Source organism: Nerophis lumbriciformis, linkage group LG13 (genome assembly GCF_033978685.3).
Source record: "Nerophis lumbriciformis linkage group LG13, RoL_Nlum_v2.1, whole genome shotgun sequence".
Taxonomy (NCBI): domain Eukaryota; kingdom Metazoa; phylum Chordata; class Actinopteri; order Syngnathiformes; family Syngnathidae; genus Nerophis; species Nerophis lumbriciformis.
In genome coordinates this window covers 39,635,281-39,705,420 of record NC_084560.2, presented here as the reverse complement: position 1 = coordinate 39,705,420, position 70,140 = coordinate 39,635,281, and the positions used below count along the sequence as shown (strand labels likewise).

The window sequence follows — 70,140 nt, the reverse complement described above, 5'->3', positions numbered from 1 at the left end:
ACTTTATTTGCTTAATTGTGTTTCTATCCAAGGACCGGCAAAGATTTCAGCCACAACTGCCAGGAAAATTGTTTGAGATGCAAAGAAAAATCCACAAATAACTTCAGCTGAGATACAGGACTCTCTGAAAAATTGTGGTGTGGCTGTTTCAAGATGCACTTGAAGAAAAATGGGCTGCATGGTCGAGTCGCCAGAAGAAAGCCATTTCTGCGCAAATGTCACAAAGTATCCCGCTTACATTACGCCAAACAGCACAGAGACAATTGTCAAAACTCCTGGAACAAAGTGATTTGGAGTGATGGCTTTCTTCTGGCAACTCAACCATGCAGCCCATTTTTCTTGAAGTGCCTCTTTATTGTGCATCTTGAAACAGCCACACCACAATTTTTCAGAGAGTCCTGTATTTCAGCTGAAGTTATTTGTGGATTTTTCTTTGCATCTCGAACAATCTTCCTGGCAGTTGTGGCTGAAATATTTGCTGGTCGACCTAAATCCCTCATTTTCCACTTCTTAATCAGTGTTTGAACACTGCTGATTGGCATTCTCAATTCCTTGGATATCTTTTTATACCCCTTTCCTGTTTTATGCAGTTCAATTTCCTTTTCTCGCAGATCCTTTGACAATTATTTTGCCTTCCCCATCACTCAGAATCCAGAAACATGTGTGCAGCACTGGATGAAAGATGCAATGGTCTGTCAGAAGCCCAGAAACTCACTGACCTTTTATACACACACATTAATTACAAACAAACATGTCACAGGTGAGGATTGGAACCTTAATTAGCCATTCAAACCTGTTTGTGTCAACTTGTGTGCATGTTATCAGATCAAAGTCACTGGGGTATGTAAACTTTTGATCAGGGTCATTTGGGTACTTTCTTTTGTCATTTTGATTTAAAAAGAGTAAACACAGTTGTTTGCCAATAAATAGCTTCAAACAACCATTAAGCATTAGTGGAAGAAAGGTTTTTGTGTTATCATTCATATTCTCTGAAGAATGGCCATGAAATCAGATTCTCCCAGGGTATGTAAACTTATGAGCACGACTGTACATGTTGCATTTAATAGTATTCTATGTTTGTCGTTATTTATATTTTCTGAATAAATGATGTGATAATGTTCATCAGTCAACTCATTGGTGTTAATTTTTATCAAGATAAAAAAAAGTATATCAAAATCAAATTACAGTAAGTTATATATGTAGTTTGATCATTTTCCTCGACTGACATGTAGCATCATCTACAAAGATACAAAGAATTGCTATTGCGACATCCAGTGGACACATTTAGAACAGCTGTTTCTTTCATTCAAAATTTTCAGGTACATTTTTATACTTACCAAACTCATCCCGCGGGCCAGATAAAACCTTTTCGTGGGCTTGATCCAGCCCTCGGGCCGTAAGTTTGACACCCCTGCATTAAACCATATCTAATTGTATTTACGATCCGCAAAGTATGTGACAATGCCATCTAAACGTCACAAAATGCCACACATTCAGCCATTTTGAACGAACCGCCCCAAATATCTTGGCTATTTCCGTAGATTCTACGTCAGTGTAGTAACGCTTCTGCACTCTGACCATATTATCAGATCAGTCATACTGGAAGCAGATGTGCTGTTTATCATTCACAATCCTTATATAAGACAAGAACACATATGCTTGGCTTTTGTTATACATTCAAAATAAATCGTAAATAAATAGCTAATAATTAAGTCAACAGATCAAGGGTCCTGTGTTGTCCCATTATACTCGCTCTAAAAACATACGGAAATCGCCAACAATACTCCATTTACATGTCGTGACCTGAAAATGTACCAAATATGAGTGATATTGTTATTATAAGCGCCAACACAGACGGACTATTTTAGCGGCACATCGATAGCAGCGAGCTAATGCTGGCTTACGCTGCTATTGTTAACACACTAAACTGGTGGTTGCTTCTGCTTCGTCTCAAACTTGCTAAAAGTAAATTCTAGATTATAATTCATGCATTTCTCACCTGCTAGTAGACAAATGTGGCCATGGACGGAGAGGCTGGTCCACTTTCACATCCCACGAGATGGCAAAATTGACACAAAAAGACGCTAATTGCAGGGCGCCTTGCCCTGGAGATGTAGCTCTCTGTTGGTAAAGGTAATGATCCTTCCGCAGGTTCATATACAGAAACTTTTTTAAGACTTCCTCTATTTAGTCAAGTTTGATGTCTTGTTGGCGCAGCGCCAGATCAGAGGACCTCACTAAACAATCCAATTTCTAGAACGTTTATTTATCAGAGTTTTGAGGTGGAAAGTGTCGCAAATGAGGTCTCTTGTTTTGCTCACTTTAATGGCGATGACAGGAGGGACGCGTGTGACCTCGAGAAACATGCTTCATCAGTATCATGCAGTATCATGCTTCAAACCCCGCTTCCAAAAGCCGTTCGAAACAAAATGCGCTCATTGTAGCAGTGACGTGCGGTGAGGTTGATGGCTGGTGAAGCACTGACTTCATCACAGTCAGATTTACAAGCATATGAACCCTAAAGAGTATCTTGTTCACCATTTGATTGGCAGCAGTTAACGGGTTATGTTTAAAAGCTCATACCAGCATTCTTCCCTGCTTGGCACTCAGCATCAAGGCTTGGAATTGGGGGTTAAATCACCAAAAATTATTTCCGGGCGCGGCGCCGCTGCTGCCCACTGCTCCCCTCACCTCCCAGGGGGTGAACAAGGGGATGGGTCAAATGCAGAGGACAAATTTAATTACACCTAGTGTGTGTGTGACAATCATTGGTACTTTAACTTAACTTTAAACATACAAACTGTAGCACACAAAAAAAGCACATTTAATAAAAAAAACGTTATTATGGTCTTACCTTTACTTATAAATGAAGTCCATGCGCCGCTGTTGTGCTGGATTAATGCACCCCCGCCGTAGAATGCACCCCCTGACGGGAGTGTTATATCAATTAAAGCCCTCACTTAAACTTTCCACGTGCAAGATTGAATCTATTTAAAAAAGTGTAACCGAGGGTTTATAAATGTCGCCTATATTGTATAAAACTACAAAATAACAAACACGGAGGCTCCAGTTTACACGAGGACCACTTTATTTACCTTCTTTCAAAAACCTCCGCTCCACTCCAACGTGTCATCACTTCCGCTCTTAGCGCCTTCAAAATAAGAGCTCAAGGCATATACTGTATCACAGCGCATAACAGGAACTTAACATCACAAAGAGGAAAGCCCATAAAAATAGGTTACAAAAGTTATTTAATAAGAAGCCAAAAAGTGCAAAAACAATAATGTTCGTGTTGGAGGAGTTGTGAATTAGGTACACCTGCAGTCTGCAGGTGTACCTAATGTTGTGGCCCTGAGGTCATTCACAATTCCTCCAACACGAACATTATTGTTTTTGCACTTTTTGGCTTCTTATGAAATAACTTTTTTAAATAGATTCAATCTTGCACGTGGAAAGTTTAAGTGTGGGCTTTAGTTGATATAACACTCCCGTCAGGGGGTGCATTCTATGGCGGGGGTGCAGGAGGCGGGATTACTGCGAGCCTCAGCCAGTGCGTTTTTTGCAGCCGTTTTATGATCGCTCAGCACAAGAAATACGTTACACACATACAGTTGTTGACAAAATACACTGTACATTATATACCTCAGCTAACTAAACTATGGAGATGTATAATATAGTTCATATAGCAATACGGTCTCACTGCTCAGCAGGCCAGCAGTTAGCCGAGTCCGCAATCCATGGTGAGGCACAACTGAGTGACGTGCCTCAACTGGCTGCTGTTCTTCTCAGTATTTGAACGGCAAATGTGAAAATTCAGCGATTTTGAATAAAAGTAATCAAAAACTGGTGAAGTTAAATGGAAAATAACTTTATAGTATAATCACTGAATGCATATAACAATTTAATTAATTTGTTTTCTTTTTACATTTTTTGTCTTTCCATGATGGCAGGTGAGGCCCCGCCTCACCTGCCTCTAGTGACCGCATGTCACTGCATTGTAGCAATTAATTCTGTTAATCCCTCATTTTGATGGGAAAAAAAATGCACAAATTGTTTTTTTGTTTTTTTTTGTAGGTTAAATTGTTTTATATATTATGCTCCTGAAATCCAATTTGAATTTATTATTATTGTTTATTTGAATTAATTTTTATTGTATATTGTGTGGATTTAATTTTATTTTTCCGTATCAAATGGTATAAGTTGGTCAAAAAATGTTTGGTAAGTAAGTAACATGTGTTTGTGTAACATTTACTTGTATTGTAAGTAACATGTGTTTGTATTGCACTTTTTACAGACAAAAGCCACAGAGTGCTTCACAACACTGTTAGAATATCAGAAATGACATCTAATATAAAAGCCCAATATAAAAACAGAATGAATAAACAATATAAAATAATATAAAATACAGCATAAAGATCATAACAGCCCATAAAAGCCTGAACAAATACATGAGTCTCAAGATTGCTTTTGAAGGATTCAACAGAGACAACTGAGCGCAATGAGGGTAGAAGATCGTTCCAAAGCGTGGGAGCAAAAGCCTAGAAAGATCGGTCCGTGGAACCTTCAGCAGATTCTGATCTAAGGACATGGGGTTCTAAGGCTGGATCAGATCACTGAGGTAGGAAGGAGCCTGACCATGCAAAGCTCTGAAGGCTAGAACCAGAATTTTGAACCTGATCCGATAGGACCCTGGCAGCCAATTAAGTTCTTTCAAAATAGAGGACATGTGGGTCCTCCCATTAGTGCGGGTCGGAATTCTCGCTGTAGAGTTTTGGACTAGTTGCAGTCAAGAGAGCTCCTTCTTGTTCGTACATGACAACCGACTGTTACAATAGTCTAAACCGCGAAGATACGAAATAAGATCCAAGTCATTCTGTGACACCATCTCTCAAAGTTTAGAGATGTTCCTTAGATGAAGGAAGCAGTTCCTCGTCAGCTGCTTACAATGCTGCACTAATGACATGTCTTTAGGTAACTCCCAAGTTTCTGAGGCTTGGCTTAGTAGACTGGCCGAAATCACCCAAGTACTGTTTCATACCTGGAATTAAGTTATCAGGGATTGGTTTCTGTTTTGCAGAGTTGTCACTTAGCCATTGTTTTATGCCCACCAAACACTGAACCAAGGAGTTAAGCTTCTGGATGTCAGACGGCTTAAAAGAGCAGTAGAGCTGGACGTCGTCAGCAAAAATGTGAAAAGAAACATTGCTAAACCTTTGAAGGCTCTTTCCCAAAGGGTTAAAAAAACAGCAAAAAACAATACAGGAACCACAACAGAACCTTGAGGCACTCCACTCCACACAACAAATCTGCTGACTCAGACCTAACAAATATGAAGAGAACCACTGCAGAACTGACCCTGACAGTTTAATCCTTATTCATAATTCAAATTAGGACTTTTTTCCCCAGGCAAATTGATGCACTTTTAATATTTTCTGGTACAGACCAAAACAATGTTAATAAAGTGATTCTTTGTTGTAAGCAGAGATGGGTAGAGTAGCCAGTAAGTAAGAGTAAGAGTACTGTTACTTTAGAGATTTATTACTCAAGTAAAAGTAAGGAGTAGTCACCCAAATATTTACTTGAGTAAAAGTAAAAAGTATGTTGTGAAAAAACTACTCAAGTACTGAGTAACTGATGAGTAACCTGTTCGCTTAATGATGACGGCAACAAATAATGCGCAAAAACATAAAAATAGCAATGAGCAAATTCAGAGCCAGGAATACCTCTTAAGCAACTAAAACAATAATATATATTAAATAATAATACATTAACATAAAAAAAATTAAGGCAAATTGAGCCACAATAATTTAACAGCACCATAGGCTCAGTAAGCAGAGATTACAAAGGTAAATAACAAGTTAGCCTTTACGCAAACCATAAACTGATAGGTGTGGGCTGCGCCTGGGAACACACTGTGCACTTCTGATTGGTGTTTCTATGCATGCGTGAGTGTGTGTGCGACTGTGCGTGTGTGTGTCTATGAGGCTGCAGTATGTTAATAAATGTCCCCGCACGATGTACATTTGACAGTGATTCATAGCAGGGAAGCTAACATCAGCCTACGGTGACAGCCAAAATATCTACTAACGTTACTTACCGCCATGTACTTCCTCAAATTTGACGTTGAGTTCATGTAAGCTTAAGCTTGTTAATCATGTGACCGCCTGGCTCTGTTTGATTGGTGAAACGGAGTCAAACGTCACCAGTGACTGTATTTGATTGGTGAAAGGCAGGCATGCAATAGATCCTACTTTGAAGGTATGTCTGACAAACCAAAACAAACAAAGCGTGCATTAACAGATGGATAAAAATCAGTAGCGAGTAGCGAGCTGAATGTAGATAAATGGAGCGGAGTAAAAGTAACGTTTCTTCTCTATAAATATACTCAAGTAAAAGTATGTTGCATTAAAACTACTCTTAGAAGTACAATTTATCCCAAAAGTTACTCAAGTAGATGTAACGGAGTAAATGTAGCGCGTTACTACCCACCTCTGGTTGTAAGTCGATCTATATTTATTTTTTGTTTTCTTAAACATACCATATTATGCTTGGATGTGTACTTATAACAATGTTGTTTACTTCTTTCTACGTGGGGGCATTAACAGAAATTAAATGAGAAGCACCGCTTTAATGAAAGCCATCAGAAAGAACCACCTCGATGTACATCATGTGACATTATACTGACACCTAGTGACCAGTCAGTATCCACTACTATCCTCACAATCTATTTCCCTTTAACAAAAACAACAACAACAAAAACACCGTACATGTAGATCCAAATGATTGTCGACTGTGAGAAACAGTTTGGACTATGAAAATCCTTAGCTGAAGACAGTCCTTATTGTCAGCGACCCGATACGATATCCGCACTAGTCGTTCATACTTTAATTATCTCCTAGTTAATGCTGGAAAAGGCTTGATCAAGCAAAAGTTAGTCAAACAGAAAACAATGGTAGGTTTAAAAAACACTAACCTATTTATTATTATCCGTCTGGAATGGACTTATGCTGTCTTTAAGCTAAAGTGGAGTGGTAATTGTTTTTAGACGCCACCTAATAGCTCATTAAGTTATGCTCAAGACAAAGAAAATAGAATTATGCAGACTCGCTTGTTACTTAATATTTTCCAAACGCTCAATTAAGGGCACTTATTACCTATGTTTAGCTTGTGTTCAATCATTGAGTTGTTGTTCATTATTCCCTCGTAGTAGTAGTAGAAGTGTGTGTGTGTGTTTGTGTACTTAGCTTGCATGCTATGTTGCTTACTATTGGGTGCTTAGTTGTTGTGTAGCTGCCGAGCATGTTTACCTTTTGTGAATGACTAAAATAGAACAAAAGAGCAACCTTGTGTGCTTATTGGAGGACATTTAGATGTTAACAAGCTGTCTGGCTTTGCACAAGTGAACACGCTGCAGGTCTGCCTGTATCAAACATTTTAGATGCAAGCCGATATCATCGGATACTTTTTTTTTTGCCGATTTCTGATATCAATATAGGCTCGGGACACTCTTAACATGAAGTGAGTGAAACCAAACCCCATTAGATTAACGCAAATGACAATGACAGGGCAAAATTCTATGTGGAGGGGTCGTGGCCTGCGGACTTGCAGCAAAGCGGGGTGTGCCAGGACCGGCTTCGAGATCAGCGACAGGTGCGTAGATGGCCCACCTGGGCTGGTTTATCTAATCACCTGTCGCTGATCTCGAAGCCGGTTCTGGCACACCCCGCTTCGCTGCAGGTCCGCAGGCCACTCCCCCCTCCATATACACGCAACTTGTTTGTGACGGAGATGCAAGGTTGCGCAGAAAGGGGGTCTCTCACAGGGTGCCCTTAAAGCTCGAACCACACAAGAGAAGTCAGTTATTTATTGCATCCAATGTTTTTTTGTTTGATTCAAAATGTTTTAAAAAAAAAGTTCTTGCATGGTTTTAGCCATTTATAAGATGCTGAAAACAACACAAGGTTCACTGTAGTGGACATGAGGGGACCGACTACTTTTATTTTTTGCATTTACGTGATATACTTTACAGAACTGCATGTGTGGAATTAAAAAGAAAAAATGCTTTGTGAAATTCACAAAATACAAAGAAATCAAGACAATGTTAAGGAATGTGTAATGCTAATATCACCGTTAAGATAGAATATAAAAATATAGGCAAGAAAAGCTAAAACTACTTAACATTGTAGATCCATCCATCCATCCATTTTCTACCGCTTGTCCCATTCGGGGAGTCGCAGGGTGCTGGAGCCTATCTCAGCTGCATTCGGGCGGAAGGCGGCGTACACCCTGGACAAGTCGCCACCTCATCGCAGGGCCAACGCAGATAGACAGACAACATTCACACACTAGGACCAATTTAGTGTTGCCAATCAACCTATCCCCAGGTGCAAGTCTTTGGAGGTGGGAGGAAGCCAGAGTACCTGGAGGGAACCCACGCAGTCACGGGGAGAACATGCAAACTCCACACAGAAAGATCCTGGGCGCAGGATCGAACCCAGGACCTTCTTATTGTGAGGCAGACGCACTAAACCCTGTACCACTGTGCTGCCACATTGTAAATCATCTCTGTTTTATGTAAAAAAAAAAATGTCATGTTCCTTTCATCAAAACAATAAAACGTGTAATGGGTGAAATAATTATTCCTTTGTCCACAAGTCCACTGCAAAAGACAACTTTTATTTCTCTGTCTCAGGAGGTTAAATATATAATATTATTGACTATACATTTCTCAACAAGAGGGACTTGATCTATCATTACAAATAATTATTATTAGGGATACAACGAAAAGTAAAAAAAAAAACAGAAAACAACTATCAAATGGAAAAAAAATAGGGATGTCCGATAATGGCTTTTTGCCGATATCTGATATTCCGATATTGTCCAACTCTTAATTACCGATACCGATAAATACAGTCGTGGAATGAACACATTATTATGCCTAATTTGGACAACCGGGTATGGTGAAGATAAGGTCATTTAAAAAAAAATTAATAAGATAAATAAATTAAAAACATTTTCTTGAATAAAAAAGAAAGTAAAATAATTTAAAAACAGTTACATAGAAACTAGTAATTAATGAAAATGAGTCAAATTAACTGTTAAAGGTTAGTACTATTAGTGGACCAGCAGCACGCACAATCATGTGTGCTTACGGACTGTATCCCTTGCAGACTGTATTGATATATATTGATATATCATGTAGGAACCAGAATATTGATAACAGAAAGAAACAACCCTTTTGTGTGAATGACTGTAAATGAGGGAGGGAGGTTTTTTGGGTTGGTGCACTAATTGTAAGTGTATCTTGTGTTTTTATGTTGATTTAATTTAAAAAAATAAATAAAAAATTATCGGACATCTCTAAAAAAAAGTTATATTATTGGAAATAAAAAGGTCATATTAGGGGGAAAATGTTTATTATGACAAAAAAGTTGTAATAATACAAAACAAATGAGAAATAGTTAACATAATGAGACCAATTGTCATAAAAAGAAAAATTTGTAGAAAGTTACAAAAGTATTGGGAATATGTTGTAGTGTTGCAAAACCACTTCTATGCTATGATATTAAAAAAAATAATTATAATATTATGAAAACATGTGACGCAATGATAAATACAACTGTAAGTTAGAACTTTGATTCCCTCAGGAAATATGCAGTTTATAAGTGTCCAGTAATGTAATAAACTTCAATCAAAAGCAGCTTTTTCTAACTTATGAGCAATCTTGCCACCACAAAAATGTACCATTTTGCATTTGTGTCGTCAACTGCTCTGGTTTCGTCTTATCGATCATCGATTGGTGATGCCTCGGACGCTCTTATTTTCACACTGTACTGCACAGTGGGATGGGGAGTTATGATGCATTTATGGGAATCGGTAAACCTCAGCTTCCCCGTGAATTCCAGCGTCTAGTCCGACGACTTGACGTCGATGTTGCGTGTCGAATGCGTATTAATGTTTTGCTACGTGCCTCCTTGTCATGACGGGAATAACTTAAAGTGGTGTCGAAAGGGGCGAACGATGTGAGAGAATCAACCCACTGCTTCGTTCGTGCTGGAAAGAGTGGGGGAAATTCCTACTCTTTTTTTTTGTTTCACGGACGGAGCGCAGCGGCTAGCGTCAGGCGCTGCTGGAGTCCAACAACAACAACAACAACAACAATAACATCACGGAGCAGAGTAAAGGTAAATGCATTTTAAACCGGACGTATAAAGCGGTCCTTAAATAACCCCACTGGTTTATTGTGACGTTAGCCTGCTAGCTGTGGCGTTGAGGTGCGGCCTGGTCACACTGCTAGCTTACTTGATTGACAGCCTGTCAACGAGCACTGTGGCCCTTTTCCTCTGCACTCTTATTCCAAACATCTATTTTGATCACTTGTTATTTGTAACATGAATGTCTGACTAATGGCAACTATTTACCAACGCTATGCTAGTGTTAACCATCAGCATCAGCATCCACAGTGAGGTTCCCTGCCAGGCCACACAGGCTGCAACATTATCATTTCTTCCTTTACATGTTCAAGAATGTGTCTCCATGCAAGACAAATATTTTGAAATAAAGTCATATTTCAGTTAGGTAAAGGCAGTGCAATGTCAACAAATAGCCAAATGATGGCTGTGATGCATCACATCTATTATAGCATTAAAAAAATATATTTTCTGTACATGGTAAATATTTTTGTAAAGCATACACACCCTTGTCCCTCCCCATCTTCCATCTTACTTGGCGCCACCAAGAACAACAAAGCAGGCTAATAATAACAAGTCCATACCAGCAGGACGTGCCCAGGCCCTCTTTTTAAAGTTTGCTGTTGTTATGTTTTCTCGCCTCCCAAAATTATGACTCTCTGTTTGCAGGTGAGCGATCGCTCTGCAAGGTCGTCATGGACGCTTGTGCACGGATCAGAGGAGCCCCGAGAAGGTCCAGGGCCTGCGTCCGAAAAGAGGTTAGTGTGCATAGGTTATAGACCAGGGGTGTCAAACTCAAATAGAGAGTGGGCCAAAATTTAAAACTGAACAAAGCCGCGGGCCAAGGTTGACCAAATGAACCTTTTAATAGGGACCCAAACAAGTTTTGCATTAAATATTGTACAAGCAAGACTTGTATAACTTTATAGTGACATGCACAAAAAAAAAAATAATAATAATTAAGAAATATCAATGGCATATCAAATACAATTTCAATAAAAATGTAATGCCTCTTTTCTATTAGCAGCCTTCTTAGGTAAACATCCAAATAAACCTTTTCCGCAGGCTGATAATACATTGGAAAATAAAATAACAATAATGAATGAATCAAACATTCAAGCCTTGAAGTAGCAAGAGAAAGTGCATGAATAAAACGTTAATTATTGCTCAGTTTGCTACACTGATTTGCTTTAACACTGAATATGGAACAACTTATATAACTTAATAGTGCAAAATCAACTTTCAAAAAACAAACGAAATACATCAATGGTATATTAAATAAAATTTAAATAAATAATTGAATGCCTCTTTTCTATTTGCAGCCTTCTGAGGTAAATATCAACATTAACTCGGTTGGCGGGGGCGGGGTTTGGTGGCAGCAGGGGTGTATATTGTAGCGCCCCGGAAGAGTTAGTGCTGCAAGGGGTTCTGGGTATTTGTTTTGTTGTGTTTATGTTGCGTTACGTTGCAGATGTTCTCCCGAAATGTGTGTGTCATTCTTGTTTGGTGTGGGTTAACAGTGTAGCGCATATTTGTTACAGTGTTAAAGTTGTTTATACGGCCACCCTCAGTGTGACCTGTATGGCTGTTGACCAAGTATGCGTTGCATTCACTTGTGTGTGTGTGTGTGTAAAAGCCACATATATTATGTGACGGGGCCGGTACACTGTTTGTATGGAGGGAAAGCGGACGTGACGACAGGTTGTAGAGGACGCTGAAGGTAGTGTCTTTAAGGCACGCCCCCAATAATGTTGTCCGGGTGGAAATTCAGGAGAAATTCGGGAGAATGGTTGCCCCGGGAGATTTTCGGGAGGGGCACTGAAATTCGGGAGTCTCCCGGGAAAATCGGGAGGGTTGGCAAGTATGAGTATTAGCGGTGAATGCACTGCCGTTGTATAATACCGGCGGGCCAGCTCTAATGTTAATTTGATATTGCCTCAATGGCCAAATTTGGCCCGCGGGCCAGAGTTTGACACCCATGTGATAGACCCTTCCACACGCCCTGGAGACGCCAGCCACATGACTTGGATCTTGCACAAACACAACCAACAAGCAACAAGGGGGATATTGTCGACTCATCTGTTTTTCGGCCTGGCCCGTTTTGCCTGTAAATGTTGTCTTTTACCCTTGTCACTGTTGAATTTCATGTTTCAGGGGTAGCAGATCCTTTTAAAGGGGAACTGCACTTTTTTGGAATTTTGCCTATCGTTCACAATTATGAGAGACGAGAACACAAATGTCTCTGTACGTTTTATGTACACACTGCAAGTCTATATATAATGTAGTAACAGACACGTTCATAACAATATGTAGTATTAGGGCTGGGCGATATGGCCTTTTATTAATATCTCGATATTTTTAGGCCATGTCACGATACACGATATATATCTCGATATTTTGCCTTAGCCTTGAATGAACACTTGATGCATACAATCACAGCAGTATGATGATTCTATGTGTCTACATTAAAACATTCTTCTTCATACTGCATTAATATATGCTTATTTTAAACTTTCATGCAGAGGGAAATCACAACTAAGTCAATCTAGCAAAAGTGTATTTATTAAAGTTATTAAGCAGTGGCACAAACATTTATGTCATTTCCAAACAGAAAGTGCAAGATTGTCAGAGACATTTTAAAACAAGCTATTAGTGCACTTTTGTGCATGATGTCACTAAGATGACATATCAAAACAACACTAAATTAAAGTGCAATTTTTGTACAGAACGCCACTACAATAGTTTAAAACAAATAAAGGGCACTTTTGTGTATGATGTCACACAAGATATTTCAATAACTGTCAAATACAAATGAGCTGCATAATAGGAAATCAAATAGTGTATGTCCTTCGTTCTGTGGTAGGTTCCTGCGGACGTTATCTCCTTCCGTTGTTGATTTTTTTTTCATACCGTGTTGATGTGGAAATTGTTGCTTCGGCATTTTGTGGTTGTGGCACCAAACAGAGATGTTGACATGCAGAGTTTGAAGCACTCTTCATTCTCTAGCGGGTGACTTCAAATGATGCTACATATTAGCAGTGGTGCTACTTTTTGTAGCAACACTTTAGCCGCATAATTGTTGAACATATTCCCGCTTGAAGCCAAACCACCGCCACACGATGGACCCCGTGCTGTTTTTCTTGGGAATTAATTATTCCTCCATTTGTTACCAGATTCGCACCTTCTCTCTCTCGTATTACCACTCGCACCACTCCGCTAGCATCACAGCTAACGTTACCATGTCGCTACCTGTCTGCTATGCGGGAGCGTGTGACGTTGCACACGTGACGTATGTAAGAAGGTGCGCTCGGTTTACGTCTCTGTGAGAAGGAGAGACAAGAAAGAGTGGGAAACGCCTGTAGTGTACCGTATTTTCCGCACTATAAGGCGCACCGGATTATTAGCCGCACCTTCTATGAATTACATATTTCATAATTTTGTCCACCAATAAGCCGCCCCGGACTAAAAGCCGCGCCTACGCTGCGCTAAAGTGAATGTCAAAAAAACGCTGCGCAAAAGTGAATGTCAAAAAAACAGTCAGATAGTTCAGTCAAACTTTAATAATATATTGAAAACCAGCGTTCTAACAACTCTGTCCCAAAATGTACGCAAATGTGCAATCACAAACATAGTAAAATTCAAAATGGTGTAGAGCAATAGTAACATAATGTTGCTCGAACGTTAATGTCACAACACACAAAATAAACATAGCGCTCACCTTCTGAAGTTATTCTTCATTCGTAAATCCTTCGAATTCTTCGTCTTCGGTGTCCGAATTGAAAAGTTGCGCAAGCGTGGGATCCAAAATGGCCGGTTCCGTCTCGTAGAAGTCATCGGGAGTCAGTGTCGCTGTTGTTCTGTGAATCCTGCCTTCCGGAAAGCTCGGACCACAGTTGTGACCGAAATATCTGCCCAAGCATTTACGATCCACTGGCAAATGTTGGCGTATGTCGTCCGAGGCTGTCTGCCCGTCTTAGTGAAGGTGTGTTCGCCTTCGGAGCTGTGTGAAAAAAGCCACCCGGCCTCTTCGCGTAAACTTCCCTTAACCACTCGCTCATCTTTTCTTCATCCATCCATCCCTTCGAGTTAGCTTTTATGATGACGCCGGCTGGAAAGGTCTCTTTTGGCAAGGTCTTCCTTTTGAATATCACCATGAGTGGAAGTTAGCATGGCAAGCTAGAACCACAGTGAAGGATGACTTCTCATTCCCTGTGGAGCGAATATTCACCGTACGTGCTCCCGTTCCACAGTGCGGTTCAGTTGCTGTGAAATACGGTAGTAATCCGTGTGCGGATGGAGAGATTGCGTCTTTTTATGAACCGGATCGTTTAGTAGGAGCCATTTTGTGGTCTTTACAGATGTAAACAGGAAATGAAACGTACGGTGATATCCGCGCGTTTTTTCTTCTTCTTCCGGGGGCGGGTGAAGCGCTTCCTGTTCTATGGGGGCGGGTGAAGCGCTTCCTGTTCTATGGGGGCGGGTGAAGCGCTTCCTGTTCTATGGGGGCGGGTGCTTTCCTTGGCGGTTGCTTGCGTAGAAGAAGAAGCGCTTCCTGTTCTACCGGGAAAAAAGATGGCGGCTGTTTACCGAAGTTGCGAGACCGAAACTTTATGAAAATGAATCGTAATAAAGCGCACCGGGTTATTAGGCGCACTGTCAGCTTTTGAGAAAAATTGTGGTTTTTAGGTGCGCCTTATAGTGCGGAAAATACGGTAATGTCCGCAGCTAAAAGCAACTGCGTGAGAATGTATACTCGAATATCACGATATAGTCATTTTCTATATCGCACAGAGACAAACCCGCGATATATCGAGTATATCGATATATCGCCCAGCCCTATGTAGTATGTTCATTATTTCCCGTATTTTGGTCATTTTTAGCATTATCGGAACTTCTTTCCTTGGCGCATTTCTTTCCGTTTCCATAGCAGCGCAAGTGTTTTCTAATCATGGCAGACCTGGTAACAGACAACAAAGACAACTACTTTTGGAAAAATTTGGATTTACAACCTTATCTTTTTGAAGCTGAATATACGGAAGATGAACTACTGCTTATAGAAGCCAGCATGAAGGACAGAGCAGACGGAAGTCGAGAGAGTGAGGTCGGCGTGACTTGCGGGTACAAATGTGGAACTTGGAGCCAAGCTATGCAGACATAAAGGGCATGATTACCCAAAATCAACTGGAAAAAACTTCCCCGGCCAGCTGGACAAAATAGACAACTGTCTATTGAGTGAGTCACTATAATATTGGTCATGATACATGTAGCATGTCATGCTTGTTAGTACAACTATAGTACATACACTGTCGAGCTACAAACAAAACATGAAATGTGGGCTAATACTTGACACATACTTTAGTATGATTGTTCATGTTTTTCAGTCAGTACAGATTGGTGTCCTATCGCGTTGTTGTGCATTACAAACTCAAAAGCAATTCAACTGCTGACGCAAAGGCTAGCTTATCTCTTCCCGTAGCTAGCTTACGGCCAAATTCCTTAGCATGCCGCCCCAAGACTATGTCTTACTACGCAAGAAAAAGCGTTCCTCAGGGTTCGCTCTCACAATAACAATGTGGCTACAGCTTGGTTATTATACAGGTTACGGCACGTAAATTATGTGTTGTTGGTGGTTTTTGGATGCATTTTTAAAGTGATTTAGAGGTAGAATTGATTGCTCTCATCAGCTCCATTGCTAGCCACCTAGAACAAGCCGATTTTTACATTTTAGAATGCAAAACAAAAAAACCTTTTGTCTTCTTGTTTCTTATAAGGATTGTGAACGATAGGCAAAATTCCAAAAAAGTGCAGTTCTCCTTTAAACTGAATGTAAAAGTTATCTTTCCCCAGCTTTTTCCAGTCTTATTTTTCTGTCCAAACTGCATTAACACAATAGACAGGTGCATGAAGGCAAGCTGGCATTTGTCCGGTTTAAATGGTAGCAGCCCCTTTAATACAGCCCGTAAAAGCCAGATTTGATCAATACCAATATCCTTTGAAGGAACAGCATTAACCTGGAACAGTTAACGAAGATAACCGTGCCTTCGATACTAATTGTTGGGCCCTAAAAACCCACCATTTTAACATGTAACATGCCTCTTAAAAATACAAATTTTAGATAAGAAATCGAGAATACCAACAATACAATAGCTTGTAATACACCTACAGTGATTTAATAAAGTAATGAAATAATAACTGCAAGGAGAGTAGAGTTCTACGGTATCTCCTTCAAGCTGCTTCCCCGTCAAACACACCATCAGCAGCTTCTCAATATTTTCATTGATTAGACAGGATTTTTACATCTTAAAGTTAAAGTTAAAGTACCAATGATTGTCACACACACTAGGTGTGGCGAAATTATTCTCTGCATTTGACCTATCACCCTTGAACACCCCCTGGGAGGTGAGGGGAGCAGTGGGCAGCAGCGGTGGACGCGCCCGGCAATCATTTTTGGTGATTTAACCCCCAATTCCAACCCTTGATGCTGAGTGCCAAGCAGGGACGTAATAGGTCCCGTTTTTATAGTCTTTGGTATGACTCGGCCGGGGTTTGAACTCACAACCTACCGATCTCAGGGCGGATACTCTAACCACTAGGCCACTGAGTAGGTAGGTTACTGGCAGGTGTTAGACTAGGGCTGAAATCTGTATCACGATACAAGTTTTATATCGGTAGATATTGATAATCATTGATGTTTTTATGACCTATAGAAAATAAGGACCGGGAGAAAAATATACTAAATGTAAAATTTTTTATTTAAAATGTAACCTTCCTCTGATTATAATTGCCTCAGCTATCAAGGCAGAAAGGAAAGGAAATGTCAACACAAGCATGGAAAACATCCATCCATCCATTTTCTACCGCTTAATCCCTTCGGGGTCGCGGGGGGCGCTGGAGACTATCTCAGCTACAATCGGGCGGAAGGCGGGGTACACCCTGGACAAGTCGCCACCTCATCACAGGGCCAACACAGATAGACAGACAACATTCACACTCACATTCACACACTAGGGCCAATTTAGTGTTGCCAATCAACCTAGCTCCAGGTGCATGTTTTTGGAGGTGGGAGGAAGCCGCAGTACCTGGAGGGAACCCACGCAGTCACGGGGAGAACATGCAAACTCCACACAGAAAGATCCGAGCCCGGGATTGAACCCAGGGCTGCTCAGGACCTTCGTATTGTGAGGCAGACGCACTAACCCCTCTTCCACCGTGCTGCCCCAGCATGGAAAACAATGTAATCTAAATTCTAAAATCACATTGAACACTTAACAATAACCTCTTAAAATTAAAGTTAAAAAATAAGGAATACGTAAGAAATGCTTAATAAAGTGTAACAAAATAGTGCAAAGTGTGAAAATGTAAACAGAGAAACCTGAGAGGAACTATTTTCTGCAGGTTTGTTGCAAGGAAGTTATAGCTGTGCTCTAAAGGGTGAGCGCAGCTAAGGTGGTGTGGTATTACCGGTCTTGTTGGGGACAAATGCCTGGTATAGTTGGTCCCTTTTAAAAAAATGCAAATTGATTGGCTAGTAGCGTGTCACTCCCACTGATCGGTGATCACTTCCTGTGTTGCTGGGTTACCAGAGAGCAAGTGCCTTTTTTCATGCAACAAACCTTTTTTGGAACTTGCAGTTTCTTGCGACAAAGAACATTTCTTATTGATATCGTTTTATCGCCCAGCCCCAACAAAAGGCACCAGCAATTTTCCAGCCTATATATTATTTGACCGACATGGAACTGAGGAAAAAAAGTGTCACCTTACCTTGGGTGTTCTACTCTTCATGTTTGCAGACTGTGCGGGACAATGGGCCGCAGTTTGTCAAGAGCCTCTTCAAGAGCAGGAAGGAGCTCTGCAGCATCAACCTACAACTCCCGTCCAGAGACGCCAGAAGACTGACTGAGGTCTGTCACAAACCTACAAAAGACAAAGCGACACAATTTCAAAAGGAGACATAATATTGATCGGTTTGTTCTCTTTCAGATTCATTTTGTTTGTCTGCCTGCTCAGTGTGAAGGGGATGATGCTGTGGATCTGGTATAGTTCTATTTTCTCCCTATTTGTCCTTGACGTAAAATGGTAAAGGGTATGTATTTATATAGCGCTTTCGAGAATCAACCTAAAGTGTCACGATGTATTCCGTCCTCTTTAGGCGTTATCTTCGCTTCCAGCGGCGCTGTGCGAGCTGCTCAGGACTTTCCACGTTCACGGCCTGAGGAATGACGAAGTCCTGCTGCTCAAAGACTCCCGAAGGCTGGTCGATCACAAGGACACTTGGCCTCAAGTAGGTTGCTGCTGTGCGTTACAACACTTGGACGTAGCTCCTTTGTAGCTGAGACCAGAAACTTGTGAGGACTGGAATGGTAAAGATAGTTTTTTATTTCCCAGTTGTAGTTTTGTGACTTCTGTGAACTCCAGTCCGGTTCAGTCTGCTTTTTCTTTAACACTCAATTCTGACACAGAAGTATTTAAAGGATTAATACCACTCACATAGGGCCACTATGTGTTCAATTACAGTGTTGGTTAAAGGCGGTGTGTGTGCTGCGGCACAACCCCAGCCCTGGCATGCACCCGCCAGCCAGCGTTACCTCGTTGGTTGGCTTGCTCGGGTGCTACATGGCTGGCGCCCGCTACGCTCTTGAACTGCAAAGTGTCCAGAAGGGCAACGCTGAGGCGAGACAGCTGGAGGAGGACGACACCAACCAGTCCATCTCGTCTATCGAAGACGATTTTGTCACGGCTCTGGAGCACCTTGAAGAAGATGAAACAGGAGACAATCCTTGTACGGTTGGACTTTTATTCTTTATTGTACACATTTATCAAGCATTAATGAGAACTTCCTCTGAAAGTGGCTTATTCAACTGCATAAAGCACTTAAGTGCTCATAATGGCGCTTATAATATTCACAATTTTTACATTTATTCTAAATACAATACAATACCTAAAACTTTTTAGGTCAACATCAGCTTTACAGATGCCATGTCAGCTCTGCAAGGTGGTGTGTTTTGTGGCAAAGACATTTCTCGTGACAAATGGTGATATCAGTCACAGTAAAGATAGTGGACAAAGACTACCTGAAGCAGGTTGATTAAAGTGGAAGCCACAGTTTGAGGAAATATGCTAATTAGTAAAAAAAAAAAAAAGAAGCAAATCTATCACGGTAGCAGTCATATTTATGGTTTTATTTATGTTTTTATCTTTTTTTCTGCTATGACTGCAATGGACAACTGAAGCTTCCTATGGGCCTTTTAAAAGACGCAACGTGGCATCACAGACAATCCCAGCCCACAAGAGACGAAAGGAGCTATCAGGCTCGCATGTTATCATAACCTCGTCTTCAAAGGAGCATTCAGCTAAAAACAATCCAGGCCCGGAGGTTTCTGTCACTGTCCAGAGGTCTTCAGGTATGGAGACCCAGTGGACTTACTGCAGTCCAGGAGCTCGTCTGTCCTCGCCCGCCGTCCAAGTAAGTGAATCGGAAGAGTCCGATGGCTCTAGCCCAAGCCCCATCATTTTCCTGGATGAGGTGGGCTACCAGAAGAGCATGCTGGCCAAGTTGGATATCCCTCAGGTGCCAGGAGGTCCCAGAGACAGAGTAGAAGACTCTGACTCTGAAGTCAGTGAATTCTTTGACAGCTTTGACCAGTTTGATGACCTGGACGAGTTAAGCTCAGAGAGCTGCACACTCACGCTGCCTATGGATGCCGTTAGCGCTCCAAGCACACAGACTGAAACCATCCATTCTAGCAGTAGTGGCTCCACATCCAAATATGTTTCTAGAGGCTGCTCAACAAAGGGCATGAACCCTCACTGCTTTGACCAGCCTATTCTTCCAGCCAATGTGAAAAAACCCACTCCTCTTAAACCTGGCTCCCCTTATGGAGTCCATTCTGAGGTGCCTGACTCCCCAAGGCCAATACTAAGTCCCTCTGAAGACAATGGGGGTCCTCTCTTCAGTCCTGTCAGTTCCTCTGCATTTAGCCCCTTGGTGGACTCAAGTGCTGCATTGGAATACTTCTGGAAGAAAGGTGAGGAGGAGAACGACAACACTGAGCTACGCAAACCTCAAGATCTCTGCTCCTTGTATAAGACCTATTCAGACTTTGCCAGCAGTCTCTCTAAAGAAATTCTTGGGTCCGTATGCGGCTATCAGTCTGCTTTAGACATTAATGACAACAAGAATCTCAGCTGTGTCTGCCACAAAGAATTTACTAACTCTTCAGGCTACCTGATGAAGCTATCAGAAATTCAGGAGACTGTAACTGTGGCCAAGCTCCAGAAGACATCCCAGTCTTTGAAAGACGGTATTCAGAGGTTTGCTGCCGACCTTGTGGAAATGAGCCTGGGCAGCGCATTGCGTGACCTCCAAAAAGGCGTATCTACTTGCACCACCACTTTGTGTCAACTGGCTGCAAGACTCACCTCTTCTGTGTTTCAGATGGCATTCCAAGAGATTGGCATGCGACAAGCATATGTGCTAAAAGAACGAGCAGTGAATGGATTAGCAAACTTTCTGGTCGGGGAAGCGGTAACTGGTGCCCTGAAAGAGTTCTTGACTGTGAAAAAGCAGATTTTCCACAACACAGTGACACGCTTTGCGGCAGAGTTGGCCGAAGAATTGGTGTTTGAAGGCATCATGGAAGTGTGTCAGTTCTCTCATCCTTCGACACCTCTAACCCCCAGTGAATGGTCTTTCAACCATGGGCCTTTGGAGGAAGAAGAAGAAGAGGAGGTGGTTTCTTCCTATGCCTCTGATTTGTCTGAGTCTGTTATCCAAGAGGCTTTTATAGAGCTCTCTCAGGCTGACGTTGCTTTTACTAGCCAAGCCGCCATAAGTGTTTCTCAAGACAACATCTGTTACGTCAGTGCAGAAAATACAAGCGCTCACACCAGCAGCACATTTGCTAACCAGCAGCTTTCCAATGCCAGCTTAGCTGCTGGTGTTCCAGGGCCCCCAGGAGAGAATCCTACCTGCACAGTGAAGAAAGCTCTTTTCACTGTGTCAGGCATGGCTAGCTGTATCCCTGTGCCCCAAGCAGGCCAAGCTATCTCTCATTTAAAGGATCCCAAAGACCAGCATGGTTCCAGCTCAACAGATACCTCGCAGTCCAGCCTAAGAGTAACAGTATTTTCCTCGGATACCACCGCATGCGCACAAACTGTATTTCACACTAATGAAACTCAAGCTGCTTCTGGAAGAAAAGGTATCTCTCTTGGAAAATCACCTTTCCAAAACTTCTCTGGCAATATGGTGGATATGATAGTGACTGAGGCGTGTGAGCTTGTGAGCTCTTCTAAAATGAAGAAGAGTTTGGATGACTGCACAGGCTTCCTTGCAAAGACAGTCGCAAGTCAAAGAGACACTCTTGCCGTGCCAAACGTGGAGATGGGTGGACAAAGAAAAGCCTTTATCCCTGGGGATGACTCAACTGCAACATCTGGACAAAAATCTGGTCGAACACCTGGAACTCCTCCATCTACTCCTCAGCAACCAAGTGAGGTATCCAAGGAAAAGCAGATAAAACAGTTCTCCAAGAAGCTAAAAAGCAAGTTGGCCAAAGAATTTTCTCCAGCTACTCCTCCTCCAACTCCTCACTATCACCCTGAACCTGGGCTGGGTCCAGCGGACAGCAGTCCGGAGACAGACAAGACCGAGTTTATGTTGAAACTAATGAGATCTCTTTCTGAAGAGGCAGGTAGTAATGAGGATGAAGAAGATGAAGAATTGGCAGAAGACACCGCAAGCAAATCTATCGAGTCAGAGGGTCGCTCACAGGAACTTAGCCTGTTGTCTTCACGTAGACTGTCCAATAAGGAAGCCCTCCATTATGCTGAGCAGTTGGCTTGTCATATTGTCTCAATGGCAACGGAGATGGACACTCTCAGAACCAATGATGAGGAAGGGAAAATTGCTGGCTTTGATGAGAGAAGGCGGGATAGTATAGCTCATTTCTCAGAGCAGACTTTGAACACCCTATGGGTGTATGCAGGGGAGGTGGCAGGAGAAGTCATCAATGACGTAAAGAAAAGGGTGAACTCTGTCCAGCAATGCCCCTATCATAGAGTTCCCAGAAAAAGAAGTATAGACCGGTCTAGCTTGGAATGTTTGCATTACCAACCACCCTCAGATCAGAACAGAGACTGGAGGGTGGAAAGGGTGGCTGAGCAATGGGCTAACGAGCTCCCGGCCTCTGTTTTCCGCTCGGCCACCTCCAGGTCAAGTGCAAGCTCTGGATTGTCCTCTGAGTATCCCAGCTGTGAGAGTGTGACAGATGAATATGCCGGCTACCTCATTAAGGTGCTAAAAAAAGAGGGAGGCAGTAGGGAGCTAGTCCTTGATCAGTTTGCCAGTCGTTTGGCCTACCGTTCCATAAAACAAGGCTTGGCCCATGCTAGTCGCAAGATAAAGCAAAGATCCTCTAGTGCCCGCCTCCGTCCCTCGAAATCCCTACCAGATGAATGGAAGGCATCAGGAAGTGATGAATCACAACGCAAGGAGTCAGTGATTTGTTCCTCGTGTGAAGATGCACAGTGTTGTTGCAGAAAGAAACCGAGCCAGAGAGACTGCGTTGATCTGGTGGACTTTGCAGAATCCTTAGCATATAATATCACGTGTGATATCACACGTAAGCTTAGTCTTTCAACTCCACGTCTCCCAAAGTCCCTCACTGACTTATGTCTTTATAAGAAGTCAAAACTTGAAAACGTTGCAGAGAACCTCATAAGAAACTCTTTTTCCTGTCCCCTGTTGACCAAGGAGAGTAACGGTAGGCATTACCACAGCACGGGAAGCTTGTTCGACGGAGAACGAAGCAGTAAGATAATGCAGGTCATTGAGCACTACGCCAGAAAAATAGTTGATGACACTCTGAAACTGAGCATGGCTTCAGTGGGACATCCATCCCAGGATCAGCAGAAGGCTCAAACCCAGGACAAACACACTCACACCCAGAAGTTGTCTGAGGGGACGGAGCTCGGTTATGCCCAGGGTACATGTCGTTATTGTCAGGCCCTTGAGTGTCCCCAATGCACCAAACTCTGTCGGCACCACAGTCAGTTTATATTGCAAAGGAGAAGAGGCCAAGAGTATCAAACAAAGCCTGAGCGCCTCCCAGGTCTGGAGATTCCCAAAATCCATATCGACCTGGAGCACAAGTCGGCATTTGCAGAGGGGATGGTATCCATGGCGATGGAGAATGCGAAACGCGAACTGAGCAACACAAGCCTTAATGCAGACAGTGGCATAGGCCACGATGGAGCCAGCTATGCCGAGAGCCTGACTGCCGAGATCATGACTTCCGCCCTTAACATCTGCCAGGTGGCCAGCGACAGGTAAAGATAAGTTAAAATTGTACTTGAAGAGCGATAACAGCGTCACTGCTAAGCACCGTGATTTACTCTGGTCTCTTTGCAGCTTTCCAGGAGGCAAGGAAGCCACAGAGTCCACCGTGTCCCAGCAGTTGAGTGTAGCTGATGACAGTCTGGGGAGCTGGTCTAACCTGAGCTTTGAGGATGACAACAGCAGCTTCCTTCATCTCAGTGACAGGTACATGTTCCAAATTATATATTGCATGCCACATATCTATCTCAATGTTAGTTTTTGTCAACGCAAATGATAAATAAACAGTGCAAAAGTAGAAAATGTCACATAAGTATCAACATTTGGGACTCTTAATGAAGGCCTTCTACACTTGACCTTTAGACTTTTCATAACTGTACTGTAAAATGTGTTTTTTCAAGCTGCTGCGTTGACTATTTACACTAATGCCAGACACAAGACCTTTTTGGACTACGAGTTCATGTATTAGATGACAGGATAACGGAGTGCCCTGCAATGTTCGTCTGGCACAATGTGAAACCGGAACTAACTTGATTACATTCACGCTATCTAGCAAAAGGCTAAATCTCGGTGCAGATCTTCGCTTAGTAGGCGGCGTTTTCCTTATTTAGCACATCATGCCAAAACATATTTTGAGGAGTTTTGCTTGGCCTTTGCTGCCAAAGTACCATTTCCTCTCATTTGTCTGAAATGATTAAGTTACATGAAGTATATATAGGTTTAGATCTTAAAGATGCAGTTGTAATGCAACTAGGTACCTCATAGAAAAGGCTTAAATTGTATACAGCAATGAATGTAAATTCCAGAAAGAAATTGGAATTCGTCTTTTGACATGTTCTCACACAAGCTGCCAGAACATTTTTGCCGTTGACGTTTCCGTCAAGGTGGGGGTATCTCTGGAAGCAAACCTGACAATGAGATCCTTTCCCAAGATATAACGTCTTCAGCTCCTCACTTTTGACCATCGAGGCCGCCGGGTTAATGTATCATAATATTTTCTAAAGGTGTGTCTCAGAGTGCTTTTGTCTCTTCAGGCGCTGTTTCTGCATGAACAAAGTCCAGCGCCATGTGTAATTCATTAGACTCCCTTCTAAAGAGCCTGTTGCGACCGTTTCCGCTCAGCAGATGAAACGAGGGGAAAGTAAAATACATCCTCAAAGGCCTAGGAGATGGACTTGAGGAACAAGTTCCCACCATGACATGAACTCTTAACCACAAAAAGAAAGCTGTACTTTAAAAGAGAACTTTTTGAAGCTTGACAGTTGTGTGTGTGTAATAGTGGTTACCTGTCCCTTGTCTTTCCAGCAGCAATGGGAACAGCAGTAGCTGGAGCAGTCTGGGCCTGGAGGGGGAGCCCTTTGAGGAGCGCCTGTCATCGTCTCCCTCAGACAGGTCAGTAAGCATTCCAAAATATTAGAACTGGGGACCATACAGAATCTTGGTCTATATGTTACTAGGGATTTAACGATATCACGATATTGTTGAATGTGCACAAGAAGTACCTATACACACTGAAATCTTTTAACCAAGTTTTTTATTTTTATAATATACTTTCCTTAGCAAGAGGAACATTACTATTGTCCTGCCTTCTTAAAAACATATTATTGTTATTTGAGGGTTAAAATATGTTCACCCTCTATTTTAATTTGTGAAGGTTTTAGTGTTTAATGATAAAGGCAATATCGGTTTGCCGTTTCATTTTGCCCTTAGTTCAATTCCTGTTGTAGACACGTCCATGTATGGATTTGTTACTCTGTTTTAAGAGACCCTGTAGGTTCAATGTACACAATTTAACATCTTACGTTTGCCAGACAGCAATGTGTTTATACAAGTTTAGATTGGAATATGACCTTTGTAATGGGGAAAAACCTTAAAGGGAATTTTTGGAATTTTGCTTATGTTTCACAATCAGAGACAAGAACACACGTTTTTTTTATTTTATTTTACTTTTTTAAAGATGATAAAAAACGCTTGAAGGATGCGGGTATTGAGAGTCACCGTTGTAGCCTTCAAAGCCCTCCAAAACATCATCAAAACCCTCTAGCACCGTTTTATATACACCGTGCTAGTATATATATCATTTAGTAACAGACATGTTAATAACAATATGTAATATGTTCAAAATTTACCGTATTGATCTTTTTAATTATTTCCAGGACTGATTTCTTCCGCACATTGATTTGTTTCCAAAGCAACGCACGTCTGACTTCTGGCAACATGTGTGTTCCTACTTACAGAATCAAACACAAGTGTGTTTGCTAATCATGGCAAACTTGGTAACATACAACAAAGACGACTCTTTTTGGACAAATGAGGATTGACAACCTTACATTTTTGAAGCTAAATATACTGCTGCTTATAGAAGCGAGCACGGAGGAAGAGTGAGAAGCTTGAGCAGACGGAAGCCGGGAGAGGGGGATGACGCTATAAATATGGAACTTAGAGACAAGCTCTATCGACATAAATGGATTGCTTAGCAAAAATCAACAGGAACTGTCCCCGGCCAGCTGGACCAGACGAACCGGACCAGCTGGTGTCCCTGGGGTTCTGCACCCTCTGGTCGGCTTCAGCAGTCCCAGGACATAGTTCCACATATGTTGTCTGGCTAGTTGTGTACAAACAAAACAGGAAATGTGAGCTAATACTTTACAGATACTGTAATATGATGTTTTTCAGTCATTACAGATTGGTGTCGTGTATCGCAGTGTTGGGCATTACAAACTCAAACGCGTTTTGTGTCGTCGTACAATTTAGCTTATCCCTTGCCGTAGTTAGCTTTCACGGCTAATACCGAAGCATGCCGATGTGTTACTATGATAGAAAAATACATTAACAATGGCGCTACAGCTTGGTTATTATACAGATTACGGAACGTAAATTAAGTATTGTTGATGGTTATTGAATGCATTTTTAAAGTGATTTAGAGGTAGAATTGATTATATTGCTAGCCACCTAGAACAAACCGATTTTTATATGTTAGAAAGCGGAAAAAAAAACAAAAAACTTTTGTCTTCTTGTCTTTCATAATGATTGTTAAAGGGGAACATTATCACCAGACCTATGTAAGCGTCAATATATACCTTGATGTTGCAGAAAAAAGACCATATATTTTTTTAACTGATTTCCGAACTCTAAATGGGTGAATTTTGGCGAATTAAACGCCTTTCTATTATTCGCTCTCGGAGCGATGACGTCGCAACGGGAAGCAATCCGCCATTTTCTCAAACACATTACAAACACCGAGTCAAATCAGCTCTGTTATTTTCCGTTTTTTCGACTGTTTTCCGTACCTTGGAGACACCATGCCTCGTCGGTGTGTTGTCGGAGGGTGTAACAACACGAATAGGGACGGATTCAAGTTGCACCAGTGGCCCAAAGATGCGAAAGTGGCAAGAAATTGGACGTTTGTTCTGCACACTTTACCGACGAAAGCTAAGCTATGACAGAGATAGCAAGAATGTGTGGATATCCTGCGACACTCAAAGCAGATGCATTTCCAACGATAAAGTCAAAGAAATCTGCCGCCAGACCCCCAGGAAAAGAGAGCGGATGAGGGTATGTCTACAGAAATTGATAAAAACTGGGCTGTCTGCACTCTCAAAGTGCATGTTGTTGCCAAATGTATTTCATATGCTGTAAACCTAGTTCATAGTTGTTAGTTTCCTTTAATGCCAAACAAACACATACCAATTGTTGGTTAGAAGGCGATCGCCGAATTCGTCCTCGCTTTCTCCCGTGTCGCTGGCTGTCGTGTCGTTTTCGTCAGTTTCGCTTGCATACGGTTCAAACCGATATGGCTCAATAGCTTCAGTTTCTTCTTCAATTTCGTTTTCGCTACCTGCCTCCACACTACAACCATCCGTTTCAATACATGCGTAATCTGTTGAATCGCTTAAGCCGCTGAAATCCGAGTCTGAATCCGAGCTAATGTCGCTATAAACTTGCTGTTCTATCCGCCATGTTTGTTTGTATCGGCATCACTATGTGACGTCACAGGAAAATGGACGGGTGTATATAACGATGATTAAAATCAGGCACTTTGAAGCTTTTTTTAGGGATATTACGTGATGGGTAAAATTTTGAAAAAAACTTCAAAAAATAAAATAAGCCACTGGGAACTGATTTTTAATGGTTTTAACCCTTCTGAAATTGTGATAATGTTCCCCTTTAACGATGGGCAAAATTCCACAAAACTGCAGATTTTTTTCTACATGTAAAACACTTTCTTGTGGTCTACATAACATGTAATGGTGGTTCTTTGGTCAAAATTTTGCATAGATTGTTTTACAGACCGTTTTCAGCGAGTGAAAGCCGGGGCAATGTTGATCCTGACTGTCCTTTTAAGCTCAGTTTTTCTTTGTCACCTCAGACAAAACTTTTTGTTTCTTTGGTTGTTTCGCATTAACTTCCGTCTTTGTAACGAATGGGGAAAGAGGGAGTGACATATGCTCTAAAGCAAGTCAGCACATTTGTAGTTTTTTGTGTGGCAGGGTTCCTGCCACCCTCCTCAATGTCAGACCCCCTCAGGCCATGACAGAGGTATCATTCAACTAGTTGTAAGTCCATGTATCATCCCAAAAGTTATGAAAATATTTTATGATAGTTGAAAAGTTACTTAGTGTTGCTTTGAAGTATGAGGGTGTGCACAGTAAAGCTACACAAAAAAAGCCCACTGTAACATGCTAGTATAGCATAAAGACACTTACAGTATGTGATGACAGTCTAGTGATTCCTATTTGTCCACACATTGGTCAAATGTATTTTCCAGTGCCTTCTTGATTTTAGCAATGTTGCATATCAGCACTGCCTTGACTAATGAAGCTTATTTGAGTGACGACAAGTAAATTAAACCATCCTGACTTTCATCTTCTCTTACCGTTCTTCGATCACATGTCAATTTTTGCACATTCTGACTCAAATCAACCATCCATTTTTTACCGCTTGTCCCTTTCGGGGTCGCGGGGGGTGCTGGAGCCTATCTCGGCTGCATTAAACCATGAATTCGGAAAAAAGCCAGTCAATACCAACCTCAGTTGTACCCGATCTTTTGAGCAACAGTTAGCTCAAAGCTGCAACAACAAACCACGGCACATTTACTGCCAGCCTGAATCATGATTGTATGACCTGACTGCCATACAATGAAGGTTGAAATGTATTTTTAGATTTTGTCCCGCCCCAGTTAATGCTGTGTTTGTGTTTGCGTATTCTAAAACAAATATCAAGGTTTCACAGGAACAGCCTCCTTCTGGAAGGGTGTCTGTGCCTGTAGGCTGTCAACAACAACGTGGTTAACAACACTATTAAACCGATTAAATAATGTTTTTCCTGTAGGCACTTCGCAGATACAGATTGGTGACATATTATTGGGGGAAAAACCGCCTTGTGATCCACCTACAGATGCTTGGCAGGGCGTCATTGCCCTTTGGCATAGATCGAACAAGTCTGTGCAGCTCAGCGTTATTAAAAAGGGAATCCCTCGTTTGGTGTTTTGATGAGGTTGGTAGACAACGTCGTCTCATAAAAATAGCTCTTAGGTGTTGCCTCGTTTCGGTTAGCTATTTTTACACTCCTCAATCCTCACACCCTGTGGTATTGGGTGAAAAGGGCAACTCATCAGAACAGGAACTTGGTGTCTGTCTGTAATGGGTTTGTGATCATCATCACAGACAAGGATAGTATTTCATCAATACTTTTGGCTCGCCGTTGGAATTCCATGTTTTTGCACTTCGCTGACAGACTGACTGACAGCCTGATCGCAAACTGCACTGATATTCTCACGCGAAGAAGACGCTTGTTTTCCTTTGTACATATCGCACATCATAGCCATCACTCGTCAGGTTTTTCTGGCCACAATTTATTGAGCCGTATTCGCTCTCTGTCTCAAACTGAATCCAGATGTCACTTTGATTTGGTAACTCAAGCCAGTCGTGAAGTCCTAGCGACTGGAACCCACTCGGGTCTTGGCACTTTTTGGTTAAAGTGTGAGTTGTGCTAAGTGGATTTCCAGTATGGAGTATTGGACTTGAAAAGCAGATGATACTGTAATTGGCGTAAGACAAAGAAATTAAACAAGGAATTTACTGGATGCATTTTGCTAGGGCTCAGCGATAAAATTATATTAATATACTGTAAATAGCGATAAACGCGTACCGGTAATGGACTTCAATAAAAAATTTGTTTTTTCTTCTTTGTCCGACAAAACCAAAAGTTTGGAAGCAAGGTTGGTTGCATGAAAAAAGACATTCGCTCTCTGGTAACCGAACAATGCAGAAGTGATAACTGATCAGTGGTAGTGACACGCTCAATAGACAGTCAGGAAACAGTATCAACGATCAATCAATCAATCAATCAATGTTTATTTATATAGCCCTAAATCACAAGTGTCTCAAAGAGCTATACAGTTTGGTTGCACCGACTTGTCTCGCGATTGATTCTTGGAATGGATTGAGAAGGGAAACTGAAAATGAGTGCTGCAGAGAGCAAAGAAATTGTTGATAAAACTGGATAAGTCACCTCGAAAGTAAGGCAGTTTTTAAAAATGTTTTCAACGGACCAATGTGGTCTGTAAATTATGCAGGGAGCTTGTCCCCACCAAGACCGGTAATACCACACCACATTAGCTACACTTACCCTTTAGACCGGAGCACAGCCATAACTTCCTGGCACTAAACCTGCAGAAAATACTTTTCTCAGGTTGTGTTGACATTTCCTTTCCTTTCTGCCTTGATAGCTGAGTAGATTATAATCAGAAGAAGGTAAAACCAATTTTTTTAAATGGTTACATTTATTATATTTTTCTCTTGGTCCTTATTTTTGATAGGTCATAAAATATCAAAAGCATTTATATCGACCGATATAAAACACGTATATCAGTATATCGCCCAGCCCTAGTTGAGTAGATTTCCAGTATGGACTATTGGACTTGAAAAGCAGATGGTTCTATAACGGACGTAAATGTTAAACAAGAAATGTAGTCTGCATTTTGCACAGTCAGTCAGAATGATGTCACAGTAGGGGTGTAACGGTACGTGTATTTGTATTGAACCGTTTTGGTTCGGTCCGGAGGTGTACCGAACGAGTTTCCACACGGACATATTAAGTAGCGTAGCGCACGTTGTGTAAACAATGCACAACACACGGCATGATAACAACGACCGGGCTACAACAACATAAAAGCCAGAGCTGGAAAACCCTCCTGCCTCGTTAAGATCTCCCGTTTGGGAACACTTCGGCTGCGCGGTGCGGAGGACGGAGGTTTGCCGACATTGTTCAGCAGCGGTAAGGCATGCTTCTGCCAACATGTCAAACATGCTAACCCATTTGAAGTGGCACCACCCCCAAGTGAACATCGCTTCAACAACGATAAAGATGAGCAAACAGCTCCCACCTCCCACCAAGTTAGCCAGGCTGGGGGGGAAGAACAGTTAATCTGAGTTGACTTGAAACTGTTTAATGTTGCACTTTTTATATGTAGAAGAAAAGTTTTGTCATTTTATTTAATCTGAGCAACAACTTGAGGCAGTTTAATGTTGATTAACGTGGACCCCGACTTAAACAAGTTGAAAAACCTATTGTGGTGTTACCATTTAGTGGTCAATTGTACGGAATATGTACTGTACTGTGCAATCTACTAACAAAAGTCTCAATCAATCAATCAAAAAAAGCACTTTATATGTAGAAAGGTTTTGTTAAGAAACCATTCTGAGCCTTATCTTATTTAGCTTTTATTTTATATATGTTGACCACATATGGACAATGGACCCTGTGTGTATATGTATGTTATGCCATTGTTTACAAATTTGGTAAATAAATAACCAAAAAATGTATATTTTGTTGTTTTCTAACTGTACCAAAAATGAACCGAACCGTGACCTCTAAACCGAGGTACGTACCGAACCGAAATTTTTGTGTACTGTTACACCCCTATGTGACAGTGATGTATATTTATTGATATTGTTTGTCCCAATTAGTTTATCCCTATCTCTAACTACACTGCTCTCTCTTATCCACCAGTGACAATACAGAGGACAAAGAGACGGAGGTCAAAGAGGAATCCAGCGGTAAGGGATACTAAATCCCACCCTTCTTATACATATACACACATATATAATACATATATACATACAGTACATTAGTCACCAAGCGTCAGAGAAAAATGAGCAGGCTTCTAATTTTGAGTCTAGCCAACTCCCACCACTTGCTGACATTCCACAATAGTTTGACTCGACACTAGCTAGCTTTGCAAGTCTGCTGTGATGTCTGTCTGAATGTGTCATCGTAGCAGGGGATTTTACCACCCCCGTATTCCACCACACTGACGTTCATTCATGGTCTGCGCTCACTCCCCTCGCAGCCACTCATTATTTATAGTGTCTGTGCAGCGCCCCCCTCATTGATGAGGGTCTTTGTTTCCCCATCTGTACACCCTCAGTTTGTATTAGGAAAAAGGATTAACACAATTGGCAGAAACTGAGCACGGGGGAGGTATGTTTCTCCTCCGTAGATACAGATAAAGGAAGCTGATTTAATATGCTAAATTAGTTTAAACCACAAAAGTATGTCATGATTATTATTGAATGTTGGGGTTCTAATTTAGTAGATGTACTTTGCTTGTTCAGATAGAGCAGGCAGGTTTGTATCGCGATGTTTGGCTGTACAATAAGTGAGAATGTAATGCAACCTTTTGGCCTAAATATTAGTTGGAAACCGAATTACATGAAAAGTGGCGCGCACAAAATTCCAGTTACCACTGAATGTGTACATTATGTGTCAGTCAAGCATATTTAAAGGACGAGTAGTTTACTTTAAATATATACACATATAAATAACACATTCAGACAGACACACATATATAAATATACATGCGTGTGTATACATATATACACAGTGTGTGCCGTCAGGGCCAGCAAGGCCTTCTCTGCTGGCCTAACATAACCAGAAATCATGATCTTAATTAAAGGGAAAAGTAATTTTTAATTTACTTTCCCTAAATATATCTAAAAGTATTCATATTCTCTCCATGTTATATTATGCTCCTTCCAGCGCTGTTGTTTTCAGGTTATAAAGTTTTTATCCAATCAGAATTCAGCTAGCTTATGTTTCCATGCTGTACCAAATCTGCCCGGGTCATTCAGAATCAACAATGCGGGTGTCCGTGCACTGCCAGTGAACAGACACAAACGTTTGACAAGACAGTTGAGATAGCCAATCGATCACGAGTTGTCAGTAAGGCCTTCTAGCTGGCCGAAGGCAGATATATATTGTGATGTTATGAGCTAGGTAACATAAGAACTCCATTACCCAGCATGCCACAGTAGTGAAGAGCATGCGCAGTAGCCCCGTTTAGGTTGTTGAATGTAGCAATGCCAGCAGCGGGATGTTTTTGATGAGCACGCTGTGGAGTAAACTTTAAGAACTGCGCCAACACGCCTCATCTGCATCTTTTATGATTAGACAAGACAGAGAGACAGTTTTGCATTTTACCCAACATGCTTTGTAGTGGATTTACCGTATTTTTCGGATTATAAATCGCTCCGCAGTATAAATCGCACTGGCCGAAAATGCATAATAAAGAAGAAAAAACATATAAGTCGCACTAGAGTATAAGTTGCATTTTTGGGGGAAATTTATTTGATAAAATCCAACACCAAGAATAGACGTTTGAAAGGCAATTTAGAATGAATAAAGAATAGTGAACAACAGGCTGAATAAGTGTATGTTATGAGAGAACGTGCCTGGTATGTTAACGTAACATTATGCTAAGACAATCTGTCACTCCTAATCGCTAAATCCGAGGAAATTTTCTTCCTCAATCTGTCACTCCTAATCGCTAAATCCGAGGAAATTTTCTTCCTCGAATATTATTTGATATTTTACGGTAATGTGTTAATAATTTCACACATAAATCGCTCCAGAGTATAAGTCGCAACCAAACTATGAAAAAAACTGCAATTTATAATCCGAAAAATACGGTAGATGGGTGTAATTTTGAGTTGTGTGTTGGTTTTTTATTTTTTGGACTACGGGTGGAGGAGGCTGTCTGAATTGGTACCGTATTTTCCGCACTATAAGGCGCGCCTAAAAACCTCCAATTTCCTCAAAAGCTGACGGTGCGCCTTATAATCCGGTGCGCCTTATATATGGACCAATATTGAGCCACAACAGGTCTCGCAACTACGGTAACTACGCCGACTTCATTCTCCCCCCGTAGAAGAGCTTCTTCTTCTACGGGGGAAAATGAAGTCGGCGGCTGCTTACCGTAGTTGCGAGACCTAAACTTTATGTAAAGACCCAAAAATGGCTCCTATTAAGAGACACGCTTACGATGCAGAGTTTAAACTCAAGGCGATCAGTCACGCAGTAGAACACGGGAATAGAGCAGCAGCGAGAGAATTTAACATTAATGAATCAATGGTGCGGAAGTGGAGGAAGCAACATGATGACCTGCGCCAAGTAAAGAAGACTAAACAGAGTTTCCGAGGGAACTACAGTTGGAGGACAAACTGGAACAGTGGGTTGTTGAACAGAGAGCAGCAAGTAGAAGTGTCAGTACAATCACTATTTGTTTTGTTGACATTCCCTTTAGCGCAGCTCCATCTAATGGATGCATAACATAACCCCAGCCTCTACTGTAGCGTCTATTCTATGCGCCTTATAATGCGGTGCGCCTTATATATGAACAACGTTTTAAAATAGGCCATTCATTGAAGGTGCGCCTTATAATCCGGTGGGCCTTATAGTGCGTAAAATACGGTACTTGAATATTGATTGCACTCGCTCAATGTGTCACGCTCATGGTCAGCGATTAAAAACATTGACATCCATTACATTGCAGCACATTTGCAAGAATTCAACTTTCATGTTATAAAAAAAAAACTGGGTTTAGGCCTTTAGGGACAGTTTAGGGACCCCCTGCTTACCGTTTTCCTATCACGCTGCAGGGACCCTGCGTGTGGACACGACACAGGTGCAGGCTTCCAAGGCTTCTTCACTGATGATCCTGAACTCGGATGTCCGCGAGCTCAGGCGAGGGCCTCAGCACGTCACCCTGGACCCTCAGCTGAGGAGCCTGCTGCAGTGGGCGGCCGCCTCCATGGCCGACACCCCGCAGATCCAACTGAGTCCTGAAAGGGAGCTGCAACAGGTGACGCCTTCTTTTTGAGAACTGCTTCGCCAAACGTGATCCGATTCCTGCAATTGCGACGGTTATTTTTCTCCCTTTATAGCAGGCCTGGGCAATTATTTTGACTGGGGGGCCACATTTAGAGAAAGAAATGTGTCTGAGGGCCGGTATATCTATTTTTAGGAACACTACTACGGCTTCCTCCCACCTCCAAAGACATGCACCTGGGGATAGGTTGATTGGCAACACTAAATTGGCCCTAGTGTGTGAATGTGAGTGTGAATGTTGTCTGTCTATCTGTGTTGGCCCTGCGATGAGGTGGCGACTTGTCCAGGGTGTACCCCGCCTTCCGCCCGATTGTAGCTGAGATAGGCTCTAGCGCCCCCCGCGACCCAGAAGGGAATAAGCGGTAGAAAATGGATGGAATACAAAACCTCACAATAATGTCTGATTGAATGCTAAAAACGTTTTGACAGACCGCCTTAAAAAACGGAATGGAATTTTACATTTTTCTATGAACAATAAAACACTGAATATTGACAACATATGAACGTCACACCCCCTCTCGATCGACATATTTTATAATCAAGCAAAACGCGACAAAAATGCGACAAATAGCGAAATATGAACGCAAAGGGTAAAAATACAATATACAATCTGATATATAACTAAGCTTTAGAACTTTATTGTGAAAATCTCCTTCCACGTCTGTCCCTGACACCCACATTTCAGGCTGACACTCTGTGGGAACGCTCCCCATCCCCACTGCTTGGTGCCTCGTCTGAGCTGCTGTGACTTAGATTACCATAGTAACTAATTAATTACCATAGTAACTAGTATATCATGCAAAAGCGCAGATTCCAACCATTGAAATACTTTGTATAGTTCAAGACTTACGGTCATTTGAAAACATCACTGCACCTCATAATGGCAGCTACAGTTTCCATCTTAAAGGGGAACATTATCACAATTTCAGAATGGTTAAAACCATTAAAAATCAGTTCCCAGTGGCTTATTATATTTTTCGAAGTTTTTTTCAAAATTTTACCCATCACGCAATATCCCTAAAAAAAGCTTCAAAGTGCCTGATTTTAACCACCCGTCCATTTTCCTGTGACATCACATAGTGAAGCCAACACAAACAAACATGGCGGAAAGAACAGCAAGCTATAGCGACATTAGCTCGGATTCAGACTCGGATTTCAGCGGCTTAAGCGATTCAACAGATTACGCATGTATTGAAACATTTGGTTGTAGTGTGGAGGCAGGTAGCGAAAACGAAATTGAAGAAGAAACTGAAGCTATTGAGCCATATCGGTTTGAACCGTATGCAAGCGAAACCGACGAAAACGACACGACAGCCAGCGACACGGGAGAAAGCGAGGACGAATTCGGCGATCGCCTTCTAACCAACGATTGGTATGTGTTTGTTTGGCATTAAAGGAAACTAACAACTATGAACTAGGTTTACAGCATATGAAATACATTTGGCAACAACATGCACTTTGAGAGTGCAGACAGACCCAATTTTCATCAATTAATATATTCTGTAGACATACCCTCATCCGCGCTCTTTTCCTGAAAGCTGATCTGTCCAGTTTTGGAGTTGATGTCAGCAGGCCAGGGAAGCTAGGGTCGATAGGGGGTTTAGCTCGCTCGTCTGCGGGAACAAACTGCCGCCATTGCTTGCCGTGCTACAGAGGTCTTTTGTCCCTGAATTGCTCACACACTCCGGCAGATTCAATGGGGGTCTGGCGGCAGATTTCTTTGACTTTATCGTTGGAAATGCATCTGCTTTGAGTGTCGCAGGATATCCACACATTCTTGCCATCTCTGTCGTAGCATAGTTTTCGTTGGTAAAGTGTGCGGAACAAACGTCCAATTTCTTGCCACTTTCGCATCTTTGGGCCACTGGTGCAACTTGAATCCGTCCCTGTTCGTGTTGTTACACCCTCCGACAACACACCGACAAGGCATGATGTCTCCAAGGTATGGAAAGCAGTCGAAAAAACGGAAAATAACAGAGCTGATTTGACTCGGTGTTTGAGAAAATGGCGGATTGCTTCCCGATGTGACGCCACGTTGTGACGTCATCGCTCCGAGAGCGAATATTAGAAAGGCGTTTAATTCGCCAAAATTCACCCATTTAGAGTTCGGAAATCGGTTAAAAAAAAAAAGGTCTTTTTTCTGCAACATCAAGGTATATATTGACGCTTACATAGGTCTGGTGATAATGTTCCCCTTTAAAGATCTAAAAAAATTATTTGGGAATGTCCGGCGGGCCAGATTGAAATACTTAACAAGCCGCTTGTGGCCCCCGGGCCTTAATTTGCCCAGGTCTGCTTTATAGGAGCATAACGCAATCATGTACTTTACTAAAATAATCTAGTTTGACTGAAACTTTAGCCCTGATTGTTATCTTTGCTGTCACTGATTTGAATGGTTACTCTGCTTAGCTGCCAGCTGTGGTCCAGAGGCTGCGTGAGAGGAAGTGGAAGGTGGGAGACCTGCTGCACTTCCTGCTGAGGTACTGTGAGGAGAACCAGCCGCAGCCCAGGGAGGAGACCCCCCAGCCGGGCAGGGAGTGTCAGCGCATGCCCCTCTTCAAGTGGCTCCTGGAGCACACTTAGGCACCCTTTACTTCCACCAGAGGGCGCAAACACATTCACTTTATATATAATTCCCGGCTTCTGTTGAATTATAACATGCATACACAATTAAAAAAAGAGAGCCACACACTCACTCACGCCATGTGTTCCGAAAGAGTCTCGGTAGGGACTTGACACGCAAAGAATGTGTGTTCTTGTTCGGGGATCCCCATGGCTGCAGGGCCGATGATGTCATCGCATCTACAGCTCACCTCGACGGCGGCGGCTGTGTTTCCACATGTGAAAGAAAAACACATTAGCGGACGCCACACCCTTGCATTATCTGAGTATGAAGCATCTCTCATGTTTCTTTCCACAGAGTATTCCATGACGTTTATTTTGAATATTAATGTCATTTGTGGCAACCAGCAACCGTGTTCCTATTTTATTTATTAGCAACAATCACCTTGGTGTGCAAATTAGTTTGCTGTGGATTTAGGGACGCCCCTGGAGGAATCAATTCCACACAATGCACAGAATCCCCCCCAACTTATCACTGCTATGCCCACCTCGAGTGTGGATGTTTACGCAAACATTTTGTTTCTGAAGCTATGGAATAAGCCAACAGTGTTGCCAAACAGACCTCACGATGACTCCTAAGTGTGTCCAAATTTTGGGGAAGATCCAATGACGCAAATAGTGGACCTAAAAAAAACCACAGTTGTGTATTAGATAATTCACCTTTAACTACTGTAACTTCCCCGATTGGTTCCATCTGCACAGAACCACTAAGGATGCTTTTTTTTTTTCCTTTTAGACCCTTTGTGAGGTGTAGACACTAATATATAACTTAAACACCGCCTTGCATCCATAGTGTTCACCTGCATGGAACCACACCGCTTGCAAATTCTTCTTTTTGCCTCGTCCCTCACAAAAAGCGTGAGTACAGAACGCACTACCGACCTGTGAAGTCCAAAAGAGGAAGAGATGATTCAGTATTATCTGCTCACAAATGCAACCTGGTGGTTGTATGAGCGCCCCTGCAGCTAGCAATGGATAAATTAACCAACCCCCGCTCCTGTCACACGCTGGATTCTCACAGGAATGAGGCAAAAAGAACCCAGACCCCACTGTAAATTGTCTTTTTATTATATTTACATACATACACATATATATCTAAAACAGTATTTGTCTTGTTTACTTGTGAGCTATATCACTAAATGCACTGTAAATGAGTAAATATACCGCAGCTACTAAACGGGGACGAGTTCAAAGGAATGTAAGAGTGTTTGTGTGTACAAAGTGTGAATGTACCCGTTCATTCCCTCGACATTCCATACTCGTGTTTCGCTTGAAGCTGGATGTGTACCTAAAAGTATTTTTTTTTGCACACACGAAAATTGGCGTTGGCGGCTGTTTTTGTTTTTTTTGTTCTTGCCAGTGTTGCTTTCAAACTGCTTTGTTTCCTCCCTGCCAAATATATTTATTAAATTATTAAGTTATATAAATATATAAATTAACGACAGTGAGTGCGCCAACGTGAGTGTTCGCCCTCGTGACAATGCTGAATAGTGAATACGCATTTTAAAGCTGGAGGTCTCGCATGTGTTTCGTGTTAAAGCTGAGTGTGACAATAAAGCTTTTACATGTCAACTTTTTTACTCTGTGTCATAATTTAGTTTAAATCCTTTGAGGCCGTTTTGTCATTTAATCTCAACATGATCCTGGCTTTGACAGACAAATGTGCTTATTTGACTCCATCAATATACTGTATGTGCAATATCATTATGTGTAGATTGTTAGACATTATTTTACAAATACTTTTTTAAAATGTCTTTCTATGTACTGTGGATTGCAGCATACTCGCAATCGCAGCACTGCAAAAAAGCGTTTTTTTGTTCAAATACTGTTGGTTTTTTTAAGAGTCTTTTTTTCTTCGTAAATAAGCCGTATTTCCACAGAAGACACAAAAATTTATAACATTTATAAATGTACGAAGATGGCAAGGCCCAGAGTGGATACAAAATCTTTATGCGTAAAATATGATCATAAATCGTAAAACTGTAATTATAACAGGAAAGGTAAGTAGTGTGGATTATGTAGACGTATATATATATATATATATATATATATATATATATACAGTCGTGGTCAAAAGTTTACATACACTTCTAAAGAACATAATGTCATGGCTGTCTTGAGTTTCCAATAATTTTATTTTTTTGTGAGAGTGATTGGAGCACATACTTGTTGGTCGTCCTTGCACGCTACACCGCTACAACAAAGATGACGGGGAGAAGACGCTGCCGAAGGTGAGCCACATAAATCAAACCGCCCACAAAACGATACATCCTGAAGCGACTGTCAGAAAGCGTCTTGAAGATGGTCTGTAAAACATCATCTATGCAACATTTTGACCAAAGAACCACCATGACATGTTATGTAGACCACAAGGAAGTGTTTTCCATTTAGAAAAAATTAATAATAATATGACTCCTTTAATGCGCCTTATAATCAGGTGCGCCTTTTGTATGAAAACAGACCTGACGAGACCCGCTCATCGGCAGTGCGCCTTATGGTCCGGGAAATACGGTATATTTGATACATACATAAATACATGTTAATATAATATGTGTATAGGTACACATATATTTATAGGCTATAGTTGTGTGTATATATATTGTTACTTTACATGCAGTCGGCATTTGGGCCCCGGACGAATATTTTTAGTCCAATGCAGCCTCCAGAGTCAAAAAGTTTGGACACCGCTGATTTCAGTATTTCAGTAAAATTGTCGATCATGTGTTTAATTTATTAAAATGATAAGACATTTTGAATACATTTGAGAGTCAATGTATTTTGTGTGCAATAAACAAAAAAAAAGTGTAAATAAAGGGTTACATCACAAAATACAGTACCATTAAAATAGCTGGTAATGATTCAAATAACATGCTGTAATTTGGTTACCGCTACATTGGACACCAAACAAATGAGAGTTGATGATAAGTAACAAAAATAAGATATAAGTGCCGAGTGTTGAATGATTTCATGGAGTTGTCTCGTTTCTGCTTGTAATCCCAAGACGTAATAAGCGACTCTGTGTCAACACGTCCGCATTAGTACCTGCACGTTCATCAGGTGTGTATGGAAAGTTGTCAGGGTCCAAAACAAACAGAAGTCTTGTTCGTTTCCTATGAAAGCTGGTCTCGATAACAACACAACACGACCTGCGTTGCCGTGCAATTTGCCCGTTGCAGATTACGACATGTAATTAGCTCACGCCGGCGCTCTGTGTGGCGAGCGTGAAAGGAGGTGTGTGTCTGACAAGAAAAGCAAAGAGGAGGGGCAGACGGTGGGTGAGCTTAATTGCCGGGCCGCCTGGTGACACAGCAGGCGAGGAATGTGTCCGACAAGCACAACGATACGCTCACCTTGTAGGTAACCTGAATGAGTGGCGTGGTGGGTGGGTGGGTGGGTGTGTGTGTGTGTGTGAGGTGAGAGAATGAAGCAACATTCAAACTCAGGAGGCTAAAATCCAAGTCTTGAATAAGATCAGAAAATCAAACATTTCAAGGCTCTCTTAAAGGGGAACATTATCACAATTTCAGAATGGTTAAAACCATTAAAAATCAGTTCCCAGTGGCTTATTATATTTTTTGAAGTTTTTTTCAAAATTTTACCCATCACGCAATATCCCTAAAAAAAGCTTCAAAGTGCCTGATTTTAACCATCGTTATAAACACCCGTCCATTTTCCTGTGACGTCACATAGTGATGCCAACACAAACAAACATGGCGGAAAGAACAGCAAGCTATAGCGACATTAGCTCGGATTCAGACTCGGATTTCAGCGGCTTAAGCGATTCAACAGATTACGCATGTATTGAAACGGATGGTTGTAGTGTGGAGGCAGGTAGCGAAAACGAAATTGAAGAAGAAACTGAAGCTATTGAGCCATATCGGTTTGAACCGTATGCAAGCGAAACCGACGAAAACGACACGACAGCCAGCGACACGGGAGAAAGCGAGGACGAATTCGGCGATCGCCTTCTAACCAACGATTGGTATGTGTTTGTTTGGCATTAAAGGAAACTAACAACTATGAACTAGGTTTACAGCATATGAAATACATTTGGCAACAACATGCACTTTGAGAGTGCAGACAGCCCTATTTTCATCAATTAATATATTCTGTAGACATACCCTCATGTCAGCAGGCCAGGGAAGCTAGGGTCGATATTCTTCTCTTGATCATCTTGGGATGGTGTGAGCCAAGACATCCAGGGGGTTTAGCTCGCTCGTCTGCGGGAACAATTTACCGCCATTGCTTGCCGTGCTAGCGAGGTCCTTTGTCCCTGAATTGCTCACACACTCCGGCAGATTCAATGGGGGTCTGGCGGCAGATTTCTTTGACTTTATCGTTGGAAATGCATCTGATTTGAGTGTCGCAGGATATCCACACATTCTTGCCATCTCTGTCGTAGCATAGCTTTTGTCGGTAAAGTGTGCGGAACAAACGTCCAATTTCTTGCCACTTTCGCATCTTTGGGCCACTGGTGCAACTTGAATCCATCCCTGTTCGTGTTGTTACACCCTCCGACAACAGACCGACGAGGCATGATGTCTCCAAGGTACGGAAAACAGTCGAAAAAAACGGAAAATAACAGAGCTGATTTGACTCGGTGTTTGAGAAAATGGCGGATTGCTTCCCGATGTGACGTTACGTTGTGACGTCATCGCTCCGAGAGCGAATATTAGAAAGGCGTTTAATTCGCCAAAATTCACCCATTTAGAGTTCGGAAATTGGTTAAAAAAATATATGGTCTTTTTTCTGCAACATCAAGGTATATATTGACGCTTACATAGGTCTGGTGATAATGTTCCCCTTTAATAATGGGGTCCATCAGGACGCTATGGTAGAGCCATTGTTGTTCTCTTGCTTTACTAAAATGCTCACTTATCTGATAAGCATCAAAAAGTAAAGAAATTAAATAAAAATGTAATTATAAAAAAAAACTATTACAGTGACACTTTAAATGTATTATTTCGATAGCAATGATATTATTAGGGGTGTGGGAAAAAAATCGATTCGAAATCGAATCGCGATTCTCACGTTGTGCGATTCAGAATCGATTTTCATTTTTTACACAGCGGCGTTTTAAAAAGTCATAAAATGTACTTTTTGAAACCGATAATTTTGAAACCAATCCAGCCATCCATTTTTTACCGCTTGTCCCTTTTGAGGTCGCGGGGGGTGCTGGAGCTTATCTGAGCTGCATTCGGGCGGAAGGCAGGGTACAACCTGGACAAGTCGCCACCTCATCGCAGGGCCTACACAGATAGACAGACAACATTCACACTCACATTCACACACCGATACCGATAATTTCCAATATTACATTTTAAAGCATTTATTGACATCTCTAGTTGTAGTGCAAGTACAATTAATAATAATAATAAAAATATTGGATAAGATTTATATAGTGCTTTTTTATCAACTAGATACTCAAAGCGCTCACAGAGAGGTGAGAACCCATCATTTATTCACTCCACATTCACATTTCGGTGGTGGTAAGCTACATTTGTAGCCCCAGCTGCCCTGGGGTAGACTGACAGAAGGGTTAGGGTTAGGGTTAGGGTTAAGATTAGGGTTAGGGTTAGGGTTAAGATTTGGGTTAGGGTTAGGGTAAAAAATCATTTTTTACCTTGAAAATAATTTTTAACCTTGAAAAAAAAATTCACGTTGAAAATTTTTTTTACCTTGAAAATCATTTTTTACCTTGAAAAATTTTTTTTACCTTGAAAAAAAAATTTACCTTGAAAATTTTTTTTTACCTTGAAAATCATTTGTTTACCTTGAAAATCATTTTTAACCTTGAAAAATGTTTTTTACCTTGAACATTTTTTTTTACCTTGAAAATCATTTTTTACCTTGAAAATCATGTTTTACTTAAAACATTTATTTTTTTTTATTTTTTTTAAAAAAATTTTATTTTTATTTTTTTTATTTTTGTAAATTTTTGTAAATTTTTTTAATATTTTTAAAAAGTTTTTAAAAAAATTTAAATTTTTTTACATTTTTTTAAACTTCTTTTAACTTAAAAAAAAAAAAAAATTACCAATCATTCACCAGTGTGAGCAGCACTGTGTTGGCCGAGGGCACAACGGCAGTGATTTGGATGGCAAGAGGCGGGAAGCGAACCTGGAACCCTCAGGTTTCTGGCACGGCCGCTCTACCCACCACAATGTCAGTATTGATGGAGCAGCGGCGAGTATAATGTCTGAAGCTATTCAAGTACACAAAGCTTGTATGATCTTTGCTGAGGCCCGTCGGAAGCCTCCAGGTGGTTCCCCAACACCTGATTTCAGTTTGCAGTGTGAAACATCAGTAGTTTCACTGCGAGTGTTGCGAGAGGGAATGGGATGACGTACGCTAGCTGGCTACAAGGTTCCTAGCTGGGAGGACGCCAGGGTGCACAGCTGGGTCAACAAAATAGCGGACTGTGTTTCCGTGGGAAACCGCCGTTTGATCCCTCGCCGCTCCGAGCCACGATTCCAGGCTGTTTGCGAAAAACACTTTGCAGCGGGGAACCGTTGGCTTCCCATCGGCGATGGCGAAGGTTGCTTTTCCGACGGCGGGTATCACAGAGAGCGCCTCGGTTTCTTGTTTGACAAACATTGTGATATTGACTGTTGTCGTACATGTGATTTGTTCTTTGCTTTGATGCAAGTTTCTTATTGGCTCTCTGTTCCTGTTTGTATGATTTATTGACAACAGAACAGCATTTCCATGATGTTGCAAAGTTCAAAACTGGTACCTAGCGCAACACTTTGCAAAAGCCTTTCTTTACTGGTGTCCTCCCTAGGGATGGGTACCGTTCACAACCAATACAGTACTAATTCCCGGTACCAGGGAATCGATATTGGTACTCAATGGTACCAAGTTTTGGTACATTTGTGTGTGTTAATGAATATTGATTTCGATAGAAAAATCTTTTTTTTTTATTGCAACATGTAAAAATGAGCTAATTGTGATAACTGATACCCAGCAGGCATAAGACATGAAAACAACCTTGAGAATTTATTGAATTAGATCCTGACATTGAGCAACTCAAACAAAACGTTGAAACATGTTTTTTTGACAACATTTAATCAATGTTGGATTTTGACAGTTGAATTTTAGTAATTTCCCAACCAATATTCTACAACTCAAATACAATGTTGAAACAACATGCTTTTTGATGACGTTTATTCAATGTCAGGTTGTGACGTTGATTTGACCATTAAAATTTGGTCATTTTCCAACCAACAACGTGGATCCAACGTTGGACATCAACATTGTCTCAATTTACAAATACAACTATTTTGCAACGTTGTTCAGAAGTCAGGTTTAAAGGCCTACTGAAATGAAATTTTTTTATTCAAACGGCGATAGCAGATCCATTCTATGTGTCATACTTGATCATTTCGCGATATTGTCATATTTTTGCTGAAAGGATTTAGTAGAGAACATCGACGATAAAGTTCGCAACTTTTGGTCGCTGATAAAAAAAAAGCCTTGCCTGTACCGGAAGTAGCGTGACGTCACAAGTTGAAAGTCTCCTCACATTTCCCCATTGTTTACACCAGCAGCGAGAGCGATTGGGACCGAGAAAGCGACGATTACCCCATTAATTTGAGCCAGGATGAAAGATTTGTGGATGAGGAACGTGAGAATGAAGTATTAGAGCGCAGTGCAGGGCGCATCTTTTTTCGCTCTGACCGTAACTTAGGTACAAGGGCTCATTGGATTCCACACTCTCTCCTTTTTCTATTGTGGATCACGGATTTGTATTTTAAACCACCTCGGATACTATATCCTCTTGAAAATGAGAGTCGAGAACGCGAAATGGACATTCACAGTGACTTTTATCTCCACGACAATACATCGGTGAAGCACTTTAGCTACAGAGCTAACGTGATAGCATTGGGCTTAACTGCAGATAGAAACAAAAGAAATAAACCCCTGACTGGAAGGATAGACAGAAAATCAACAATACTATTAAACCATGGACCTGTAACTATACGGTTAATGCTTTCCAGCCTGGCGAAGCTTAACAATGCTGTTGCTAACGACGCCATTGAATCTAACTTAGCGATTGACCTCGACAGAGCTATGATAAAAACATTAGCTCTCCTCCTACGCCAACCCTCATCTGTTCATCAACACCGAAGCTCACCTGCGTTCCAGCGATCGAAGGAGCGACGAAGGACTTCACCCGATCATCGATGCGGTCGGCGGCTAGCGTCGGATAGCGCGTCTGCTATCCAAGTCAAAGTCCTCCTAGTTGTGTTGCTGTAGCCAGACGCTAATACACCGATCGCATCTACAGCTTTCTTCTTTGCAGTCTCCATTGTTCATTAAACAAATTGCAAAAGATTCACCAACACAGATGTCCAGAATACTGTGGAATTTTGCGATAAAAACTGAGCTTTTTGTATTGGATACAATGGCGTCCCAATACTTCCGTTTCAACCATCGACGTCACGCGCATACGTCATCATACCTAGACGTTTTCAACCGGAAGTTTCGCAGGAAATTAAAAAATTGCACTTTATAAGTTAACCTGTATTGGCATGTGTTGCAATGTTAAGATTTCATCATTAATATATAAACTATCAGACTGCGTGGTCGGTAGTAGTGGGTTTCAGTAGGCCTTTAAAGAACATGTGTGTATAATCAATATTGTATCAATGTCTTGAGCCTGCTGGGTATCTAGTATATCTTATTTTATCATTACAATTATGAGACTCACTTTGCATCGGCTGGGAACATCTCTGCGCTGCTGACCCGTCTCCGCTCGGGATGGTGTCCTGCTGGCCCCGCTATGGACTGGACTCTTACTATTATGTTGGATCCGCTATGGACTGGACTCTCACAATATTATGTCAGACCCACTCGACATCCATTGCATTCGGTCTCCCCTAGAGGGGGGAAGGGGGGGGGGGGGTTACCCACAGATGCGGTCCTCTCCAAGGTTTCTCATAGTCATTCACATCGACGTCCCACTGGGGTGAGTTTTTCCTTGCCCTTATGTGGGCTTTGTACCGAGGATGTCGTTGTGGCTTGTGCAGCCCTTTGAGACACTTGTGATTTAGGGCTATATAAATAAACATTGATTGATTGATTGACTTTCAAGTATGACATTAAGTTGCAATTACAGTTGCATGCCCCAAAACGTGAGATGGTAGGGGTGTCAAAAAAAAAAGAAAGAAAAAGATTTTCTAATGAATCGCGATTCTTATGTGTAACGATTCTTAATCGATTTAAAAAAAAAAAAAGATACAAAGATAACATTAAAAAAATTAAAAAGTATTTCCCCATAATCTGTCCTGTCCAGCCACTTTAGTGAAGTGAAGTGAATTATATTTATATAGCGCTTTTCTCTAGTGACTCAAAGCGCTTTACATAGTAAAACCCAATATCTAAGTTACATTTAAACCAGTGTGGGTGGCACTGGGAGCAGGTGGGTAAAGTGTCTTGCCCAAGGACCCAACGGCAGTGACTAGGATGGCGGATGCGGGGATCGAACCTGCAACCCTCAAGTTGCTGGCACGGCCGCTCTACCAACCGAGCTATACCGCATAGTAAATGTTTAGGCATAATTTTATCAAACAAAATCAGTTTTCTTTGATTAATTTATCAGAGCTGTTTATCTATTTTATGAAAGGAATATAGTTAATCATAAAACTGGCACCCAATGTTATTACAAAAGTACTGATTTAGAATCAAGAATCGTTTTGAAATGACAATCAATTCTCAAACGAATCGTTACCCTCAAGAATCGAATCGAACCGTGCGGTGCCCAAAGATTCACAGTCCTATTAGATGGAAGTAGCGTATATTAGGCATGGGCAATACGGCCTAAAAATACAATCTTAGATAATTAAAAAACAAGTTTTGCTTCTATTTGATCAAAAACTAGTTGTTTGAAGTGACACTGCATCTTACTCTTCAAACTTGTATATCCACACCAGTCAGCGTTTCCGCACTCATTTTTGACATATGCATTGACCGTATAACCACACCGCATAATCCGCATTATAGGCAACCATTTGTGTGTAAGGTAAATTAGCATTAGCGCTCAGAATTCATTGAGAAGAATCTGCATTTATGCATGATTAATGCAGTATTTTGATTAATCACATGCGTTAAATATCATGGCTTAATAAGTGAGTGTCATGATCCGTGGTCGGATCATGTTTTGTTTAGTTATGTTTGGTTAGTTTTGGACTCCTTTAGTTATTGCTTGTGCACCTGTGAGTTTGTTTCGTCACCATGGTTACTTATTATTTTCACCTGCCGCTTGTGTTCTCGACGCGCACCTGTTTCTCATCACTGACACTATTTAAGCCTGCCTTTCTGTTCACTCGTCCTGTGCTCCTTGTTTGCGGTAAGCTACATCACGTTGGTTTGTTTTTCATGTTCCAGAGTCCTGTGCTAAGTTTAAACTTTAGCTTCCCGTGTGTTCGGCACGCTTTTCTTTTGCTTGTTTTTCTGTTTGCCTATGATTTATATCATTAAATCATTTCTTACCCTCACGTTGTTGTCCGGAGTGTCCGTGTTGCACGGAAGGAACGATCCCGCATCAATATGCGACCCCCACGTGACAGAGAGTTTAAGGTGCTCTTCACACCCTTCTCTCGTTTGAGCTGCACAGTAAACACGTTACTAAAACAGCCTTTTTTCATCTCTTTTTATCGCTAAAATCTGTCCCATTTTGTCCACCGGTGACGCTGAGATCATTACACATGTGTTTGTTACGCCTCATCTAGATCGCTGTAAAGTATTATTTACGGGTCTCCCGTTGTCCAGCATTAAAATATTACAGTTGCTACAAAATTTGGCTGCTAGACTTTTGACTAGGACAAGAACGGTTGATCATATTACGCCTATACTGGCCCACCTGCACTGGCTCCCAGTACACTTAAGATGCGATTTTGAGGTTTTATTTCTTACGTACAAAATACTTAACGGTCTAGCACCATCTTATCTTGCTGATTGTATTGTACCATATATCCTGTCCAAGAACGCCGGCTTATTAGTGATACCCCGAAAGTTTTCTATTCGGGCTCCGGTATTCTGGAATTCCTTACTGACAAGTTAGAGCTACCTCAAAAGAAGCAATAAAGTCCCACTTTAAAATTCAATTTATATTCTCAAACTTTTGAATAGCCCTCTGTTGACCTACCACACTCCTTTTCTGCTACACCCCCCTCTCCTGCAGAGGGTACCAGGTGGGCAGCAATCATTTCTAGAGAGGTAACCGTTGGGATGGGAATTGAAAACCTTCGTTCAGAACCGGTTACCAGTGTATCAATTCCTTGAAATCGCGGTTTCTCTCATCGATTTCGCAACATGCGTAGTGATCGCAGAATGGCGGAACCCGGGCACAAAAAAACGCTCTAAAGTTGACTACATTTTACAAAAAAGGATTACATCAGCGCTACATTTAATAATTAGAAGGCTGCTAGTTCATCAAGAGGAGGACATACGAGCAATATGCTGAAACATTTAAACACACAGCATGCAATAATTATAAATGGAAGTCGTGTTTTTAACCCCTCCTATCTCATCCCAGCAGCCGTAACGCTAGCACGTCATCCGAACAATACAAGTACGAACTAACAACTAGCGCCTTCTCATTAAGATGATAATGACGAGACACAGAATCTGACTGGCGACGAGGCGGGCAGTAAGTAATCGCCCCAGTTCACAAATGTCACCGAGCAGCGACTAAGTTTGTGGTCAAAAGTTTGCATTTACAGTAGGTGAATGTTCAATTGTAGTCAGGGCAAAGTTGCATGTTTTCCTGCAACCAGATTTTCTCTCAGTCATTAAAATTTGAATATCGTGTCCATTCATGCCAGCAATTAAGTTCAAATGTGAAACTAATCTGTGATATAAACTGATTACATGCAAAGTGAGATATGTCAAGCCTTTATTTGTAATAATTTTGATCATCATGGCTTACAGTTTTTGAAACCTTACATTTTCAATTCAAAGTTTTCATAAACTGTAAACCATAATCATCAAAATTATAACCGATAAAGGCTTGACATACTGTATCTCACTTTGCATGTAATAAGTCAATATCACATGTTACATTCTTGTGTAATTTGCACATGACTAAATTCTACAAAATAATATTTGTATATTATATTTATTTACAAAAATGTTTTTATTTTTATTTAAGTATGTGCCTCTCGAGACCTCACTGTAGGCTTTGTAAGGTCATGTTGCCGCTAAACTAAACAAAATTTATTTTTTTTCTCCTTTTTTTTTCTAAATAAGAATCGATAAAAGAAACTGTTAAAGGGTAACATTATCAGCAGACCTATGTAAGCGTCAATATATACCTTGATGTTGCAGAAAAAAGATCATATATTTTTTTTACCGATTTCCGAACTCTAAATGGGTGAATTTTGGCGAATTAAACGCCTTTCTAATATTCGCTCTCGGAGCGATGACGTCACAACGTGGCGTCACATCGGGAAGCAATCCGCCATTTTCTCAAACACCGAGTCAAATCAGCTCTGTTATTTTCCGTTTTTTCGACTGTTTTCCGTACCTTGGAGACATCATGCCTCGTCGGTGTGTTGTCGGAGGGTGTAACAACACGAACAGGGACGGATTCAAGTTGCACCAGTGGCCCAAAGATGCGAAAGTGGCAAGAAATTGGACGTTTGTTCCGCACACTTTACCGACGAAAGCTATTCTACGACAGAGATGGCAAGAATGTGTGGATATCCTGCGACACTCAAAGCAGATGCATTTCCAACGATAAAGTCAAAGAAATCTGCCGCCAGACCCCCATTGAATCTGCCGGAGTGTGTGAGCAATTCAGGGACAAAGGACCTCGCTAGCACGGCAAGCAATGGCGGCAGTTTGTTCCCGCAGACGAGCGAGCTAAACCCCCTATCGACCCTAGCTTCCCTGGCCTGCTGACATCAACTCCAAAACGGGACAGATCAGCTTTCAGGAAAAGAGCGCAGATGAGGGTATGTCTTCAGAATATATTAATTGATGAAAATTGGGCTGTCTGCACTCTCAAAGTGCATGTTGTTGCCAAATGTATTTTATATGCTGTAAACCTAGTTCATAGTTGTTAGTTTCCTTTAATGCCAAACAAACACATACCAATCGTTGGTTAGAAGGCGATCGCCGAATTCGTCCTCGCTTTCTCCCGTGTCGCTGGCTGTCGTGTCGTTTTCGTCGGTTTCGCTTGCATACGGTTCAAACCGATATGGCTCAATAGCTTCAGTTTCTTCTTCAATTTCGTTTTCGCTACCTGCCTCCACACTACAACCATCCGTTTCAATACATTCGTATTCTGTTGAATCGCTTAAGCCGCTGAAATCCGAGTCTGAATCCGAGCTAATGTCGCTATAGCTTGCTGTTCTTTCCACCATGTTTGTTTGTGTTGGCTTCACTATGTGACGTCACAGGAAAATGGACGGGTGGTTAAAATCAGGCACATTGAAGCTTTTTTTAGGGATATTGCGTGATGGGTAAAATTTTGAAAAAAACTTCGAAAAATATAAGCCACTGGGAACTGATTTTTAATGGTTTTAACAATTCTGAAATTGTGATAATGTTCCCTTTTAAGGAACCACATTGTTAAGTAGAATTGAAAGTGGAATCGAAACAGGAAAAACCTGATCAGTTCGCATCCCTAGGTACCAGTCTGGGAGACGCGTTAGCTGTCCCAAGTCGTGACTTGGGGTGGACAACTCCTCTATGCGTCAGTGGGGACGTCTTTGCGTTGTCGACTTGTCTACATGGAAGAAGATCACACTACGAACCTCTGCAGGCTTGTCCATGGACTGGACTCTCACATGATCATGAATGTAACAATTCAATAACCGTACCTACTCGACGTCCATTGATTGAGAGGAGTCCCCACATCTGTGGCCCCTTCCCAAAGATTCTTCTTTTTCCCTTCTTGGTCTTTTGGAGTTTTTATTTGCCCGGGTGTGGGTTAAGATCAGTGGATGTCGTCGTGGTTCGTGATAAAGGGCTGTACAAATAAATATTGATTGATGACATGAGTAGTCTGGGGTTCAATCCCGGGCTCGGGATCTTTCTGTGTGGAGTTTGCATGTTCTCCCCGTGACTGCGTGGGTTCCCTCCGGGTACTCCGGCTTCCTCACACCTCCAAAGACATGCACCTGGGGATAGGTTGATTGGCAACACTGAATTGGCCCTAGTGTGTGAATGTGAGTGTGAATGTTGTCTGTCTATTTGTGTTGGCCCTGTGATGAGGTGGCGACTTGTTCAGGGCGTACCCCGCCTTCCGCCCGATTGTAGCTGAGATAGGCTCCAGCGCCCCCCACGACCCCGAAGGGAATAAGCGGTAGAAAATGGATGGATGGATGGACATATCTGAATTCCCTTTCACACAGCAGCTGCCATGCCTCCAAAGCCAGCAAATCTGTGGGGTTGGATACCATACCTAAGCGTTGCATCTTTTTGGCAGATGCACATGTGTTTTTTTGGACTTAGCTGCGAATACGGTAAACACTATCTGACCCTGTAGAGTGCGGAGGTGAAATGGGTGCATGGTTTTTGTCATCGCTCAACTGCTTGTAAGCGAAGGCGACAGTTTTTAGAGGACTTGGACGCTCTTAAAAAGTTTTCAATCAACATAACTGGCATGAGAGAATGTCTTTAAGATTTCAGTCTGCAAAGTATGGAAACATAATAGTCGCGTGGTTTCAGTCCAAGTGGTATTTTCATCTAATCCTTTTGTCAAACGCCTCTGATGTTAGCATGGTAATGTTTTTCTGTAATTGTTGCGGTCGCATTATGTTATCAGCGCGTACGTAGCCTTGATGCAAAGCGAGACAAATAACGCTGCTGTGGTTTCAGTCGGTAACCTTTATTACTTTTGACGGTGCGTCAGTCGATACTCGATACACGACCGCAAACCTCTCCTTCCGTCGAGTTGGAAAGGACTTCACAGAGGTGAAGCCACAGGAATGTCGCTCCGTCTAAAAGGTTATCTTATCGGAGTGGATGCATATGTGACGGAGCTTATATATATATATATATATATGGAGGACGGTGGTTGTGTAGCAGAACATCTTCATTCAGCACTCCAGGGAGACAGACAGGAGCCCCACAGGGTTGTGTCCCTAGACACACACACACATACACTGACATCAGATAGGCAGGGTCTTGGCGTGGTGCATCCCCTGCTGACATCACTTCCCACCCAACAGCAACAAACGGCCGGGTTGTTGGGAGAGTCCACTGGAATTGGGGGAGGGGGGGCACGAGGGGTGGGTTGAGTCAAGCCCATGGAATCCATGATTCTTCTGAGCCGGGCTTTGTGTCGGAGGGGAAAACCAGCTACATCATCCCAGCCGGGCCTTTTGTTTACCTCCGCCTGGAAGAAACTCTCCATTGTTTTGCTTGATGTGCAGTGCGTTTCATCAGCAGGCACTAGAAGGTGAGAGCACTTAATGACTTAGCGAGCAAAGGGGGGGGGAGGGTGAACGGGGTCGACCTGCTGCTCTCCAACGTGCAGGGCAGTGACTCACTTCCACCGTTTCTTACGTGCACTTGACTTCAGGATCCAGCTTCTTGGCCCCGAACGCTCCCTCCCGGAGTCATGAACAAAAGCGCCGCTCGCGTCATTCCGTCCAGTTGCACTTTGCACGGGGAGAGGGGTGGGCCGGGTTGATTCCGATGCCTGTGTTTGGAAACATCTGCTGCTCCCACCCAATGTCAGCTGGGATGGCCCTCAGCGTCCCGCCACCCGGATAGACTTCATCCTGGGATTAATTCATCTTCATCATGATCAAAATGTATTTTATCTCAACTCCCTTTGATTGGTTTAGAATATGCAACCTAACCATGTGACCCTAGGCCTGCGTTATCATCCACAACTAACAGAATTCTTGCTATCACATAAACCAGCTTCCGGAATTGGTACCCTATCGGTTCAAATGTGAACAGTACCCATCCCTATTTGCAATCATAAGTCAAAGTGACAATAACAAGCTAGTCAGATTACTTCTAGACCTCCACCCCAGATCCCACCTCACTCCTACCCACTTCTCCAAAGTGGGCTGGCTCAGGGTGGAGGACAGAGTAAAACAACTTGCACTGAGCCTAGTCTATAAAATCCGCTACACCTCCCTGATACCGAAGTACATGTCAAACTACTTCCTTAACGTAAATGACCGCCATAACCACAACACCAGGGGGAGCTCCACTAACCACGTTAAACCCAGATTCCGAACTAACAAAGGTCTTAACTCATTCTCTTTCTATGCCACATCAATGTGGAATGCGCTCCCAACAGGTATAAAAGAAAGTGCATCTCTATCCTCCTTCAAAACCGCAATAAAAGTTCACCTCCAGGCAGCTACAACCCTAAACTAACACCCTCCCCGGATTGTTAATAATCAAATGTAAACAATCAAATGCAGATACTTTTTCTTATGCCTTCTGATCTCTCTCTCTCTCTCTCTCTCTACTACTTGCTGTCCATATCCTACCAAGTCAGACCTACACTGTTCCAATATCCATTTCTCTGTTCTCAATTGTTGATGACTGATGATAACAACCAAACCTACACCCCCCCCCCTCCACACCCCGGATTGTAAATAATGTAAATAATTCAATGTGATTATCTTGTGTGATGACTGTATTATGATGATAGTATATATCTGATAGTATATATCTGTATCATGAATCAATTTAAGTGGACCCCGACTTAAACAAGTTGAAAAACTTATTGGGGTGTTACCATTTAGTGATCAATTGTACGGAATATGTACTTCACTGTGCAACCTACTAATAAAAGTCTCAATCAATCAATCAAAACAAGCATATATTCAAGGGGGCATATTATGTTTGTAGATTTTCTTCGCTGACGGCCATAATATAAATATAAATTAAAAAACAAGCAAAGACACTGAATTAGGTGTGTCACTATATGTGCTACCGCACCATCTTTTGGAGGAGTTCGCTCGCTGCATGTGCTTCAGTGCTGCATTGCCCTTCTGAGCTTTCTACCCCTTCCATCTTCTAACCATCCATAGCGTTCTTACTTGTATGGATTCTTCATTCATCACTCCAAGCAAGCAAGTAAGTTTTACAATATAACTAAAACTAGTCATAAACCATCCCATGTGTGATGTCTATAGAAGTGTTTTCATACATATTTGTCCGTACTATCGTAATGTAATCAAGCTACCGTCGTTAGCATTAGCTAATATGCTAACACGTTTACAAGTGTGTGTTAGTATTATTAACTTACAATGGCATTCTTTTTGTATTGTTTCAGTTTTGTAAATTCACCAAGATGTCACCATGGAGTTAGAGTCTTGAGCTGTTTGGAGAGGTAGTCATGACGATGACTTTGGTTTTGTTTGATCAGCCGTTTTACTGCTGTGTTACAGGCAACCTTTGGAAACAATTAAGGTATGTAAATAAACATTTTCAAAATCCATCCATCCATTTCCTACCGCTTATTCCCTTCGGGGTCACGGGGGGCGCTGGAGCCTATCTCAGCTACAATCGAGCGGAAGGCGGGGTACACCCTGGACAAGTCGCCACCTCATCGCAGGGCCAACACAGATAGACAGACAACATTCACACTCACATTCACACACTAGGGCCCATTTAGTGTTGCCAATCAACCTATGCCCAGGTGCATGTTTTTGGAGGTGGGAGGAAGCCGGAGTACCCGTAGGGAACCCACGCAGTCACGGGGAGAACATGCAAACTCCACACAGAAAGATCCCGAGCCTGGGATTGAACCCCAGACTACTCAGCACCTTCGTATTGTGAGGCAGACGCACTAACCCCTCTTCCACCGTGCTGCCCCAAAATCTTTCTATGTAAATAACTTATTTCAAAACAAATATATCGGTTGCTTATAGTTCGGTGCGGCTAATAAATACATTTTTTTCAGTGGGTGCGGCTAATATACCAGTGTGCTCTATAGTTAGGAAAAAACGGTATATGACTGAGGCTTTCGGCTGCAAAATTGGCTTAAAAAGTAAGCATGCTAATTTTAGTAATGCAGCCTGAGATTGAGCCAATCAGTTGCTATGATACTGATCAGCGCGGGCTGATTATTTTGGCCTTGTCTAGTGGTCAATTGCTTGTATTCCGACACGTGATTTCTTCCTGGAAGTGAAAACCAGTGTTGGTCAAACAAGCCAAGATGGCTGTTGTACAGCAAGCAGCGCACAAACTAAGTACAAAAGAGGCTTGAATATTCCTGCAAAAAGCAGATACGAGCAACAAATCCAACTGTGCAATGGAATAGATCCCTATACTTCATCAAAAAAAGATTTGTAGAGTGATATCATGGATTTGTAGAGTGATATCAAGGATTATATGTGAAATGAAGTGAAGTGAATTATATTTATATAGCGCTTTTTCTCCAGTGACTCAAAGCGCTTTAAATAGTGAAACCCAATATCTAAGTTACATTTAAACCAGTGTGGGTGGCACTGGGAGCAGGTGGGTAAAGTGTCTTGCCCAAGGACACAACGGCAGTGACTAGGATGGCAGAAGCTGGGAGAGAACCTGGAACCCTCAAGTTGCTGGCACGGCCACTCTACCAACCGAGCTATACTGCCCCATGTTGGTTGCGTTCCCAGACAAACGCCACTCTACACGACAATACAGATGGAAACTAGGAAAACCACGGAGATCTACAACTTCTTTGTGTGTGGCTGGGTAAAGGAAATTGGTATCAAGACTCTCCCGGATAAATATGCATCCTTTTTGCTCGGGTAAGGTTGCATTTCATGATTTAACTTCGCGTCTACTTATGTTTGTTGCTGTTGCACGCCCTGTTTACAAGTAGCGTGTTTTCCCCGTCTTTATCAAAATATAATACACACATATAATATACCGTATTTTTCGGACTATAAGTCGCAGTTTTTTCATAGTTTGGCCGTGCTCCAGTGCGATTTATACTGTATATGTTTTTTTCCTTCTTTATTATACATTTTCGGCAGGTGCGACTTATACTCCGAAAAATATGGTATATATATATATATATATATATATATATATATATATATATATATATATATATATATATATATATATATATATATATATATAAAATAACACAATATCAAAATTGTGTATGTGCTGAAAAATTCATTTATGATTGCTTCCTTTGGTAAAAGCTTAATTCTTTTAAGTTTTACTGAAGTTTGCTTTTTTATTTAGACTCGCCGTCTGTGCTTTTCGAAACACTCGTAGCAGACATGTGTTTAATAAATACAAATAATATTAAAGAAAAACTTAAATGGGAAAGAATAAACATTAAAAGTTTATCGAAATGATCACTGCAAACTCGTGCATTTTGCTCGCTCTCGACTGGAGTGTGTGCTGCTTTTCTCGTCGTTTCTTAAAATCTTGCACTCTTCCTCCTTTTTGATTACCTCTCGAGGAACTGTGAAGAAACTTTTAATCCTTTCGCTATTTGAACACACAAGCAGAGTGCATTTTTCTTCGAGAAAGGCTAAATGGTGCCAAGTATCCATTGAAAAAACAGAGTTAACTTGACTACCACGTGTATTCATTGGGTGGGACGTGACGTCAGTAACATTCCAGCAACATTCCAGCAACACTATAGGATATTGGTATTTTTTGTTCATTTAGCCATTTTTTTGTTAAAAATGCTTAATTTAGGGCAGAATTATGTCGAATATGCTGTTAATTAATACAAAAAGCTAAGATGTGGATGTTGTGTCCAGATAGTTTGGCATATATTGATAGACATACAGTATATTGCATTGTTTGTCATTCCTTCAATGTACAAAATGTATCAAAGTGGGGCCCTCATCCTTCATTTATTATGGAAAAAGTTTGCAGACCTCTTCACTAAACTATCAAAACTCTGCCGTGAGTGTTTAAGATGTTTTCCTTGAGGTGTTAAAGGGGAACATTATCACCAGACCTATGTAAGCGTCAATATATACCTTGATGTTGCAGAAAAAAGACCATATATTTTTTTAACCGATTTCCGAACTCTAAATGGGTGAATTTTGGCGAATTAAACGCCTTTCTAGTATTCGCTGTCAGAGCGATGACGTCACAACGTGGTGTCACATCGGGAAGCAATCCGCCATTTTCTCAAACACCGAGTCAAATCAGCTCTGTTATTTTCCGTTTTTTCGACTGTTTTCCGTACCTTGGAGACATCATGCCTCGTCGGTGTGTTGTCGGAGGGTGTAACAACACGAACAGGGACGGATTCAACTTGCACCAGTGGCCCAAAGATGCGAAAGTGGCAAGAAGTTTGTTCCGCACACTTTACCGACGAAAGCTATGCTACGACAGAGATGGCAAGAATGTGTGGATATCCTGCGACACTCAAAGCAGATGCATTTCCAACGATAAAGTCAAAGAAATCTGCCGCCAGACCCCCATTGAATCTGCCGGAGTGTGTGAGCAATTCAGGGACAAAGGACCTCGCTAGCACGGCAAGCAATGGCGGCAGTTTGTTCCCGCAGACGAGCGAGCTAAACCCCCTGGATGTCTTGGCTCACACCGTCCCTTATGCCACCGAAGATGATCAAGAGAAGAATATCGACCCTAGCTTCCTTGGCCTGCTGACATGAGGGTATGTCTACAGAATATATTAATTGATGAAAACTGGGCTGTCTGCACTCTCAAAGTGCATGTTGTTGCCAAATGTATTTCATATGCTGTAAACCTAGTTCATAGTTGTTTCCTTTAATGCCAAACAAACACATACCAATCGTTGGTTAGAAGGCGATCGCCGAATTCGTCCTCGCTTTCTCCCGTGTCACTGGCTGTTGTGTCGTTTTCGTCGGTTTTGCTTGCATACGGTTCAAACCGATATGGCTCAATAGCTTCAGTTTCTTCTTCAATTTCGTTTTTGCCACCTGCCTCCACACTACAACCATCCGTTTCAATACATGCGTAATCTGTTGAATCGCTTAAGCCGCTGAAATCCGAGTCTGAATCCGAGCTAATGTCGCTATAGCTTGCTGTTCTATGCGCCATGTTTGTTTGTGTTGGCATCACTGTGACGTCACAGGAAAATGGACGCTGGATTTTAACGATGGTTAAAATCAGGCACTTTGAAGCTTTTTTTAGGGATATTGCGTGATGGGTAACATTTTGAAAAAAACTTCGAAAAATAAAATAAGCCACTGGGAACAGATTTTTAATGGTTTTAACCCTTCTGAAATTGTGATAATGTCCCCCTTTTTTGATGCTCTGAATCAACTATGAAAAGTCTTAGTTGAAGACAGCGGTCATTAAACTACAATAATAAATCAGTCAAAAGTAGAAGAGTGGAGGGCACCTTAGATGAACTCCAATCTTCTAGCTGCCCTCAGACGACTTGAATTGCATACGATTTAAAATCAAACGCTGTCAACAAGAAACCCGCATAGTATGACATTTTATCTTACTTTACATCACTACTGTACACTTTTGTGTGTATGTGTGTGTGTAAGGACAGGACGACCCCGGGCGCTATGAAACCAAGCAGCGTGGGAGCGAAAGGGGCGGAGGGCGCCAGCGAGAGATAAGCGTTTCCTCCAGCAGGGAAGGGATGAATCATGGAAGAAGGAAGACGATGAGACAGGACGCCGGGCGGGTGAGAGTGTTTTGACTCGCTCTGAAATTAAATGATCAGTGTTATTAAACACAACACAAGCAAAGCAAAAGGTCCGTCCAATCACTTCTATCAGAATGACCTCATCGCCCCCAAAAACCCGCCAAGGCAATGACAGCGCGGTTTCTGGCTCGGTCCATTCCGCTTTCATGCGACCACAGACCGGATCCGGGGGTCAAGTCTGGGAGATTCTGCTGATGTCATGAATGGACCCGCCCTGCACTGTGTGTGTCTGAGTGTTTTTATCCTCCCTTATCCCTTTGTCTGTTTCCATGGCGATGGGTTACCTTTGTTAGCACTGTATGCCTCGGCGCTGACAACGCATGACTGACAAAAGTCAAGGCGCGGTTGCCTCTCTCCTCAAAGTTCTGACACTTGAGGCGAGTTCGAGGACTGAATGTGTCGAGGGAGGTGGGTAGGTAACGTGAGAGACGAGAGGAAACAGGGGAGCAAGGAGGAAGTAGCGAGGGATAAAGCGGATGCGGGGGACGAGTAGGGGTTTGCGTGCTGGCAGTGTTCTGCTTTCAGCGAGCGTGTTCACTTTCAAGTGGAGAGGTATGATACGTGCTTTTTAAACCCAGACAGCTTTTGCAACGGCGACACTCGTGTTCTTTGCAGCTCTGTGGCCAACTTGAGAGTTTTTTTTCCTGTTCGTCTCGCTGAAGCAGCATGCAATCACCTGTCACGACACGGTCTTGAAAGTTTATGAAAACATGTACAAAAAAAAACGTCTTCAATGTTTTTGTGAAGACCAACGTTTGAATCTCTTTATAGTCAGTTACAAAAACGCATACTTTTGGTTACCTGATGAAGCACATTAGCTTGTGATGACGAAAGTTGCATCACCAAAATTAACCGTTGTTTTAAGCGAAGAAGAATCCCAGCAGGCACAAGACATTGAAACAACGTTGAGAACTTCTTGAACTAGATCCTGACGTTGAACAACTCAACAACTTAACGTTGCAACAATATGCTTTTTGACGACGTTTAATCAATGATGGGTTCTGACGTTGATTTGGCCATTGAATTTTAGTAATTTCCCAACCAATATTCCGCAACACATATACAACATTGAAACATTATCCTTTTTGACGACGTTTAATCAATGTCAGGTTGTGATGTTGATTTGACCATTGAAATTTGGTCATTTCCCAACCAACAACCTGGATCAAATGTTAGACATCAACATTGTCTCAATTTACAAATACAACTATTTTGCAATGCTGTTTCAAAGTTAGTTTTAAACAGTGTTGGGTTAGTTACTGAAAACCAGTAACTAGTTACAAAGTTCGGTAAGTTGATTGAGGACTAAGTTGTCTTTGATTTTGGAGCGCTTGTCTTTGTCATGGTGTAATGATAAGTGTGACCAGTGGATGGCAGTCACACATAAGAGATACGTGTAAACTGCAATATGATGGCAGTAAACAACACCAAAACTTTAAATTAGAGATGTCCGATAATGGCTTTTTTGCCGATATCCGATGTTCCGATATTGTCCAACTCTTAATTACCGATTGCGATATCAACCGATACCGATATACACAGTCGTGGAATTAACACATTATTATGCCTAATTTTGTTGTGATGCCCCGCTGGATGCATTAAACAATGTAACAAGGTTTTCCAAAATAAATCAACTCAAGTTATGGAAAAAAAATGCCAACATGGCACTGCCATATTTATTATTGAAGTCACAAAGTGCATTCTTTTTTTTAACATGCCTCAAAACAGCAGCTTGGAATTTGGGACATGCTCTCCCTGAGAGAGCATGAGGAGGTTGAGGTGGGCGGGGTTGAGGTGGTGGTGGTGGTGGGGGGGGGGGGGGGGGGGGGTAATAATGGGGTACCGTCCCGGAACAGTTAGTGCTGCAAGGGGTTCTGGGTATTTGTTCTGTTGTGTTTATGTTGTGTTACGGTGCGGATGTTCTCCTGAAATGTGTTTGTCATTCTTGTTTGGTGTGGGTTCACAGTGTGGCGCATATTTGTAACAGTGTTAAAGTTGTTTATACGGCCACTCTCAGTGTGACCTGTATGGCTGTTGACCAAGTATTCTTTGCATTCACTTGTTTGTGTGAAAAGCCGTAGATATTATGTGATTGGGCCGGCACGCGAATGCAGTGCCTCTAAGGCACGCCCCCAATATTGTTGTCTGGGTGGAAATCGGGAGAAATTCTGGAGAATGGTTGCCCCGGGAGATTTTCGGGAGGGGCACTGAAATTCGCGAGTCTCCCGGGAAAATCGGGAGGGTTGGCAAGTATGACTGGGAGACGCAACTGCTCTGTACTTCTCCCTACGTCTGTGTACCACTCGTTTTACAAAGTCATAAATTTTACTTTTTGAAACCGATACCGATAATTTCCAAGGTTCTTCTTTTTCTCTATCTTCTTATGTGGCATTCATCTTCCGCTGTGCCATTTCTAATATGAAGTAGCGTAAAGTTCTTACTTAAATCTGTCAGTAGACTAGCTATCAAAGCGCTAAAAATTGTAGTGGGTTTAAATAATTCACCCACGGAACTTTAGTTATTAGAGGGTTCTGGGCAAACAGTTTTTCACGGGACACATTTCCAGCATTGATGTTGCATTATTGAACCACGGATGAGAAGAAGCTGCTCCATTATTGATTGAAGTAAAGTCTGAATGTCATTTAAACAGTTAGCTCCATCTCTTGACACATCTTCGACTCCCGTCCTTGCACGCTACACCGCTACAACATAGATGGCGGGGACAAGATGCCGTCGAAGGTGAGTCACGTAGGTAAAACCGGCCACAAAACGGTGCATCCTGAAGTGACTGTCAGAAAGCTACTTGAAGATGATCTGTAAAACATCATCAATGCAACATTTTCACCAAAGAACCACCATTACATTTTATATAAACCACAAGATAGTGTTTGAAATTTAGAAAAAAATCATAATATGACCCCTATGATGTGCCCTATAATCCGGTGCGCCTTTTGTATGAAAAAAAACAACCTGAATAGACCCGATCATCGGCAGTGCGCCTCTTAATCCGGTGCGCCCTATGGTCCGAAAAATACGGTACATTAAATAAGTCAAGTACAGGATTAAAGTCTGGGCACTACATGTTCTCTGCGTAGATTATCAATTATTTTTTGACAGGAGACAAACTTTTTTTTTTTACACATTCCCTGAATTAAAATCATAATGAGCACCTGACAATATTCATTTATTTATATCCTCATTACTAGCAAACGGAAGGGTTATGTCTGTATACTTGGTCCAGCCTTTTGATTCATTCGAGCAGTGCTGCCACCCAGCTGTATCGTTTGGGAATGAAAAAAGACGCTAATACTGGAAGTCCCTTGCCGTTCAAAGATAGCCACCGAAAACGCCCGAGGACTCTAAATCAAACTTGGCAACTCTCCTGTTTTCCCTGGGAAGCTGCTGTATTTTGACCTTCTTTCCAGGTGCCGTATGTTTTCCTGTATTTTAGAAAATCCTCCCTGTTACTGATAGTGGCTGGTCTTTCAGGCCACATACACACACACAGTTACAGTATACCAGAATTGTCCTTATTTCCCCTTATTGTTTAGAAAATGTCATATGTTTTCAAAATGTAAATGTTGACAGATATTTCAACTTTCATTTAAAAAAGATCCTTTCAGGTACCGATGGTGGCGACCGTATTTCAGGTCACACCTTACCAAACACGGTTATACACAAATTTCATTTAGAGATATATAAGGCAATTTTTACAGGTATTTTAACGTTCATTAAAAAAATATTTACTAGTACTAATGGTGGCTGGTGTTTCAAGCCACCCACCCCAAACCGAGGTTATACTAGAATTTCTCTTTTTATCAGGGAATTTTCAAATGAGATAAGACATACGCTGTGTTCCAGTGACGTGCAGTCACTAGAGGCAGGTGAGGTGGGGCCTCACCTGCCATCATGGAAAGAAAAAAAATGTAAAAAGAAAAAAAACTAATTAAATTGTTAAATGTATCCAGTGATTATACTATAAAGTTATTTTCCATTTAACATTTAACGTTTTAGATTATTTTTATTCAAAATCACTGAATTTTCACATTTGCCGTTCAAATACTGAGAAGAGACGGTGCGGTGAACAGCAGCAAGTTGAGGCACGTCACTCAGTGCCTCAACATGGATTCCGGACTCGGCTAACTGCTGGCCTGCTGTGCAGTGAGACTGTATTGCTATATGAATTATATTATACATTTCCATAGTTTAGATAGCTGAGGTATATAGTGTACAGTGTATTTTGTCAACAACTGTATTTGTGTAACGTATTTCTTGTGCTGAGCGATCATAAAACGGCTGCAAAAGACGCACTGGCTGAGGCTCCAGTAATCCCACCTCCTGCACCCCCGCCGTAGAATTGTTATATCAACTAAAGCCCACACTTAAACTTTCCACGTGCAAGATTGAATCTATTTAAAAAAGTTATTTCATAAGAAGCCAAAAAGTGCAAAAACAATAATGTTCGTGTTGGAGTTGTGAATGACTGCAGGGCCACAACATTAGGTACACCTGCAGACTGCAGGTGTACCTAATTCACAACTCCTCCAACACGAACATTATTGTTTTTGCACTTTTTAGCTTCTTATTAAATAACTTTTGTAACCTATTTTCATGGGCTTTCCTCTTTGTGATGCTAAGTTCCTGTTATGCGCTGTTATACAGTATATGCCTTGAGCTCTTATTTTGAAGGCGCTAAGAGCGGAAGTGATGACACGGAGTGGAGCGGAAGTTTTTGAAAGAAGGTAAATAAAGTGGTCCTCGTGTAAACTGGAGCCTCCGTGTTTGTTATTTTGTAGTTTCATACAGTATATGAGACATTTATAAACCCTCGGTTACACTTTTTTAAATAGATTCAATCTTGCACGTGGAAAGTTTAAGTGAGGGCTTTAGTTGCGGCGCATGGACTTAATTTATAAGTAAAGGTAAGACCATAATACATTTTTTTTTATTAAATGTGCTTTTTTGTGTGCTACAGTTTGTATGTGTAAAGTTAAAGTTAAGTTAAAGTGCCAATGATTGTCACACACACACTAGGTGTAATGAAATTTGTCATCTGTATCTGACCCATCCCCTTGTTCACCCCCTAGGAGGTGAGGGGAACAGTGGGCAGCAGCGGCGCCGCTCCCGGGAATCATTTTTGGTGATTTAACCCCCAATTCCAACCCTTGACGCTGAGTGCCAAGCAGGGAAGAATGCTGGTATGAGCTTTTAAACATAACCCGTTAACTGCTGCCAATCAAATGGTGAATAAGATACTCTTTAGGGTTCATATGTTTGTAAATCTGACTGTGATGAAGTCAGTGCCTCACCAGTCATGAACCTCACCGCACGTCACTGCTGTGTTCAGCAAAGACAGTAAATTGTCTTCAATATTTTAGTTAAAGTTAAAGTACCAATGATTGTCACACACACACTAGGTGTGGTGAAATTTGTCCTCTGCATTTGACCCATCCCCTTGATCACCCCCTGGGAGGTGAGGGGAGCAGTGGGCAGCAGCGGTGCCACGCCCGGGAATCATTTTGGTGATTTAACCCCCAATTCCAACCCTTGATGCTGAGTGCCAAGCAGGGAGGTGATGGGTCCCATTTTTATAGTCTTTGGTATGGCTCGCAACTTACCGATCTCAGGGCGGACACTCTAACCACAAGGCCACTGAGTAGGTTTAGAAACACACACATACATTAGAGCCACTGAAGAGAATATGGTACATTTTATTTATTTAAAATGTATTAATAATTAAATTATTAATTTATTTATTCTTCCACTGCGCCACGGCGTGGCGCAGTGGAAGAATGGCCGTGCGCGACCCAAGGGTCCCTGGTTCAATCCCCACCTAGTACCAACCTCGTCATGTCCGTTGTGTCCTGAGCAAGACACTTCACCCTTGCTCCTGATGGGTGCTGGTTAGCGCCTTGCATGGCAGCTCCCTCCATCAGTGTGTGAATGTGTGTGTGAATGGGTAAATGTGGAAGTAGTGTCAAAGCGCTTTGAGTACCTTGAAGGTAGAAAAGCGCTATACAAGTACAACCCATTTATCATTTATTTATCATTTATTTTAAAAAGACGCCTAACAGGGCTGGGCGATAAAACAATATCAATATACAGTATATCGCGATAGACACGTAATCGGTTTCAATAACTAATGCGTTCCATAAAAAGTTAGATCTTTTTTTTTTATTCTATGTTGGAAGAAACCGGAAGTTGCGCAGCAAGGTTGGTTGCATGAACAAAGGCACGCGCTCTCTAGTAACTGAGCAATGCAGGAAGTGATCACTGATCAGTGGGAGTGACATGCTACAGTATTAACTACCAAGTTTGGTAGCGCCATCCTGTTGTGTCATGGTTGATTCTTTGCATGAAGTGAGAGGAGAAACTAAAAGTGAGTGCTGCAGAGAGAAAAAGTAAAACAGGAAAGTCACTTGTCAGTTGTTGTTTTTTAAAGGCACCGTAGTCAGGCCAATGTGATGCAAAGCGTTCAGTAATTCCACATCACCTTAGCCCTTTAGAGCAGTGGTTCTCAACCTTTTTTCAGTGATGTACCCCCTGTGAAATGCTTTTTAATTCAAGTAATCAGAGCAAAGCATTTTTGGTTGAAAAAAAGAGATAAAGACGTAAAATACAGCACTATGTCATCAGTTTCTGATTTATTAAATTGTATAACTGTGCAAAATATTGCTCATTTGTAGTGGTCTTTCTTGAACTATTTGGAAAAAAGATAGGTTTTTATTTATATTTATAAAGGATTTTTGAATTGTTGCTATTTTTAGAATATTTAAAAAAAATCTCACGTACCCCTTGGCATACCTTCAAGTACCCCCAGGGGTACGCGTACCCCCATTTGAGAACCACTGCTTTAGAGCATAGCCGTAACTTCCTGACACTAAACTTGCAGAAAATTGTTCTTCTCAGGTTTCTCTATGTTTACATTTTCACACTTTGCACTATGTTGTTAACATTTCTTACATATTTCTTATTTTTGCACCTTCATTCTACGAGGTTATTGTTAAGTGTTCAAATGTGATTTTAGAATTGTGTTTACATCGAGTTTTTTTTTCCATGCTTGTGTTGACATGTCTTTTCCTTTCTGCCTTGATAGCTAAGAGGATTATAATCAGGGGAAGGTTACATTTTAAATACAAATGTCCACATTTAATTTATTTTTCACCTGATTTGATAGGTCATAAAAAATATCAAGAATTATCTATATCGACTGATATTAAACACGTATATCGTGACACAGTTTTTCGCCCAGCCGTCTACTTTATGTAGTACTTACACCGAAATTAACATAAGTTCCACTTTCTCCACTATGGGCCTCTTTGTTTCCGGTCTGCACCTTGCTAGGGCAATGTACTGTAGGCATGGCCATCAAACTTGCAAGTGACTTGAAGGTAAATAACTAGGGCATGCCCCTGCGACCCCGAACGGGACAAGCGGTGGAGAATGGATAGATGGATGGATGAAGATTAATCACTTAAGCCTTAACCGGGAAGACGCACGCAGCTGGTGCTACTGCTCATGAATGTTAGCTACATCCACAACAAGCTAAGGAGAACTCTACACTGGAAAGGTTTACTGCGTCAATGTTGTCAACAAAAGTAGCACAGTTAAGTTAAACTTTTTGCCTTTGCTAAACGAACAGCCACCACATGCAGGACATCTAACATCTGTGTAGACCAGGGGTGCTCACACTTTTTCTGCAGGCGAGCTACTTTTCAATTGATCAAGTCGTGGGGATCTACCTCATTCATATATATAATTTATATTTACTTATTTATGAAATATATGTTTTTGTTAACAAGTTAAAGGTGTTTAATGATAATACAAGCATGTTTAACACATATAGTTAATATTGTTAATAAATTAAAGGTGTTTAATGAAAACACAAGTATGTTTAATACATATAGTTAATATTGTTAACAACTTAAAGGTGTTTAAAGATAATACAAGCATGTTTAACACATATAGTTAATATTGTTAACAAGTTAAAGGTGTTTAATGATAATACAAGCATGTTTAACACATATAGATTCCTTTCTTTCATGAAGACAAGAATATAAGTTGGTGTATTACCTGATTCTGATGACTTGCATTGATTGGAATCAGACAGTGGTGCTGATAATGTCCGCATTTTCGAATGGAGGAGAAAAAAAGTCCTCCTTTCTGTCCAATACCACATGAAAGTGGTTGGTTTTTGGCATCTTATTTGTCCAGCTTCCGTACTCCTTTGTATACACTTTAAAAGAAATACATTGTCGGCAAACTCCGTAGCTTGCTAGCTTGTGCACGCCAGCTTTCTGAGACTCTTATTGTGTTAGCGCAGGCAGGAAGAAGCAGAGCTTTTATTGTGCAACTGTGCAGTCGGTCTTTGGAGTTTTGACGACAGGTACGGCGCCAGAGTCTGTTGAAATAAGGTGTTTCTCGCCTTCCTGTCGGTAATTTTAATGAGCTGGCAGCACCCAGCGTCATCTCAGAAGACCCTCGGGTGCCGTGAATGTCAATCAAGTGACGAAAGTGACGTCACAGTGAAGATTTATGAACGCTAATTTTTAGGACTATTTTTTGAATGCCTGGCTGGTGATCGACTGACACACCCTCCACGATCGACCGGTAGCTGGCGATCGACGTAATGAGCACCCCTGGTGTAGACCAAGTCCTGCAAGATGTCATTCATATCACCACAGCTGATCTGTCCTACAATACCTTGGAAAGGTAAGGATAAAGCAACTGTACTACATAAGCAAGAGCATCAACTTGCAACTACTGGCTGAATGTGAATTTATTTTGCTTCCTGGAGAACGTTATACATCTATCTGTAAGTAATCACAACGAGCGGGGGTCGCATTGTACGAAAAAAAGAGATCAGCATTGTCATCTGAAAAAGGTAAACAAACTTGTTTGTTTCAACAACCAGAGTAAATGGTGAAGTCTATTAAGTTGTTTATGAGTGTGTTTACTACATTCAGGGTTTCCTCTTAATGTAATTGATTGTGGCGCGCCGCCACGGCATTTTTATTACCGCCACATCTGGAAAACTAATTAAAGTTACGGCTGGGTGATATATCGATATACTCGATGTATCGCGGGTTTGTCTCTGTGCGATATAGAAAATTACTATATCGTGATATTCGAGTATACATTCTCACGCAGTTGCTTTTAGCTGCGGGCATTACACTGCATGCGTTTCCCACTCTTTCTTGTCTCTCCTTCTCACAGAGACGTAAACCAAGCGCACCTTCTTACATACGTCACGTGTGCAACGTCACACGCTTCCGCGGAGCAGAGCGGTAGCGACATGGTAACGTTAGCTGTGATGCTAACAGTGAGGTGTGGGTGGTAACACGAGAGAGAGAAGGTGTAAATCTGGTAACAAATGGAGGAGGAAGAATTCATTCCCAAGAAAATCAGCACGGGGTCCATCGTCCGGCGGTGGTTTGGCTTCAAGCGGGAATATGTTCAACATTTATGCAGCAAAAACGTTGCTACAAAAAGTAGCAGCACTGCTACTGTAGCATCATTTGAAAAGTCACCTGCTAGAGAATGAGGAGTGCTTGAAACTCCGCATGTCAACATTTTCGGCCGGTGCCACACCAACAAAATGCCCAAGCAACCATTTCCAGATCAATGAAAAAAAAAGTCAACAACAGAAAGAGATAACGTCCGCAGGAACCTACCACATAGCGAAGGACATACACTATTTGATTTCCTATTATGCAGCTCATTTTTATTTGAAATATCTTGTGTGACATCATGCACAAAAGTGCACTTTATTTGTTTTGAACTATTGTAGTGGCGTTCTGTACAAAAGGTACACTTTAATTTAGTGTTGTTTTGATATGTCATCTTGGTGACATCATTCACAAAAGTGTACTTATAGCTTGTTTTAAAATGTCTCTGACAATCTTGCACTTTCTGTTTTGAAATGACATGAATGTTTGTGCCACTGCTTAATAACTGTTTAATGAATACACTTTTGCTAAATTGACTTAGTTGAGATTTCCCTCTCTGCATGAAAGTTAAAAAAATGAGCATATATTAATGCAGTATGAACAAGAATGTTTTAATGTAAACACATAGAATCATCATACTGCTGTGATTATATGCATCAAGTGTTCATTCAAGGCTAAGGCAAAATATCCACATATATATCGTGTATCGTGACATGGCCTAAAATTATCGAGATATTAAAAAAAGGCCATATCGCCAAGCCCTAATTAAAGTAATATAATATATTGTAGCCCCCAGAAGAAATCACACAAAGTCCAACCCTATTTTTAAGTTTTATTAGCAATCTTACGTTTGTATGATGATAAACAACGGCACAATTCTAACAGATTTTACCTCCCATGAAAGCACTAACGTCTCCCCCCCCAAACACACAACAACCCTTCCTCATTCTCCGCCAATCACCTTTAAGGCACGGACGACGTGTTTGCAAACATGGGAAAAACTGACATCAAATCCAAACCACGTGAACATAAAACATTAACATTAGCTGGTCGTTACAGTATGAATAGCCTATTATTTGCGCACTATTGACAAGTGATGTACCGAAAACTCGACCACCGAATAAAGACTTTGATCACCGAAAACCGCGCTACCGAAACCGGATGTAAACAAAACGCACGCCATTGTCTGGAGCGATGTCAGCATGACTGCAATGTGGACCTGATTTTTATATATATTGCTGATATACCCGTGGACAGCCATTTACAAAATGTGCAAATATTAAGAGGACAGTGGCGGCTTTGAAGAGAAAGTCCAACTAGAGCAACAGCGCGAAGCAAGTGTGAAATCATGCTCGCTTCAGCCTCTTTAGTCAGGGACATGAGGTACAGAAGTAAAGTTTCTAAACAGGAGTACATTCTATAATAACACCAGAAGAAGATGCTAGATTTGTTGCTAGTTGTTTTGGATTTGAAAAAAGTCATTAAAAGTCTGTAAACACTTGAAAAAATCTCAACAAAGTACCTTACAATTCAAATATGGCACAAAGATAAAAAAATATATGTTAATACTAATCAATAAAAACAGATTTGTTTTAAATGAATGTATACATTTTTGAGACGTTTTAAAGAAAATCATATCCATTCATCCATCCATTTTCTACCGCTTGTCCCTTTTTTGGGGTCGCGGGGGTGCTGGAGCCTATCCCAGCTGCGTTCGGGCGGAAGGCGGGGTACACCCTGGACAAGTCGCCACCTCATCGCAGGGCCAACAGATAGACC

At 41.5% G+C, this 70,140-nt stretch overlaps 1 protein-coding gene across 2 annotated transcripts; it reads left to right on the top strand.

Annotated features, from left to right (window-relative positions):
- Positions 1-9,881: 9,881 nt before the first annotated feature.
- Positions 9,882-38,889, top strand: akap11 (A kinase (PRKA) anchor protein 11). 2 transcript variants are annotated; one of them, XM_061970811.2, is made up of 12 exons: positions 9,882-10,184; positions 10,860-10,948; positions 17,981-18,091; positions 18,171-18,224; positions 18,340-18,471; positions 18,705-18,969; positions 19,421-23,519; positions 23,602-23,733; positions 24,832-24,918; positions 31,540-31,586; positions 34,467-34,669; positions 37,105-38,889. In XM_061970811.2, the coding sequence occupies exons 2-12, from the start codon at positions 10,886-10,888 to the stop codon at positions 37,276-37,278; spliced, it is 5,367 nt and encodes a 1,788-aa protein (XP_061826795.2). In that variant the 5' UTR covers positions 9,882-10,184; positions 10,860-10,885; the 3' UTR covers positions 37,279-38,889. The 2 variants fall into 2 exon arrangements, with proteins under 2 accessions (XP_061826795.2, XP_061826796.2); XM_061970812.2 differs by having other exon boundaries at positions 9,883-10,184; positions 24,835-24,918.
- Positions 38,890-70,140: the final 31,251 nt, after the last annotated feature.

What these genes read in the sequence shown, in the direction of transcription:
- akap11 (XM_061970811.2), top strand. Translation starts at nt 10,886, where the DNA reads ATGGACGCTTGTGCACGGATCAGAGGAGCCCCGAGAAGGTCCAGGGCC. An exon ending in GGGATGATGCTGTGGATCTG is followed by an intron (nt 18,225 to 18,339) that starts GTATAGTTCTAT and finishes CGTCCTCTTTAG; the next exon opens with GCGTTATCTTCGCTTCCAGC. An exon ending in TGAAACAGGAGACAATCCTT is followed by an intron (nt 18,970 to 19,420) that starts GTACGGTTGGAC and finishes GGACAACTGAAG; the next exon opens with CTTCCTATGGGCCTTTTAAA.